Source organism: Calypte anna, chromosome 2 (assembly GCF_003957555.1).
Source record: "Calypte anna isolate BGI_N300 chromosome 2, bCalAnn1_v1.p, whole genome shotgun sequence".
Taxonomy (NCBI): domain Eukaryota; kingdom Metazoa; phylum Chordata; class Aves; order Apodiformes; family Trochilidae; genus Calypte; species Calypte anna.
The window spans coordinates 56,156,185-56,226,269 of NC_044245.1; the positions used below are offsets into that span (position 1 = coordinate 56,156,185).

Below are 70,085 nucleotides of genomic sequence, written 5' to 3' on the forward strand. Positions count from 1 at the left end.
ATGGAACCCTACCCACAGCACCACCAACATTTGGGCCACAACTTTGCTTTAGTACCAAAAACATCAAATATGCCATTCCTCAGTGGCCACTCTCTCACTGTTTCTCAGAATGGCTCCAAAACTTCATACAAAAGGGCCTGGCATAAAATTAAAAAGGGGGACCACTGAGAACTTTGGCTGGCCCTAACCCTCACATAGAACCCTACCTACAGCACCACCAACAATCATTCTATGGGTTTGCTTTAGTACTAAAAACCTTGAATATACCACCAGTCGGCTGTGTTTTTATGACTGAAATGCCTCTTGCCCCTGAGAGCTGAAGTACCATTCAGTGCTATGAGGAAAGAGAACAGTACCTCAAAGGGTATTAGATATTTCAATATCCAACCATGCATGTCACTTTGTCTTGCACAAGAACATGTTCTTTCTATTTCCACAAAACATGGACTACAGACAGTCATTGTAACACACTCTTAAATGTTTTAAGCAAAATTTCTGGTTTCTTCCTTTACTACTTCAGCCAATGAAATATTTTTCTAAAGCCCCCAGTTCAGGGACAGAGAGACTAAAACTTAAAATATCCGAGGCACTGGCCTCACCAATAGGAATTTTTTTTCTGGACTTCTTTGAATGTCAGGATTTCAAGTGTAATTTCTAAGAATTAATCCAGATCTAGTCTGCCGAGCTTGCTTTTTATATTCAGAGAGGTAAGTGCTGCTTTATGCAAACACCTGCCAACGGGGTAAAAATGCATGGCCTTCTCACCCACTCATTTTATGTGATGCTGTCCTGGTTTGGGCCAGGATAAAGGTGATTTTCTGTCTTATACTTTTGCTTTTAGCTAAGTCTCTTGTAAGTAGTTGCACTTACCGAAATTAACAGCAAGTTTCTCATACAGTGTATGCTTCCAGGACTGATAACACTTGATGTTTATAGTTACTGCTAGAGACTGGTATGCAAATCCAAGGACACTGCTCAGCTCTGATGAGAACATTTTACCATCCAGGAGGATAAAGAGGTCCCACCTGCAGCCCTCCTCTGGGGAGGAACGGACAAGATAGATGCCAGAATTGACCAAACAGAGTATTACATCCCATATACGTCATACTCAGTATAAATTTGAGGGATCACGAGGGCCAAGCCATGATTTCGCTTCCAGCTTCCAGCTGCCTGCCCCTCCTGCCTTTCCTGCTTCCCTTCCTTCACCCAGCATCTTGGAAGGATTCCGTCCGTTTGTCTGCCTGTGGTCCTGATCCGTGCCAGCCTATATCTGTGTGTTCCTGCCTCCAGCTCTCAACTGCTGCCAACTCCAGGAGTCCAGCCTGGACTTTCCCAGGGCTGCCCTGCAGGCTCAGTGGTGACATGAGAGTTACTGGGGGGAAGAGGGGAGAGGACCGTGGTATTCATTTTCCTGTATATTTGTATATATTTAATAATTTTTCTTATTTATCATTACTGTTTCATTAAAGTTGTGTAGTTTAGTTTCCAACCCATAAGTCTCTCTCCCTTATTCTCTCTTCTTTCTTTATCAGGGAGGAGAGATTAATAGAGAGCGTCTGTTACCCGGTTTAATTGCCGGGCCAGTGTTAAAACCGTGACAGATGCAAAAATCCCAGTTATGTACAATGTATGCATGCGGAACAGAATAGCTAAAAAGGGAGGAAAATATCTGCCTACCTTGTATCCAACTTCTGTGCTGCCTTCATTGCTTGGCCTGCTCCAAGAGCACGAGCAGGAATGTACTCAGAGGGCGTGACTGCTTACAGAACAGTAAAATAAAGTACTTTGTGCTTGTAGTCTATTGAGGAAATTGCTGAGCTGTTGCTTCTGAAAATCAGACCCCCAGTTAAGCTTAAATGAAGTTTTACTCTTCATTCAGTCCTCTCTCCTAAGTGTGCCTCATCTTCTGGTTTACTTTCAATACAGCTATATGTGCTGAAAAATAGCAGCTAGGATTTGCCTTCAGTTCAAGGTATTGATGGTGGTGGTGTCTTTTGGTATTCCAGTGTTTAAAATACAACATTTGTCAATCCACTACAACCTACTTTTTACATTTCTGTTTAATAGTCCCCTAATTCTCTTACAAACCATCAAGACTGATTTTGCATTACAAGCTTCACCTCCTCATTTTTTTTCAGCACAAGGAACCTAGATTAGAAACTAATAGCATGTTGGTAATCACAAAAATGTATTTAAATCACTGAAGAGCACCTCCAAATTACAGTATTCAGAGTAGAGACCAACAATAATGGGGAGCCAGTAACCAAGCTCCCACCATCACACTTTTACAAAGTGAATTTCTGTTCTGGCCCTTCAGAGTTACATACTCATGTACCAAGTAGATTCACACTACCAGCAGGAGTCTCCTCTAAATAGTAGCAACTGCTTGCAGTCCTTCTATAAAACAAATTTTCTCCTCATCAGAAGAAGAGAAGGAGCAGAAGACTCAGCACAGTGGATTGAGAAAGGTAGTACAAAAGTCAACAGTCTTTTTTCAAAGCAATATTTTACAGCTATTTAAATTTATTCTGTTTAGTTTTGCAGGACTGCCTTTTTGTCCAGATAAGTTGCCTCAGTAACACAGTGCAGCAAATATTTTAGATAACTTTTCCTTTTTCCCTACCAGCGTTAAGACGAATTCAACCAGCAATTTTCCCTGCAAAAGAAGCATTTTGAAAAGACCACTTCAGTTTCAGTTCATATGATTTATCATGCTAAATCCATACAAAGAGTTCTCATTGAAGTGCAGGGTTCCTGCTCCTAGAAGAGGTTCACACTAGGAGAAAACAGGAGCGTAAGAGTTTGCTCACTAGCTCTCTTTCATTGCATTGTAGAAGCTGAAACTACAACACAAAATGGCAATAGAGCTAAGCAACTTCAATTTAAAGTGAAATACTAAAAAAGAAACCCCCTTGATAACAGCTGTCCTCTCTTGAATGTACAGCTGGGGAAGGGCTTTAGGCCTGGGCACAGGTTGTACAGGCACATCTCAGGGCACAGAGCAGCAGATACAAATCCATAACCATAATCATTTCATTGGCATTGACTTTTCAAGAGCAGGTGCTAAAGTTAACCTGCTTGAAAAATTTGCCTTCTGCAGGCCTGTCAAAGCCTGGGGTTGATACACATTACACTGGCTCTGCCAGCACTCATAGCAATTTGTGTCACTTTCTAGAAGGTAAAGGCAGGCTGGCTCCAGCCCATAGGATCCCAAGACCAGCAGTGCACGAGCCCCTTTCCTTCTGGGGATTCACCCTGGTTCCCACCCACGTGTGACAGGCCTGCCCTTTCCTCAAGGGAAATGTTAGACACTAAAACACAACTGAGGTTGATGCCACAAGAGGAAAATATACCCAATGACAAATATAGACTGGACGAGTTAAGGTCAAAGGTGCCACTAAAACTAACATCTCCATTTCAGCAGGATGTATAGCCCAGCTGATCTGTAAAATCCAGGAGACCTGAACATCTCTCCTCACATGCATGAGGGATCTTACACCTGCTCACCTGTTTTCAGATTAGACATTTGTCACTAATGATGCCAGGCTGTAAATACATTTATTCAGGTCAACCTTTTAATACCATTTTGCCTTCAAAATAAACGGACAAATAAACTCTTTCATAAACTATGCTTTAAGTCATCAGATGGCCACAGGACAAAAACTTCCCACCAGAGAAAGGAAAAAAAAATATATATTTTAGAACTTCTTTTGGCTTAAACATTTGGTTTCGTCCCAAAATATTTGGATTCTGCAAAATTTTATTCTGACATCAGATTCAGAATGGAGAAAACAGCAGACTCTTTCCTCAATCATAGATCAGTTAAATGATAAAAAATGTATTCCAATCCTTCTGACAAAAGCCCGACAAAAACATTTCTGAAAAAAAGTATTATAAAACAAAAAGGTTTATTTGTTTTTGATGTGTCATACCAGACTGTTTTTTTTATTGGAGTAAGTGAATTTTAAAGAAATTAAATAAAAATAATTTGACAGTGTTTTGCGCTGGGTTATCTCAATGCACAACAAGCTCTTTGAAATTAAGCCTCAAAACACACCTGTAAGCCAAGGACTTCACAAGCAGGGAAATTCGCATCAACAGGCTAAGTCATATATCAAGATCATAAAAGGATTGGTCTTGACTCTTGTGATCATCATACCACATCACAGTGTTTTGCACAGAATGGTCTATTATGACTATGATAATTGCCGTTCAAGATTCATATTAGTGTTACCCTGCTGGAAAATAACCACAAGACGGGATGTTTTTGAGTAGAACATTCTGATCCACTACAAATCTTTTTCAGATTTAACCCATAACTGCAAGCTCTAAAACGCTAAATCCTCATGGCTCCCCAGTTATTTTGATACCCAAATGGAAGCACTGCATCGCTCTAAACCTGAAAAGTGAGGCTGAGATAGCAATGCATCATTAGAGAAACACAGCTCTAGAGATCACAGGGTATACTGTCCTTTCTTTTACTCTAAAAGATTTTTTTGCCTTGCTTTGCTTTTACTTGGCTTTAGATCTTGGCCTAGCCAGTGGCCAATGTTCCCAGACACCTATTCCCAAGGGACTTGTCTTGCCCTCATTACCAGCAGATGGCATGTTGAAGGATGCATAGTACCATTGCTGCCAAGCTCAGGCTGCAGTCCCTGCTCTGGGGATTGCCAGGGAAAGTCCCACTACCTCCTCTCCATGACAGGGCAGGAGTCAGTGCCAGCAGCGTGAGTAAGTCCCTCTCCACAGTTTTCTACTTGCACCTTCTTTCTTCCATAGCCAAGAGATGAAAAGTTTCCCCTGCCAGCTACCCACTGCACCAGGCTATCAAGCAACTGGTCTAATTCTTTACAATCTGCTTCCTGTTCCTCTAATGACAAGATTATTGATTAATAATTTTATACTTCTGTAAAAGAGCAAAAATGCCTCTCTCTGTGAAAAAGTTTAAATATATAAAAAAATTTCATAAAAATATTTATTAAAAAAATCAAAATGCCCCTTGCACCTGTAAACATAGCCTGTAAAATCTTTCCTAACTGAAGCAGAAATACAGTCATTCAGGCTCTTTCATGCCCTGTCCAGTAACATCTTCAGATAGCCATCAGACATGCCACTTGTCTTGTACTTCGACTCTCATCCCACTCCTTTTTCTTCTTCGTTGTTTCCAACATGGTAATTCAATTTCTCAAAGTTTGCCATTTTTTTATGGAGGTATCATTTGTCTTTGCTTTCAACAGAGTTCTGCATGGCCTGATTCTGATGCTTTCTTATGGAGTGGGCTTGAGGTCTGACTGGTAGCACAAGCAACACCAGGATGCTTAGAATGTGCATGTGAAAATACATAGACCTGGGAACAAAAGTAGAAAGATATAAATTTTGTTTATAATAACGTGAATTATGCAACCTCAATAATTCTAGCAGATTTAGTGCTAAAGGATAAACACAGGAAGTATGAATCCTTAAGTTTCATATAGCCTGTACATGTGACATCCACTGGCATTGATGGAAATGTTGCCATGGTTGTTAATGAGGCAAGGAATCAATCAGCAAACTCCAGAATCCAAAAACTGACAGCTCAAATAAACCTATCAAATTCAAGATGGACTTAGTTAGTCCATCTCTATTGATGTTAGAGTAAACCTGGGTTATATTCTGAAGAAAAATCCTTCATGCTTAGAACATAAAACTTGTAGAAGTTTTAAAGAACTTTTTTTTTAAGTGAAAGAAAACAAACCAAACATTCCAAGTGCTGGGATCTGAAAGAAATCAAAACATTCAACTTTTAACTGGGGAAGGACAGGTAACGATATTTACAGAAGGGTTGTGTTTTTGAAGGCAACTACTCAGAGATATCTTTATTTGACATCTTATTAAATATATTTTTATTTCAATCAATTCAGTATATACAAGATTGAACAGAAATAAAACACACTCCAACCAGTTACATGGAACTCTGATAGCTTGGGAAGGATGACATTTGGGAGCAGTATATGGACTGCATCTCAGAGAGATGCAACTTTCTGCCTTCATGTTTATGCTTCTTACCACAGTTCATAATACCCTTGTAAGGTCCTTAGGATGACTGTCCAATGCTCCAAAAATTCATGCCCTTGTCCAAAGGCCTACAACTTCTTTGCTTAACAGTCTCTAAGTGTAAGTGCTAACTGTGTTCAAAGTCACTAGGGCAAAAAACAAGTAAGGTGATGACCTGGCAAGGGTGGAAAATAATTTTCTCTGTTCAGAACTTTGGTGAAAGTTCCGCTTCCATGGATGCTGGCATAGTGCTAACAAGTTCTTCATACATACTTATTTCTAAAGTTTTGATGTCAGCAACGTAATCTCAAGGAATGAAATTAATATTTACCACATAGAATAGCCCTCTGTAGCACAAAAGGAAAGAACTCCATTCATGGGGTAAATGTATAAACAGGTTTTAGTATTTAGTACTTTAGTAGTAGCATTTTAGTATTTTCTCTCCTTTGTTGTTATGACTGCTATTTGCTAATTTTGTCTTGAAAGACAGAAAACTTGGTTATAACAAGGTACTTGGGAAAGGATAACAAAACTAAGAAAGATTTGAACCATTTTTATATGGTAATTTTTCTGGGTTTCAAGAAACAAATCTTAAAATGGTAAGATGTTAAATGTTAGAATATTTTAAGAAACAGGAATAGAAAATGTCACAGTTTAGTCTTTTTCAAACATGACACTGACGGTAGCTATCTTGACAACCAGTTTTATGTCTTTTATATTAGAGGAGGAAATTGCCTTTTTTCTCAACCAAAACCTGTTATTCTATGTTGAGAATCCTCTGTAGAATGAGAGGCAAAGCTATGCAGTCCAGCCTCCCTTTTAAAATTATTTTCTCAATTTCTTTATTACAATTTTTTTTCTTAGCGTATATCCAATATACTCTGCAACACAGGTGTTTTCTTAATTTTTAAGGAACCTCGGGAAACATTCGCTTACTATGGAAGTACTCAAAAAGGAAAACATAATCAATTCAAGAAGTAATGCTCTCCCAGGCACCTTCCTTATCTCCTGCTGACCAATCACATCTCCTGTTCTATGTAATTGGCAGCTGGAAATTTGGTCTTTCCTCACCGAGTCCTTCCTATTGCCAACTCATGTTATTGTCAACATCTCCAGCCTTGGCCACTGTTCATAATTGAGCCTTCATTGTTTTGAAAAAGGAATATGAATATGTGTAAAGTCACACAAGGACACAGAAAGACTGAGAAGAAGAGAAGTGCTCTGTCTTCATATTATTATCTCTTTAAGTTAATGGGAGTGCAAAAATCATCCCTTACACATTATTAAACATCCTGGTAAAATTTCTTTCAAATTTGATTAAATGCCAACTGCTTTTCAATGTATTTTGGGTTACTTAACAAAAGTCTGTGCCAGTCTGGAGAATAACTGTCATGAGGAAGAGAACTTACTTGTAAAACTTAATGGTGGGCTCAACAGCCAGCATAACAAACGGTGCAACAGTATAGCACACAGCCAGTTGAGTGACAACCCAAGTAACAGTGTCGTAGGCTATCTTGAGAGGCACTGATGAGAGGAAGTAATGTCTGCAATTGTTCCTTATCTGCAGGTCAAAGAAAAGTAAACATAAAATTATATACATTTATTTCTTAGGCAAAGTCACACAGATGCATTGCAGTGTGTGGCTCTCCACTTACTGTGAGCATTACAGAAAAGTTTATTCACCAGTTAGGAAGCTCTGAGCATAGAAAGACAGTGTATTGAAAGACTTCATAGAAAGACAGAAGTGTATTAACTGGCATACGCAAGAACCCACAGCCAACCAGTAGCAAAGAGAGAAGTGCCTCTAAATTTCCTCTGTCATAATCAGACTCCCATGCCAGGCAGCTGGCACAATATCTTTGGGGAAGAGGGTTGTTAAGATTTCATGTTCCTCCCTCATGCTATTGATTTATTACTGTTTCTCAGTGATGAAACAAAGTTACTTGGTCAACAGCTGGCTGACTCTGAGCCAGCAGAGTGGGGTGGCCAAGGTGGCCAACAGCATCCTGGCTTGTATCAGACAGAAATAGTGTGGTCAGCAGGACTAGGGAAGTGACTGTCTCCCTATACTCAGCATTGGTAAGGCTGCACCCTCGAATATTGTGTTCAGTTTTGGGCCACTCACTACAAAAAGGACATTGAGGTGTTGGAGGGTGTCCAAAGAAGGACAACAAAGCTGGTGAATTGTCTGGAGCAAAAGTCTTTGGAGAAGCGACTGAGGGAATTGGGGTTGTTCAGCCTGGAGATAAAGGAGGCTGAGGGGAGACCATATTACTCTGTACAACTGCCTGAAATAAGGTTATAGTATAGTGGGGGTTGGTCTTTTATTTCTAGTAACTAGTGACATGGTAAGAAGAAATGGCCTCAAGTTGTGTCAGAGCAAGTTTAGATTGGATATCATACCCGGAGATATTTAAATGATGTGTGGATGTGGCACTTAGGGATGTGTTTTAGTGCTGGCCTGGGTAGTACTAGGCTAACAGTTGGCCTTGGTGAACTGAAGGGTCTTTCCAACCTAAATGATTCAATGATTCGACTTTAAATGACTGAATATGTGTTTATACCTGTGAGCATGTGCTGTTTCCTAGAGATTTTGGTTTAGCTTCACACAAATGAAATCATAAATAAGATGTACAGCACATTAGGACCACATGTTTGGCTCTAGGCATAGTGGTTAATACTAGTCACTTTAATTCACCTTTTAAATTGACCTGGTTATTTACCCATAGTCAAACTCTGAAGGACTATGGTGGTACTCCCCAGCCCTGCACAAGTTGCTGGTTCTGCCTGAAAGATTAACAGTGATAAATTTAACCACAGAGAGACATGAAATCTGTTCTGTCTTCAGTGACTCTACCCAAGATCATAGAATCATAGAATGGTTTGGGTTGGAAGGGACCTTAAAGAGCATCTAGTTCCAATCCCCCTGCATTAGCAAGGACACCTCCCACTTGACCCAGTTGCTCAAGGCCCCATACAGCTTGATCTTCATCACTTCCAGGGAGGGGGCAGCCATAACTTCCCTGGGTAACCTGTTTCAGTGTCTCACCATCCCCACAGGAAATAATTTTTTCCTGATGTCCAACCTAAATCTCCCCTCTTCAAGCTTTAAACCACTGCCTTTTGTCCACTCGCTACACACCCGTGTAAAAATCCCTACCCCAGCTTTCTTGTGGGCTCCCTTCAGATATTGGAAAGTTGCTGTAAGGTCACTTTGGAGCCTCCTCTACCCTAGGCTGAACAACCCCAACTTCCTCAGCCTGTCTTCATAGGGGGAATGCTCCAGCACTCTGATCATTTCAGTGACACTCCACTGGACATGTTCAAGGAGCTCTGTGTCCTTCTTTTGCTGGGGACAAGAGGAGGCCCATAAATAGAAACTAGTTTACTGATCAATTACATCCACACAAAAAAATTCAACTTTGGGCTAATGGTCAACCTGTAACAGCTTCTTGTGAAAGACTGGGCCCAGAGTCAATTACACGCCAGTGTATAGGCAACAGCACCTAGCAGAGGTCTGGAGTCAAGCTTAACCTTGACACTCAAGGTAATTTGACTGCATGGACATAGCTGGCACTACCATCTGAACATTCAGAAGCCAGGATTATCTGCATTGCAGCAGTTGCAGAATTGGTGCTGCTTAGAACTGCTGGGGGTACTTTGTAACTAGCATCAATACAGAACAAAGTTTAAGTGAGTATCAACAGTATCTTCCATAAAGGCATGAGAGGGCTCACAACAGGGACAAGCTGCTTGGCCATATCAGGGTGGTTCCAGCAGTTGACAGCTGGCTAGCATCTAGCAGACGCTTAGAAGAAAATCATGAAAGGTACATACTGCTCTGGCTGCAAGTGTGATAAGGATTCCAGTGAGAAATGTAAAATAATATCCAGGATAGATACCATGCCACAAGGCTGACAGGACAAATGTTAAAGCTGTTGGGTACCAGGGAGCTCTGTCATAGCAAACACTGCAAAGATGAAAACAAAACAAGGAGAGGTTGAACACCACTGAACAATGGGCACTGCAGTTCAAATCTTTCCATTTTAAAGGTCTTATTCTGCTTTCTTAATGGTCTCACCTTGCCTCTGAAGCACTCTCATTATTTACATGCAGAGTTAGATGGAAAGAGTAAGCATGCTTTTATGGACTGAGTACCCAAAGAGAGAGAGTGTGTATAAATATTCCCAGTGCTCACAGAATTTAAATAAATGACAGGGCAAAGGGCAGGCTTTATCTCTCTATTTGGAATCAAATCTATCAGCTTTATCTCTCTATTTGGAATCACACGCTACCCTTCAAAACTGATGGCAGAGCAAGTCGAAGGACAGAGATGTGAACCTACCCTTCTGTGGTGAACAGAAGTATTTTTAGGCACTGTTATCTGGCAGATGATGGGAACAACAGGGAGTGCCATAAGGTATTGCAAAGCAGGGAGTTCCTTTAGATGGCCAAAATCTTACTCAAAAGGTGCAAGGGAATTATACCAGTTTAAGAATACACCAGCCAGTCTATTTAGCTATCTGACATTTATTTGAAATATTGTGTTCCAAAGAGATAAGACAAGACAATGTACTTCTTTATCAGCAACATCATTTGAATAATGGAAATCAGTAGACATTATTTTTTAAGATATATATATTTAACAACAAAATTATTTATGATAACCACAATAAATCTATGCCTGCATTTCAGGCTTCACATTGACTTTATGTTGAGCTTTAATCACGTCAAAAAGTGTAAGAAGAAACAAGAGACAGTTTCATCTACAAAATTTGGATTTATGCTAGTATTTATAAGTGTCTTAACAGTCATGGGTTAAAATCAGAGCTTCTTAGTGATATAAAAAGTCTTTTCTCCACGTTCTAAACAGGGACTCCCTAGCAAACATCTTCTGGTAACTTCAAACCAGACTATATCATGTCTCTAGCTAAAATAGATCCTAGGAACACAGGGGCTTGCACACACGGGAAACGTAACATAGCAAAGTGAAACAGTGCAGCAAGAGCAATGGAGGCAAACAGCAGTCTAAAAGATGCCATCAAAATGCTTTTACTTTTTATTATGAAAGATCTGAACAGTTCATTTATGGCTTTGTTGCTTCTATATAAAATGTGAGCTTTTTACATATGCATAAATAAAACTTGACAGCACCTAATCCCCTTGTTACAGACAGCTGTTACAGACACAGAAAACAAAGACAGACAAGAGGCTGAGATTTAGCAGTCAGTGTTTTTCCAGGCTAGCTAGAATTTTTGGGTCTCACAAGTACATTACTGTTTTGTTTCTCTTACCATTTTAGCCAGGCAGCTGTCTGAATATTCCAGTTTTCAATGTACATTTTAAAACTTGTTGCAGTCTAAAAAAAAGTTCACATGAAATGTTAGCACTGAAACCTGTTAGGTAATACTTGCATTTTAAGTTAGAGAAGACATACATGGAAAATATTAATTCTAGTAGCTAACTGTTGTGAAAACTGTGCCACAGTTCATCATTACACTACTATGTTTTGGGGGGAACATTATAGAGGCTGATTGGTCACTGTGGATACTTGGCACTTGCTGCAAAATCTCACTTTGTTTTGTAAAATTAAATACAGTGTTTGGTTATTTTTCAAATTATGGAAAATCTGAAAAGCTTTCTTGTATTAAATGCTTGTCCTTCAGTTCATAAACAGCTTCATTTTTGGAAGAGATATATTGCCACATATTACACAGTTGGAACTTCCCTAGAGTGCTATTAAGACAAAGTGCTTAAAAAAAAGCCTAAAATTAATGCATTATTACTTGGAGAAGGAAGAGAGAAGACTGAGAAACACTGACAAAAAAAGTTTAGGACTAAATTTGGAAACCAATTCTCAGCCCACTGACCAGCTTGAGAAACCAGAGTGGACACCAGGTCCTAGGAAAACCACCTATATCTCCTTATAGCTCCAGTTCCCCCAGTTTGAAAGGTCTGATGGACTCTATTCAGCATAAGTTCCCCTAAACATGGTCAACTTCACCTCTGGTGGTTCCCCATCCTTGTGCAACCCCTGACACTCACCTGCTGACAGAAAGATCAAAAGACCTTCTCACCAAACAAGGACATAATTTAGTGACACCATATCAGCTGAAGGAAAGGAGGTACAAGGAAAGGAGGGAATAGAGGCAAAGATGTCCAAGGGGACTACATGGATATTTTTGCACTTCCACACAGAATCCTGAATGCTAGAACTTCATTCTCTGTGCTTAAAGAATTAAAATAATTAGAAATTCCCTATGCAGTACTGCCACATTTTAATTGCATCACTGCACCAAGAGAAGACAAGAAAAATATAATCTCTCTTCCAACTAATATTGTTGCTCTCTTTTGTGCTTCTTTAAATTCCCTTAGTTACATTAGTTAGAGAGAAAATAGCCACTGGCTCTCAAAATATGAGTGTTGCCAAGGCCTTAAATCCACCACATGTGTTTAAGCCCCAGTCACATTTTAGCACCCTCACAACTCCTGCCATGTAGTTATCTTTACTACAGATCAGGTCACATTTTAGCCACACTTAGCACTCAGGTTCTCAATGCTTAAGCAATTTTATACATGCAGGTGTCTACACCTGCTGAAACCACACTGTACAAATCACACTTGGACTTCATCTCCTGAAATTTTTATTGGTGCATGAAGTGACAGCTCAAGGCTTACCCAAAGTAATGGCCTCTGTAGTGTCTCTTTTCCTTATTGTATAGTGTAATCAAAAGAAACATGTGTGACAGATGTTTTGAGCAACAGTGTGGAATGCTGTACGGAGTTCAGATCAGCAGCCAACTAAGCTCCATATGGCTCTCCAGTTTCTATTCAGGCTGCTCAGTTTGTACCCATTATCTCTACAACCTTTGCTTTTCTCCATTTACAAGAGGCATTCCAGGCATGTGCAGGGACCCAGCCCTTGCAAGTGTCTGTGCAATGACTACACTTAGCAGCCTCTTTCACTGCCACCACCCATCTCAACTGGGTTCCAAAAGTGGAAGACTGTTAGAAGTAAACAAGCAGAATACACCACAGATGGTGGAGAATCATAGCTGTGAGCAATTTATTGACCCTCTGAACTCACCCAAAATCTACAGGAATTGACTGCTCATTTATTAATCATCTTAATGATCAATTTATTAGCCCTCTTGAACTATTTAGAAATGCAACCAGAATGCAGAGCTGGCTGACAATGGCTGCTTGACAGATGCTTTTTATCTGCCCAACAGATAAAATACAAAAGCCCTCCATGTTAAAGAAAGGAAGCATAGTAGCAGGGACTTATTTTACTTCCAGCAAAGCTTCTCCATATCATGCTCATTTCTCTACAACTACAGTGATGCAGCCATTCCTTTAACTCACCTCAATATTCCAGATATTTAAATTTGACAACAGGTCCCAGCGGAAAGTACCCCTCTCATCAACTCCACTGAATCCATAACCAGCGGCATTGTTGACTGCATCTGCTGCAATGTCAAAGCAAAACAGGCCAAATCAGACTGCTGGAGAAGCTGTGTTTTCTTACAAATCAATATGGCACCAAATACAATTCAAGCATGTTTTGTAGCAACTGGCATGCTCTATTTCAAAGAGCAGCTTCCTCTTGGCAAAGAGGCATTGCTATAAGGCAACAAGAATCATTTCAGCAAGAGTACACCTTGGGCAGAAGCAATAAAAGGAAAATAAAACAAAAATGGCTAGAAATCACTTTTCCAATTATTTTGCCTTTAATATCCAAGATAGATATACAAGAGGTGCCATAAAACACTAGCCTTTTCCTCAAAAGGGTACCTTCATGTCACAACATTTTCCAGAATTCAAAAAAAACTGCAGTGTCTCAAAGACACATTTACCATTCCTACTAAGAGTTCCAACAGTTGTTTTAATTCAGACTTTTGCTCATACTTCAGCAGAGAAAACCTTCTGTCAAACCTGTTGCTCAGTGCAACTCAACATTTCTACCAATCAAATATTGTATAACTTTAATTACAGACTTAACTACTTCAAGTTCAAATAAAAGTTTGGGTAACTGTAGGTATTTCACATGCTGCAGTCTTGCTCTCTCCCAGGCTGCTGGTCAGCTCCTACCCCTCTAAGCCTTGCCTGGGAGCAACTTCATCACTGCATCTCAAGATTCTGCTTTCAATGTGCCCCTGCCAAAATCCTCTCATGGAGTACTAAGAGAACAGAAGGGATTCTGGGTCACTGGGTACTGCCAGCACTGAGGATCATTTGGAGAAAAGGGAAAGCAAAAATACAGGTAATGCATTTTGATAATTTACAAAATACAAGACTGGTTAAGTTATACTTTTAAAAGATCAGCATTTCCTTCCCAAGAATGAAAATTGATTTTTCTTTGTAGATGCTCTGAGTACAAGGACAAATTCAGGGAGAAGCCCTGAAGCACAACACCAGGGGGAGAACGCAGTTAAAAGCAACAAGACTAACTATACATGAATAAAAGAGCAACCTTCTTTAACCTGTAACTTTCAATTTTGTTTATTCTTTACAAAACAAGCTTGATTTTACTGACGGAAAGGGAGGTCAAACAGCAACCCTGCCTGGAATTGTCCCATAAGACCCTGTCCAACCTCAGAGACCGGAGCTGCATGTAACTGTCAACCAGGACTCCTGGATTTGTTCCTCATTGCTCTTAAAGGTGGCAGGGACCACTTAGTGTTTCTGGCCAGAAAATCAGTGACGCAATAATACAGCAGTCCTGTAAGCCTCTGGCTTCCCAAGCTGCTGCCTGCAGGGCAAGGCATGAAGTGCAGATGAATAACAACTGCCCACCTTCAGGATTCCCACAAAATCCCAGCCTCCACGGAGACAGCAGAGGCTTCCCTGACAGCTTGCACAGCTCTGGTGTATTACTTTCACAGCTCTTTGGGTGCAGGCACTCAGTCCTGAACTGGTTTCTCATTGACAGCTCTGAGTTAAGGGTTGCAGCCGTGTTCCCATGACTATTGCTAATGAAGCGAGAAGCTGAATTTTCAGTCTTTCCACGGATGTGGAGGAATTCAGCACTATGGCTCTCACACAATAGCATAACTGTCCTTTTCTGAGGACAGGAAACACTTACCAGCTTCTTCAGCAGGCACTGCTACAATGCCCTGGGAGCTAAATTGCAAAAGGATAAAGAGTCTGCTGTTCTGCTGCTTGCAGTTGTAATGGGAGTAATAGAGACCTCACCCTCCACAGTATGCAATGCATGCCTTTCCTGAAACCCCTTACTTGTATGAGATTTCTCCTAATTCTAGGGCTTAGTCACACCACAAATCCAAGTTCAGTTTCTCTGTTCAATCATGGACTTTTGGTTAACTGTAATGGAGGAAAAATTGATGGCAACAATTTAACATTCGGTCCTACACAAATAAGTTTCTGAGCAATTTAGTCTTTATCCCAAAGTCCTTCCCACCCCACACACGACAGTCCTGGCTGTCCTCCCTCAATCTGTCAGATTTATTCCCAGCAGTTTAATCACAGTCTTGCAATGAGTTCCCTGGCTCTTTCCATCCTATCTCAATGATTTCTTCTGTTTCAGGTTTATTGCTGGCTTCATTTTCAGGATCCCCCTTACACACAAACTCTAGTAACACTGGCAAAAAAAATTAAGTCTCTTAATTTTCACCCTGGCCTAGAAGGATTTAACTCCACACACACGGATAGCAAAGGTGACTTCTAAAAGGAAGAAGGTAAAAGGTATAAAAAGATTATTTGACCACAAATCTATCTGGCTTCCAAAAAAAAGAAATTTGTTTCTCTCTATAATAAGCCTTCTTTTTTCTCATCTCTTTTTTTTTTTTTTTGAGAAATTATTGGGTCCTTCCTATCACCTTCTTCATTTCCCACCTTCCCTATGGCTCTCCAGTCATTTCTCTTGACCACTCAAAGCTACCATGTACAGTATCACACAGTGCCTTTAGAAACAAAGCCCAACTTCAGCACACCATCAAGTACTGCATCTTTCTAATACAGATGCATGTGCTAAAGATGCCCCTTAGGAAGAGAGAGGTCAGTTGGCCTACTTATACTTAAAAAGCCTAAGCCAGCAACACCAATTTTAAGCCAGCAACACCAATTTTAACCTCCCAATCCTACAGTCAGAAGTGGAAAATTGTGAACAAAGACTAAAAAGCAAGGTTTAGGGGAGGAAAACTTTTTTTCCTAAATATTCCAGTAAAAATTGTTTTATTACAATTACAAAGCTTGAAGTAAGAGGAAATTGTTACATTGACTTTATGGGTGAGAAGCTGAAAAGCCTATTTGGTTCCAGAGGCAGGGAGTGTCAGACAAGCTAGAGGGTATTTTATGTCCCTTCTTCTAAAATTTTGACATCTTCCCACTTCTGTGGGTTCCAGTGCCTACAGGAACACATGGGCATCTCCCACGGGAACTGCAGGTCTAGGGACTAATTTGTTTTTGTTTCCCCACAATGTTTCAGATGTCCTCCCCCACTTTGAAACTACTTGTTACCTACAAAAATAAGTCATGTAGCAATACTTACCTAATGTCCATGCAAAGTAATACTTCGGTTTTGCTGCCTGTGTTACAACATATAGGTAACCGAGTCTTGACAAGAAAGGTGTTTTATCAAGAAATTCATTATCAATAATATATGCCATAGGAAAGTTCTTGGTAAGTGTCAAGAATAAAATGAGAGATACTAGCGTGATACACAGCTTGTACATCACTGCTCCCTAAAAGCACAAAGAACAATGAAACATTCATTAGAAACATTTGCTCAAGAGGAGAAGAAAATAGCAAATACAACATAAAACCAATGTGCTTCAAGAACCAATAAAGTCAGCAGTTATAAGGTTGACAATTAATTTAGAAGTAATTAAGAAAAGCCCACAGTCAAAGCTCTGGTTTTAATGTGTTTTACTGAGCTACCTACAGATAGGTACAAAACACAATTAGAAGCCAAAATTGGTGATGGACTTCACAAAAGACTCCTACATCAGTTAGCAAAAGTCCTAAAATGAGAAAGGAAACTAACAAAAAAACAAACCCTACAGGCTAAAGAAGAAATCTTCCCTATACAGACTGTCATTCCCTGGAACCGAAGACTGTATTCCTCCTGGAAGCCAAAAGCACTGGTATTCAGTACAACAGTAGGTCTTATTTCCAAGCAACTAGCCAAGGTCTTGCTAAAAAATCACTTGCCCCCAAAGTGTACAATTTATACAGTAAGCATACCCTCCCATGATACAGCATATCTCCTACATCATACATGTTTTCTTTTATCATTCCCTAGCTTTCTGTATACTAATATTACTGACAATTATGTCAATAGCTAGAAGCTCAATTTCAAATACACATCAGGAGTAAGCTCTGCTTGATATAGTTATAATTAAAAAGGTAAATCTGGCACATGGATGCCATGTAAAACTTGACTCATGTTCTCAAAAGACTAATAAAAGGGTAATATTGTTGAAGCAACAATGCGTTTTTTTATCCCAAGTACTCTTTTTATATCTTTTTCCTCTTCAGGAATAAATTAATGTGTAAATATCTTTAAATAGTTACAATGCAAATTTTAATATTCTTTGCTGACTTGCATCAGAGGCAGTATGGCCCTTATACTGACTTCATTCAGACTAATGGAAATCAGTAGAAAAACAGCCATGTGCAACAATTATCAGGCATGTATGTGCTGACACTGAGTTTCAGAGGAGACATTCTGCACACACAAAACCACACATTCGGTTTTGCCCTAGGATAAGAGAGATACTCATGCTATGTTATCCTATATTACAAGTAGGCTTTTTATAAGGTCTTAAGTAATATTAAAAAACAAATAATTTTTGTAAATTGTATCTGAAAAATGACCTCCAAGTCATCTTCAAGTGTGCAGTTCTCTTGCAAAGCTGCTTGACAAGTGACAGTTTCTGAGTTGTGGTGATTCATGTACTCTAACATCTCCTGCATTAGAGGGGACGTTTGACTCCTTTCTTTTTGGTATTTTCTCTTCTGCTGGGAGCTGAGCTGCAACTTGTCATCATCAGAACCTGCAGACGGCTCCCATGGCTGCACAAAGGACACTCATTAGCCAATGACTCGTTCTGCAAGCCAAACCTATTTGAGGAATTCAAGTGGAAGACACTACCCCCTCCACCCCTGGCCCTGTGATAAACAGCAACCACTTCAAATAATAAAACCACTGTAATAATAAAAAAATTTATTTTATTCTTCATTTTCAATCATGAGAATCATGTACAAAACTGTACTCTTGTGCCTTTTCCAATAAATCTTTGTCATTTTAGAACTTACAGTTGGGGAAGGATCAGGAAGTCTGTCATAACCCTTCTGCTTCCAGTTCACTTCTAACAGTTTCATATGCACATGTCTCCCTTCAATGAAGGCTATATAATCCTTGTAATTGCTGCAAGGCCCAGCTATTATGCTCATAAAATTGAGGAGATAGCTTAAATACTCCAGTAAAGAAGGTCTTGTCCTGTCAAAATCAAGCACAAACCAAAATAATTTAAAAATAGCAAAACAAGGTAAAACAGAGCACAGGCTTTTTTGCTGTACTCTCTTTCTCAATCCCTAGCTCTCTGCCACCCTCCCCCCCAGGTTGGAAGCTCAACCCATATGTTTTGGAGAAGATGAAGCACAGCCTCTCTTATATACCAGTGATGCCTGGCAGACGGCAGTCAGAACAAGGGTAATGTGGAAGTTGAACTAATGCTATGATTTGAAAAGTTGCCATTATGTTGTCAGAAACATTTTAGTTAAAAAGTTATAAATACCCACTCTCAGAGAAACTGACTAGCACATTTTGAACAGGCCAGCAGCACTTACAGTGAGAATTTTGTAACTGGTTTTGGACACCTGTCCAGTATGTCAGGCACCAGTAACGGCTGATAGATCACAGGCTGGGTAATACTGGTCTCACCACGCAGTGCAGTGCAGCTCCTTGCCTTGTTATGAAAACTACAGAGCAGAGAGCATTTGAGACCAAGACTCTCAGGTCAGAAAGGAGCTCTTACCCACCCTTCGTTTCAGCCTTTAGAAAAATGGGAAGTGTAATGTGAGTCACAGAGGAAGAAAATGAAGGGGCCCTCTGTCCTGTTGTGCAAATAAAGGAAGTAATTGCTTGTATTGCATCATGAAGCAAGAAAAGGAACTAAGGGGAAAAAAACATATAAATCAAAAGACAGCTGAAGATGAAAGTCAAAGAAAGTCCATCATGTTTGTTATTTCCTTTTTGCAAATACATATCCCACATATTCCTTAAGAATTTTACACTAGATGTGAAGAAGATCCAGTTTCCCTACTACACATCAGTAGTATGGAAAAGAAAGACACTCAGGTCTCTCACTGCTAGCATTATTTGTTACTTGCAGAAAACATCTACATCTAAATTCGGCACTGAGATACACAGTGCTCTCTACAAATGTGCTAACAGTCACCATCAAAGTAAATGAGGAGTCCCTAGATGGGATGACAAACCAGGGCACCATGTTTGAAGACTTTTCTGTCCAAAATGCAGATGAACGTGCATAAACCAAAATCCACTTAGAATTCTTTCAGACCAAAATATAAATTTCTAACAGAAAAAACTAAGCAACAGTTAAATCATTGCTGTTGCCTGAAGCAGAATTCATTTGAATAAACAGTTAGCTTAGCCAGGATTTTCTGCATTCACCCTGCTGGTTATTGTAGATACTGGTGCCTGAATAGTACATTCTCTGGTGAAATCTTTTCACTGAAAGATGAAGCAGTCTGGGGCAAGGCTCATCTTTCTGTTCTGCAAAATCAGCTCCATGATTTGGGCTTCTGAGCTCTACAGTAATATTGAAAATAAAGTCATTCGTTTCAACTTAGATCCTGAAAATTAGTGGGTGGAGAGACATGAGCAATGCACAAAGGAATGTACAGAGGATGGGTGAGAAACAAAAACAGTCCAAGAACAGGAGGAAAGACAAAAGGCTGTATTACCAAAGCGGATTTAAAACTCTTCAGTTATGACTCATCTGCCACCAACACTTGAGCTATTGGCATGTACTTTTCTATTATGAGCTCATCTACTGTACAAGGAAAAAAAAAAAAAAAAAAAGCAGCAGACTGTTTGGTGGGAATTTGACTAGGATTAATCATATGGTCACAAAGGCCCAGTGCAGTTAAACATTATGGTTTTCACTTAAAATAGGCACAAAGTTAGCAAAAGTTCCCTACAGTTTTTTTTATTTTCAAGAAATTACTTCCTTCTTACTTTTAGAAACTCACAGGCAGATTTTCTTACGGCTGAATCTTCTGCTTTGGAAATGAAGGAAATAATTTCCTTGTCCTTAAGCAAGTATTTGATTGTGAAAAGTTTTTATGTTTCTAAGACTAATTCTCTAACACTGATTCTCCTTTAAATGAAAAAATAAAAAAAATTCACCTGCATCCAGCACTTGACAAAATAAAAAAAAGGTGCTCAAACACATGAACAACATGCTGTCTATCTCTGAAAAATGAGGTTAGTCACCTAATCAGAGCAACTGGGAGTACTAATACTAGAGAAGGAGATAGGAAAGACAGAATTTCAGTGTCAATATTACAGCAAAGAAAATTAGTACTTGACGTGTCAGAGTCAAACAAAAATGAATTTTTGCTCTAGAGTGGTTTGCTGAGAGAGGAGGGAGAAGGAGAACTCTACTTAAAAAAAGAACATATAACAGATAGGATGAAGACAGTGGCCAAAAAGTCCATATAGCACTATCTTAGCCTGAATGTAAGAGTTGATTCTGCGAAGACTAGTTTTGTTGCATGTGGGGTATATGTGTAATTCAATGAGATGTAGCCAAGTATTTCAGTGCTTTACTGACCAGATTGAAGAAATAAGGAATATATTAGAGAAGCTATCTGTGTGTAAGGAGGGCTCAAGCAGCATTACAAAATCAAAACTGCTCAAGCAACTAGAAAAAGCAGGCAGGACTTTTGGCTCATCATGAATGGGGAAGAAGCATGGAACACCCTCATGGCTGTGCCATTAAGTGGGTCCCGACATTAAAAAGGAAACAAAAATTCCAAACAACAAATCCAAACAAACAAACTTCAAACTTCTTTGTATTAAATTAACACAAATCACAAAGGAAATTAAATTCTTACTTTACAGCAAGGCGATTTTGCTCAGCAGAGAGTTCCTCAGCTTGCCGCCCTATTCCTAGGGAGAAAGAAAAATCACATTAGATCTTTTCAAAAGCCAAACTTTTTTCAAAAGCTGTTCTCAAAGCCTTATGTTTGCATCCCACAGATAACTTCATAAACCGCAAGCTTAAAGATTTCTTTGTCACAGGCAGTTGTAATACAGCTCAACTCTTAACTTGTTGGCCATGTATACTCATGTTCTACCATACTTCTTTACCCAGCTCTTTACCTCATTCCCCCTTTCTCACCCAATGCTACACTTTCAGGAAGGGCAGTCACAGCATTCCCATACACACAATGAACCGCCAATGCCACCAACAGTCTGCAGCCCCCAGCAGCCTCCACTAACAGTCCTGGGATGGAAAAACCTCTGTTCCCAGAAGCTGCTCTCTCATTTCAGCACAAGTCTCCCGCTGGCTCCTTGGTGAGAAATGGAGCATTTCACAGCAGGAGTGGGCAATGGAAGTGAAACAGGCTCTCAGGAAACAGAAGCTCTGCTGGTGTGAACAAGCAGCTTGGCTGCCTGCTGCTGGAGTGAGCCTAAACACACACATCAGTGACAATTTGGAATTGTACAAGACACAGGCTGGAAGGGTGATCTCCTGTCGAGTACACTTGACTTTCTGGGCCAGAAGTAGAACATAGACTCACTGTCCCAGGAAAACTATGGAAAAATCTTGCACAGTGGCCAGTGCATTAACAGCTGTTCTCATAGTTAATATCCCAAAACCTTCACTCTGGAACTTTTGACTGCACATACTATGAGGAATCCCACTGGCTTCAGCAGAACAAGTCGCCATGGGATGACTCACAGCACTCAGTGCTGAGCACGTACATACACTTCTTCACAAGATCAAGGGCATGGCATCAATTAACACTACTGTTTTAAGCCCCACTGGCCATAATTACTGATATATATATAAGACCCGTTTTTTAAAAAGACTGATGATAACCTGCTCATTTCCATTCTCTCTCCTCTACTGCAGTTTGTAAATACTGGGACAGTGTGAGTTTCAGGAAAACAATTAAGCACTTGATTAGTTAAAGGGCTGGGTATTTGTTTATCTGTTTCCATTTACAGGCAGTTGTGGTAAATTTTTACAGAGATTTGTCACTAATGACTGAACTGCAAGCTGCCTCCATTTGATCAACAGCTCCATATGTAGACGTTCACAATGTAATGAGCCTCTTCCACCATCATTAACCTGTAGGATTTCTGGTCCTATTAAAATGCTCCTGCCTCTGCTGTTATCTTTTCCTTTCTGTCTGTTCATTTACCTTCAATGTTATTGGTGTGTATCTAGGCTGCATACCACTGTGGCATGCAATGATATCTGAGCTGGGTAGCTTAAATAACAGAAGCAGAAAAGGCTCAGCAACATCAATGTCAATGACAAGGTCAGTTAGTAGAGTTTCAAGCTGCACCCATTATAGACAGCTAAAAGCATTAGACCCACTTGTGTAAACTTGGCTTGTGAACAAAGACAGACTGTGTAGTCTGTTCTGTGGCCAACACCTAAATTCTACATCATAACAACTGTACAGCAGGCTCCTTTTTCACTCACCCACAGATTATAACGCAGTGAGCCTTGGACCATCAGAAATTCACACTGCAACATAAGTAGGCACAAGCAATAACAGTACTGATGACAACTGACATTTCTAGCCTTTGCACTGCACAAGACACAGGCATTTTACTGGGAAATAATAGAGCTCTTTGTCACAGCATAGCACAAGCCTGAAGACAATGTTATTTTGCTCACAACTGTGCTTCTCCCTGCACTGGGAAACAGCTAGTGAATTCCATCTCTCATAATTCATGGAGTGTTTTATCACTGAATATATCAGTCATTGCATATTTTTGATACATAACTACATTAATGACTGAACCAGTGACTGAACCTATGTATCAAACACAAGTCTTGATTTTTGAGACTCAGGAACAGTTTCAGAGAGCTTAACGGAGATGCATCTGAACAGTACTAACGAAAATCAAATTGGGCCCAAACTAAGGAGATCACCCAAAGGGTAAATAGTTGTCTTTGTTACTGCAAAGACAGTTTGAACCAAGAGAACTGATCAAAACGTGAAGTTTTCCTCCACAAAGCATTTTTTTTCATTTGGAGTTACTTGCTGAATTACGTTTATCCACTCTGTAACTCAATCACAGATTGTGCTGGAATAAAAAGGCTGGCTTCAGGACATGGGAGGAGATCCCTTTTCTTACCATCATGTAACTGGCAAGCAAGTGTTGTGATCTTCTGTGTAATTATCATCAGCGGACTATAATAAAGACAGAAACAACAGTTACATCTTGTAATTCAAATTATTCCCTAGTTTCTTGCTGGTATCTTTATCCCTTTAAAAGGCATAACTATGTTAGCAACAAGTGGAAAACATTCAATTAAAACAGATGGAGGAACTCATGCCTAAGACAATTGCTTGGGTTCAAAGCAACACCACAGTAACTTGCACCAGAAAACTTGCACAAAGTAACTTGCACAAAGCCTTATTTTATGTCTCTCCATCCTGCAGCAGAGCAAATTATAATCCAGGAGCAATAGCACACTAGGAAATACCAAGTTCTGCAGTCCATCGGGCCTCCTTACAGGCAAAGGCCAAATTCGTCCCCTGTGGCACAACATTAGAACACAACAGTGCTGCTGTAACATAACTCTGTTTCTTCTTACTGTTTCTCTCCTATTGTCCATCTCCTTAGTGCCCTAAAAAAATGTCAGCTCTGCATACACATGCTTATTTCCCCACATGAATAGCCCTAATAATTAGGAGTCCATGCAAATAACACAGCAGCTGCGAGCACAGCAGTTTCCTCCTTGCTTCTTGGGCATGCAACTGCCTCGTGGACAGCTTGTCCAAGATGTACAACCCAGCTGGGACTGTTGGGGCATGTGGGATCTGTGACCTCTCCAAACCATGAGCTAGCTGTACCTGAGACACAACCACCCAGCAGCTTTGGGACCAACCAAAGAGGCAGTGTGGGAATAGCAACTATGCTCTCAGTAGGGCTGCTTAAACTTCCTTACTGAGCTAGAAAGAACCTGTAGGCAAATCTGAGCTGCTGCAAGTCAAAAAAAAATTAAAAATAAAAATCAAAACTCAGATTGATGGCTTCAGGAGGTCATCACCATGAGGGTGAAGGATACAGCCAAGAGCATTTAGAGGTATGTAAGAAGAAAGATGGGGGATTAACCATGGGTACAACTAAAAAGTCCCTCATGGGCAGAAGCACCATTCTGGTCCATGTACAGCTTCTATGGGATGTGAAGCCCAGAGCAAAAAACCTTGCACTGGACATCTGTAACGTGGAAAGAACCATGGCAGGCAAAGCAAAAGATAAACACCTGCTAACACTGCCTCTCCTCATCTCTCTGTCACTCAGGACACCAGCACAGGGTGCCCAGATTTCACATTATCTACTAAATGTTCACAACCGCAATAGCCAGGAGGTTGGTATAGGGTAATAAGGATACATCGTTATTTTCAAAGCATTTATTGTGATAATAACATATAAAAATAGTTCCACAGATTATATTTGTCTTCACTGAGGATTAATACAACAGATTGTGTCACAGTTTGGTTATTAATTATTACCATAAACTGTACAGAGATTTCTGCTTGAACACAAATGAGGACTTCAACAAGGAAATTAAAACCTGAGCTTTTATACATGCTATTTAAAGGGTTTGACTTGTATATAGAACTTTTTAAAGAGATGTAGATGATGAATCAGAATATGGTTATTAATTTTAAACACTGCAATATAATGTCTGTAATCCAATGAAAAAAAAATAAGTTGAAGACTCTTTTGTTTGTTTGAGCACTACTTTTCCCTGCTGATTTCTCAAGGTAAGGAAAAAAACCTGAATAAAAAGCTATGTTCAATTATGTCTTTCTAAAATAACAGTCAAATATTCATGTTCTGCAGAGATTTTCAAGAGATTCTGAATCATTCTCAACTAAAATTGACCTACTGGTTACAATCAAATGTAAATCCAATGGCTAATATAAACTTTTTGCAAGATGAATATCCCACTATAATTAATCAAATTGATATTCAAGATAATCAATATGCATGGTAAACACAAGAATACTTGAAAAAGACCTTCTTTCAAAGTAACTGGTCTTTTTTTTTTTAATACTAATAAGGCTGTTCTTTTTCAAGAGTCTACCTGTAATTCTGTGTGGGTAGAGTGATTTGCATTTTCTACCCAAAACCAAAGAATATACAATATCAGCCAGTTTCTTAATCAGAAACTATTTTTATCATTTCAGAAGTCTCTACTTGAAATATCTGTAAAAATTTGGCCCATAAAATCCAGAAAAAGCTTAAATATACACATATCTGGAATACAGCCATAACACAACGTTTTGTACAGCAGCTCTCTCCTTGAGTCTCTCCTTGAAATGGCAGCTAAGGAATGGATGAATTCAACAGTGGTTTTTCACCTTCCAGATAACACCAATATTGTGAAAAAGTCATTCTAAATTTTATTCAATTTATCTTGTCATAAAAGTTACTGATAGGCTGTTTTCACCATTATCTTCAACATTCCATTTCTCAAAGAAAACTTCCCATTCATACAAAATTTAGCTTTCATTTCAAATATACAAAAATCCCAATTCTTTAAGCATATAAAAAAGCAGATTTTTTTAATCCTTGAGAGACAGAGGTTGTCACTAAACTACTGAAGTTTAGTTCTACTACAGTTCTACTACTGCAGTTCTACTGCAATAAACAGAGATTTTTATTTTGTCAGTGGTTCACCTTTCAGCTTTGTGGATGAACACTTACACTTGTTTCAAATTGGTTCAGTTTGCTGCATACATTTCTGGGCAAGCACTTTATGCCAGTATTGAAGTGGGTAACTTTAAACCTCAGGCTCACATTGTTTGCCTTGACATACCTAAATTTAGACACTTGTCCTAGAAAATTGCCCCCCACACACTATAATCCACCCAGTGAGAACCAACAGGCAAACAATCCTGATGTGCTGGCTAATCAAGGGAAACAACAATGCAGTCTTCACTGAAGTCACACAATGTATAAATACAAGAAAGACATTCTCTTCATCTATATTAGGAATTCATTGCCTCACTGATGGCACACTAACCCTTCAGAACAAGTTAGCCTCTCCTGCACTGTAATCAGAAAAGATGGACAGTATGTTCCCTTCAAATCCCAACTCCAGAGGAGACAAGCAAGCACAAAATTGATACTGCTGACACCTGAGGTGGGAGGGAGACCCACAAAGTGTATCGTCTCAGTTACCTTCACTTATCTTTCCTGCCATCATCATATTACATATCCACATCTCTCTTCTATAACCTGCTCGGGAAGGTGGCACTGCTGTACAGTGCCAGTAGGGTGGCACCCTCTAAATCTTTCACAAGATCAGTTTCAGGGATCATTAAACATTTTGCACAAAGGGCAAGCAAGGTTTCAGGTGAGCAAGGAGAGTCTTCCTCCTCCCTCACTCATCTACCATTCCTTCAATCACTTGATCACACTGGGGGACCAAGCTGTGGCTGCAAGAAAGGGCAGAGCAAGATGGAGCAACAGTAGTGATGTAAGCTCTGTCATCTCCTGGTCATTGCTTCTGTCATCTCCTTTGGGATGTGGAGGCCCCTGACCTTCTGCATACCCACACCTGTCCCGTTCTTCCCTGGGGCCTCGATCTCTCCTCACTGCACACACACAAAGAGCAAGTTTTTGTTTTTTCAGAATGAAAAATACTCCTGTTCCTGTATTTGCAGAACAATGCATGAGGACACGAGTTCAGAATCAGTATTAAAAATTAGATAAGAAAAAAAAAAACAAATCCAAAACATTTAATTTAGGGGAAAAAATAGTTTCTTGAATACTCATTGAGTATTCAAGATTACTAAAATTTGACAACATCAGAGTACTGAATTGTCATTTCCAGCCTTTCAGGCAACCTCTAATTTAAACCAGTAATAAAACATTGAGCAAGATAATATGTAAAATCATGTCACACATAGTCAACTGCTTTTCGACATGATAATAATTGAAAGCTTAGACTATGGAAAAAGCCTGAAGTGCTACAGACCAAAAGAGGAGTTAACAAAGCTACAGAACTTCAAATAATTTTTTTCTTGAAATAAAACATATTTAAGAAGAAGAAATGACTTGAACTTGATCATATTTGAACACCTTCCAATTGCTTTGCAACTATATGTTAAGGGCTGTGATTCTACCTCATCTACATCCACTATCATAGAATTAGGTTTACCCCTGGTGGGACTGTTTCCCCCCATCTTTGTTTTATATACATGCTAAACTTTTCATCTCAGTTGTATTTGCATTGTATTGCTTACACACAAACCACAGTGGCCAACTGTTAGAAAAATTAATAATAATAAAAATCACTAAATAGTCCTAGGGAGTTGGTATAAAACAGGAAATTTCAACAACTAAAAAACCCCAAACTTTTATTAGATGCCTTGAAACACAAGACAAAGATGCAGTGATTTACAAAGAATGCTCAACAGAGGGGTTTGCTCCCTAATTAAACCTTTTAAATTAAATATACAGTGAATGTCATTTTTCAACATGTTTTGCCCAAGTGAAATAAATTTACTCAGAGGCACAGGCCAGTGGAACTACATGTGAGCATGGTTTGTAGCAAGCTTTGGGGATTCTCCCCATTCCACAGTCTTGCTTCATCTCTCAGTAAGCTTTGATGCATAAGAGAGAAAAGACATTTATCAAACTGAGTCTGCCTGACCTTAGGTAATCCCATGGTGGAGTCTGGCATACACTGGCTAGAAATAGTTTCCACTGACCTGATTTCACTGAGAGGAGGTGGAGCCAAAAGGCTCATTGCAGACAAGACACTGAAACAGCAAACATTTGTTTCAGTTTTCTCTATTTAGGCATGAGAAGTTCACTAGTCACACTCTGCTATAAGCCTAAACATGCTGCCGAGGGGAACACCGAGCCAGAGATGCCACAACAGCCTCACTGAAAACAGAAGTAAAGGTCTGCTGCCAAAAGCAAAATGAAGAAGTGCTGAACCACACAGAGGAAAAATACTTCAACTGAACAAACTCATGCCTCCAAAGCAGTTTCCAATTTGCTCCACGCAGTCCTTTTTGGTGGACTCTCCCAAAGAGCGTTTCTTACGCCTTCATGACAGAAGCATTTCACTTAAAAGTCTTTACTTCTAGAGAAGTGTCATGGGATGCACTAGGCTTGTGGAGCTCTCTAGTAGTGGCTGCTTGGACTTTGTCTAATTCCCACATTGTGGCTCTTGCAGGGCTTCTCTTTAATAGCAAGTGATCTCAGCACAGTCTCAAGTGGACAAATGCTCAGCAGCAGCAAAGCACCAGAGGGCACAGAACCCAGATGGTCCTGCCTTTACTCACCCTGCACATGTGCTGCTGTGCTGCCTCTGGAGATTTGCTGAGGGACAAAGATTCCCAGAAGTGCTGGAACATACACTGCAGGCAACGTAACGTACTTCATACGCTTAAGTGACAAGAAAATAAAAATAACTGAGCTCACAGGACCAGTTAATATTTCTGCATTGTGTTTTAACATGGTAACAGAGGCCATCAATGTTTGTTCCCATCAACAAATGTATTTCCTTGTTAAGAACTGGCCTTGTTCCTTAGTTCCTTTCTTTTGTGGTTGATATTAAGTCACCGAGAGGGCAAAAACCATCAACTAACCACCCAACAAAAATTCACTGCCTGAAGTGACACTTATTACTAAATTATCTGCTCCTATGGCTTTTCAAGAAAGCTCTTTCAATGAACATCTTTTTACAAGCAGTTTGCTGAGAATGCTGTTGCTGCTGTGCATTTGGGGTTCAGCAAACACATAAAGATGTCTGTATCTTCTGGAGAGGGATGTCCACAAAAACACTCGTGTAAGAGGTACTGATTTAACATTTGCAGGGAGGAGAAGTCTCTGAAGCATCCCTGATACAGCTCTGGTCTCTCCAAGACCAACAGAAGATTAGAAAGCAATGTCACTGTGTATGGCAATTTTCACAGGCTGAGTTTCTTTTCTCTAAGAAATAGTGCCAAGAAACTCATACACGCATGATCATTCCCTGGAGTTCACCAAATGAGCTGCAGTATTAGAAATTTTTGCTCAGACACTGCAATAACTCAAAGATGAAATCAGAGAGATCTATGATGTTAATCAAGCAAAGGATTACAGCAGACACAACTTCATACAGATGCTGAGCTCCTCTGAATTCTGTCCAAATGATCATATGGTATTTGTTCACATAGCATGCTAGAATGAAACCATATCTGTTACTAGTTTCCAAAAATCTCAATCAAGATCCCTTTATGTATTTTAAATGTATTTCTCCCTAGAGCCATGTCATTACTATACTGGGTCTAAGGCTGTGATACAAAGAAAAAACCACAAATTGTATGTTATTATTAGAATTTTTATAAAGTTATAGAGAAACCAGGAAACTTACCAGCATAATCCTCTTAGCAAAAAGAAGAAATAAGAGAGAGAAAAAGAGAAAGAAGGGTTAGGATTAAGTTTTCCTAGGTACAATGTACAAATGCCATGGCAAACTAAACAAAATAAAATATGCATGTTTCTCTCAAAGACTGATTTGAATTTAGGGGGAAGCACATTTGGTTGCTTTACAATTAGTGTTCAAAAATTAGTAGTTTTCTTTGGCAAAATAGTCAGGAGAAAACTCCTACACTATGTCACCACATTTTTGTGAAATAATATAAATGAAAGTACTTAGATAAAATATATATTTGTTTTCTTCAAAATAATTAAAATTAAAGTGTAGCAAACTGGAGCTGGTTTTCATTAAAAACTGGCATGTAGTTTTAAAAACTTAGTTTTCCCCTAATTACTATGCAATACACTAAAATCTCTTAAATCAAGAAACTGCTGCAAGCAGCTGAAGTACAGTTTTGACTGTGGGAGTTGGTGACCAACCTTTTGCATGATTTAGAAGAATTAAGTAGTCAACAAGGTTCCTTAACCTTGAAGTGATAAGTCACAGTTTGATCTTCCATTTTCAGTTTACTTAAGACATGACTCAAAAGTTACCTTGTTCTCTCCATATCTACCTGCATTTTACAAGCTGTGCTCTCAAAATGGGGGAACTCCAAACAAATAGTGCAAACAGATATTATTAAAGATAAAAAAAAATGTATTTGCAAGCACACTTTAAAAGGGTTATGCATGCAAGCTGTTAAGAGTACAGAGCAGCTCAAGAGAGCAAACAAGGTCTGCCAGCTTTCAGCACTGATACTGGGAAACACTCATTTAACATTTGGCTCATCACTTTAGGGAACTGACAGTGAAAGCTGATGGCTCTAGAACTGGTTATGTGCCTATTCAATGTGAATTAAAACTTTTCCTTGCAATCCAATATCAACAGAGACATAGAGGATATTGAGAACTCAAATACAAGTCAGTTGAGGACAGGCTTTTCGTTCTCTCCTGAAGACTGCCTTAAATCCAGCATTTTGCCTTCTCCATGTATATCCCCAGCTACATTTACCCAAAAAGGTGGGAGACTTCTGGGAGGTGGGCATTGCTCCATGGGTGTGTCAGTTGTTTCTCAAGTCCTGAAGAACTTTAAGGCCATCCTCTGAACAGGAATCTGTTTGAATTCTTCCCTATTACCACATGCAATGGATGTGGAACCAGCAAACATGGGAGAACAAGCAAGAGGAGGCTCAGTTGGTGTTCATACATGGTAAAACTGGTTCAGGAGTACATTTTGTATCTCTGGGTCATCACACCTGTTTAGAGCATATGTGGGCACATATTATTTACAGATGGGGAAAAGAAATTCTAAGTCAGATTTATGAAGCTGACCAGGGTTTCAGCACTTTGCATTGCAAATCTCTATAAAAATCGTTACAGTATTTTTATTTATTCTTTGTTTCTAAAATATACCATGAAGATGCAGTTGATTTCCATACTACATTTCCCATTTGTTTAGCACTTGGGAGTTTTATGTTTGACTGAAGTTTAGTAATTGGTTTATATGGAAGCACCAAGACAAAATCAAATAACGGAGTAAGTTCAGGTATTATTCTTTCAGTATCATTATTATTGTCAAGAGGTTAAGAGCGGCTCCTTTTTCTTCAAGAGAGCAGAAAAGGCTACCTACTCTATGATACGAACAGCCACCGCTCCTCTTCTTCCACGACCAGTCCCCCTGGTTGGGGCAACAAGGTAAATCAAAAGAGGGAAAGGATGGCTCATAGCTGATAGCTCTGCCTAGTAATGTGGTAGGAGAGCAGCCCACCCCATCAGGTACCAGGGAGTCAGCTATGCTGCTTGCCAGGGCTGTGAGTGTTCCACCAGCACAGGAAGCAGATGCAAAGATTCAAAGACTTTTCTTTCCAGGCTGCTCTAGGTAGTAATGCAACTAATGATGATCTACTCTCCTAACTAGACAGTGCCTAGCAAGAAAAGTGCAGAAACAATGAGTCAATTAAAAAAAAAAAAAAAAAAGTCACACAGCTTTTATTCTTTCCTTGAAAACAACAACAAAAAAAAGTGTCTTATAAAGAGCTTAAGGGAAACAAAATTGCAGCACTCCCCAGATAATACAAGAATTATTCTTAAAATATACTAATATTAACTGACACATGACCCAGACTGCAGACTCACTCACCCGGAAAAATCTGTAGTGAGAATACCATAATGAAATATGTATATTCGGCTTATGTGGCACAACATGAGGTATCCCATAGCTACGAAAAAGGAGTACCTAAAAACACAATATACAGAACACATAGTTACCAACACAAGTACCAACAAGAAGTAGAGTCACTCAGACTGGGTTTGGGCTTGTTTAGAAGTGGAGTTTGATTTTTGCAAATTAGGTTGTTAACAAGTGGGAATCTATGTTACCTAAGAGATAACAGAAATGTTGAGAGGACTGGTGGTTTTCCAGCTGAAGCGTTATGGAGGTGTCTCCTCACAGTAAAGGATATAAGATCACTTTAAGTGGGGCATTTTTATTTCAGAGCTCCCACCCCCACATAGAAGTTTCTGTCTTCCTCAAGTACATCAGACTAGATGATACTGTATATGTTTCAAAGTCATCCACTGCCTTTTTTATCTGTATATATTCTTTATTTATGTGTACAACTCTTTCTCAGATCTACCAGAAACTAAAATATTTCAGGTTTAAGATTGGTTCCTCTCCCTTCCCCAGGTTCCTCTCTCATCTAATTCTGTATAAAGGCAGATAATGACACACAGCCTGACCTTTTCAGCCCTAAATACCAATAGATGCCCTTTTCCAGAAGAAGCAATCATTAAGTGGAGTTTAATAAATTCACTCTCTGTTTTAAAAGATAATAGTAAAATTACACTAGGCAGGACAGTAGCATGACTATCTTAAGAGATGAACAGTCTGAGGACTGGAGGCAATGCAGTACCTAAGTGGGGCAGATGCACCCTTTCCTACAACCAACTTCCCTCCATATTTACCTGAGCAAGAAAGATGATACTGAAGAGGAAAGAAGCAGATGGGTATTTGGAAACGCAACTAACAAATTAAGCAGTCTAGAAAGTGTAACAGAGAGCTGGGGTATCAGAATAAAAGACTTGCATCCCATGGACAGACCAGGACCAGATCTACTGCTGTCCCCTGCACCAGGAGAAGATGGTCGTGTGGATGAGAAGATGCGAAGAGTTAGAGAGAAACAAGAGCGCACATCCCACACACCTGGCAGAGCTGAGTCATGGGAGGTCAAGCAGGCTGGCAGCACACACTGCCAAGTGGGATTCCTTTAGACCCATGGGAGAATTGATCATGGTGGAGATCCAAAAGTGAAACCAAACAAGAGGAACAGTACCCAGAGGACTGCAAATGAGCCAGGCCGTTATCAGTCATGGCTGTCTTTAACATAAATTAGGTTTTCCTCCCTGAGGACTAATAAACTGCAGTGTGAATGGCAGTGACAGATTGCAAGGCAACTTGAAGGTCATGTGGCTCACACCAAACAGCTAGATGAAAGGCAGACTCGATGGATATGACAGCTTCTTCAGGAGATTCAGAGGAAATATTATTTTATCCCTGTCAGGCATCCAGCTGAGTCCCAGCAAGGTCCTTGGGTTCCCTCTCATCAACAGAGAATGACAAGAATCCCTGCCAAGGTAAATCACTCAGTTCAGACACGTAACTTTGAAAAATAGGATGAAAAATCTAAAATAAGCCTTGGTGCTTAAGTGTAAAACACCTAAGATTGAAAGGGGGGTGAGCAAAGAGAGATATACTGAATTGATGCTGCAGCTCAGAACATTTCTGATGCTGGATTAGTTTGTCCATTTATAGGCTTTGAAGGCTGGCAGCCTCACCATAGATCAAACTAGCAGAAAATAACCAGGGAAAGAAGCATGTAGGTTAAACCTTGTGTTTTCTTTATTTCTTTTGTGCTATTCCACTTGCATTTGGAGGGGGGATGAAACCAAGGATCCAGTTATCATTAACAGGCCCAGCCCTTAAACAGGCATTTTTCAAGCTTATTCTCAAGCATATTGAATATGCTATTATTGTGCCAAAATAAATAATGTTGATATATGTTGAGTCATGTTGCTCATGGAATACAGTAGTCCTAATCCAGTCCTCCCAGACCTGCTATGGCTTTTCAGTATGTTGGATTGCTATTTCACATTTACTTAAATCAGTTTAAAACAACCACAGTGGGTGGCGTTATATGAACCAGCTAAATTTATGTTGCAATGAGCAATTATTTTTCCCATTGTGACTAACTGGCTAAACATTAAGGGTGAGGGGGCTTCCTGTTGAAACTGTGACCATTTCCCTGCCATCTACACCTGCCTTGGAAGATGTAAGCAAGTGTTGGATTCCCTCAGTAGACTTGGTTCCCCTGATCCACAATCCACTCCTGCATTTCCCCCCAAGTGACAGACAGGGACAATGACAAGCAGATAAGTAATACACATTCTTAGTAACTTTTCCTTATGGTCTCTGGATGGCATTTCTTTCAGAAACATTGTCCAACTACTATTTTTAATATTGCCTCTGGACTTCTGGGCTTTGCATTTTGTGAGGCAGTGGAAAAAAGGCTCCTTGAATAATACCAGCCTTGCTGGTGCAAAATGTTGGTGACTGCTATAGACCAGCCTGTTGCTGGGTCACATTGCCAAATGATTCATAGCAAATTGTAAGTGATGATTCCCACTTGAGAGGGGTTGCCTCAGGAAGGGATAAAGAAGAAGGGGAGATGATTGAGCATTAGACCTTCAGACAGCCCTAGGCCTGAAGATGAGTAAATAAGGTTTTTCCATTCACCAGCCCAGACTGGTGAAATCCTTCAGCAGCTGCTCCAAAACAGCCACATAGAGCGAAAAGAGAGAGATCACCTATAACATGCCCAAACCAAACCACAGCATTAGCCACATGCTGTTATGGAGGCCAACACAATAGTAAAATCAGAAGAACAAACATCACATGGTGTGATTCCTGGGGTGGCCTACACAGGGCCAGGAGTTGGACCTGATGATCCTGATGGATCATTTCCAACCTGACATATTCTATGATTCTATGAGCTCATCCTTCTGGCCTGCTATAAAGTAGCAGTTTTACAAATAAAATTCCTGATTATACTCATTGATAGGAAGCAAAGAAGTCCACCTACACAATTTTAAAAACTCCAATGTGCTGGCCCCTACCAGAGTACGGTACCCAATTGAGAAGGCTCAGTGACTGAGCAGAGCTCTTTCATGTGAAATTTCTCTTATTCAATGAAAAAAGCAGATTTTACTGCCATCTAGTTTTCTTTTTTCACACAGAAGTGTGAAGGTGTCTTCCTTCCTCTGAGATTTGTGTAGGGAACAGAAAGATTCCATGGTAAAAAACTTCTCATGATGACGCTGTAAGCTTCTGCTTCAAAGTAGTGACATTTCTGGTACTTTGAACTTGATCAAGCTCTTAGCCCAGTATGAAATGCAAGACAATTTTGTAGATCACTAAGTTAAGCTGCCACAATGACCTCATTTGAACTACCTAACTCAAAACTAAGTGGAAAATATCTAAAGACTATACAGCAAGGGGAAGAACACATTACAACGGATTATCAAAAGTGCTCCTCAAGGACACAAAACCAAGGAGAATATGACTTCATTATGTTTAGCAAGCCAGAGGTTTGGGCATAAGTTGTTAAACCCACAAAAGCTGAGTTTTGAGACCAGCAGTTTCAGCAGGAAATGTAAAAACCACAAATAGAAATTACAGATGGTTCTCTAAATTGAAATTAGAGATTCTTCTCTCTTCTGACAGCTTCTGCAAGTAACTGGGAAAGAAAGGCAGGAAAGAAGAGGAGATGGTCCTAAAAAACCCTCATGCTTCTCTATGAAAGATGTTCTCAGAGAGGCAGCTCCAGTCTTGCAGCCACATAAGCTCACCTGTGGATGTTGGGAATACTCGCCATATTCATAATGCCATAGTTCATCACCACCAATACAAAAAGATGAACGGAATACCTTGAAGACAACAAAGCGAGTATTTAGATAATGTGACCTGGAGGAGATGGAAGTTCAGAACAAGGTAATATTTTTCCATACAAATGAAATAAACGTCGTGTTACGTCAGGACATCAGTAAACATGGATTATCACAATGACATTCTAATAGCCTTATTATCCAACATAGATTAATACTTCTGGACAAGATATTATCAATGTGTTTCATTCAGAGAAAGAGCAGCCTAGCTCCAAGTGCACAGTCAAACTAAACACATTTTTTCCAAAAGAGGCATCCTCACAGCATACCCTATACAGATAACCAACAGAACAGACAGCACAAACTTCATTTACAAATATTTTCATGGCTTGTTTTACTTTGAGGGCTTGGGATGGCTATTTTTATTAGGAATCATTTTGGTTGTTTTTTTTTTCTCTTGATAATAAAGAATGTGCCTTAAGACTACAAAGATGTAATCCAGAAAAGTTGATATGAATTTTTAAAATACTTTTACCCAAGACCTGTCTACATGGTGACTTGGTGACTAAATACTCACCACCCAAAGCAGAAGACAGCAAAGTATATTCCAAAGAGGGTGGCAAATGCATGGCGAACAGCAGAGCTGGCATGACTGGGACCCAAGTAAATACGAAACCAAAATGCAGCCAAAAGAGCAAACAGTTGACAGGCTACAAAATTGATCTGTAAAAGACAAACAAAGCAAAAAATGGTTGTGACTCTTGAAGGAGGGCAGGAAGGAGTCTCTATTTTCAGAACAATAAAGAGTGAAGTGAGGAAAAAAGGGAGAAAAACTGAAAGCAATAACTTTTTTGTTTCTTAGAATTCTCACTTGTGAGCCCCAGCAGTAACTTTCTTTGCCTGATGACAGAAGGAATTAAACGAGCATGTTACCAGCGAAAAACTCAAGCAAGAGGAAGACCAAGATCTAGGTACCCAAGATACTGGATGGCTCTGGGAGTTCTCACTCTTCCTAGGTCAGGGCTGCACTCTGCTGCTTGGCATGCCAGCCCAACCCAGACACAGGGGACATCACCCTCCCTCTGTCCTCTTGGTGGGCGGCAGAGATCAGGAAGCTGACTTGGGATTGAGGCACCCCAGTGCCTGACTTTCACCACAGCCCCCAAAACAAGGACAAAATCACCAATTCTGATGTGACTGTTTGACAAGGAATAACCAGACAGCCTTTTATTTAGCTGAAATCCTCCACTCCACAGTATACTCCAAGTAGACCTTTCAACTTCTCATTTTTTTGTTGTTCAAGTGTGCAAAAAAAAATAAAATTCAAACCCAACTTTTTCCTACCACCCTGCAGACAGCTAAAGGAAAATGCTTCTTAACTGTTCTTTGACCACTGCATGCCTCTTTAGAGCATGGTAGTAGCCTGGCTCTATTGGAAGGAGGTGGCGATAGCAGTGGGAGCACAAGACAGGTACATGCAGAGGGCAAGCAGTCCATGTCTAGAAGCTGTTCCTGTCAGACACAAGGACAAGCAAAAGCTCCATGACATCCATAAATCCAGCCTGGACCCTAGACAGCTGAAGTTAAATTCATTTATTCAGCTGCAGTGGAGTTCTTTGTTGTTTTTTGTTTGGTTTAGTTTTTTAAATCAAAAATTCATCCTCAGCTCTCCAGCAGCAAGTCATCCTAGACTGAGTAAAATTAAACAGGCTGCAACATTTAAGCAATCACTTGGATTGGAGGATTATATAAAGCTATTAGGACAGGATGACATATCTCACTTGGAAATTCTCTGACATGCTGGCTCTCCACAGGTGGTTATATTTAACTTGTCAAAAGCATTTACACTGTTTAACAAGATAGTGCAGCCCCAAACTGCCTTTATTCTGGTGGACTATGTCCAACATGGTGTTGCTCAAGTAAATGTTTTTACTAGAAGTTTGTTTGCTATGTTACTGCAGTTCCTTTATTTTAGTGATGCAGGCAGCCATGCAAGACAATAATGCAGTAATTTAGATATTATTAATTTAAGATAATAGTAAGATATTACTATTTAAGAGCCAAATTTTAGCTCGTTAGAGCAGATAAAATATCTATGTAAGAAAACATAATTTGTTACATAATTTAGAACTATACCCAGAAGCAAGAAATGAGGAATGTATTGACAACAATTTAAAATTCTTATTTTCTGTGCAAGACTTAAAAAGGAAGAGAAGCAAATTACACTACACACTGGTATCAAAAACCCAGATGGATGCAGTACAAATCCCAAACTCTCATCTGGTCTATTACAGTACAGTTATACACAAAACACTAAGTGTGCTCTCCCCTCCTTCCAGCTCCAGAGGTATACCTGAAAATGGCTGAAAAGACAACACTCCTGACAGAGCTGTTGTGATTGAATTTTTTCTAAGCAAGGTCCCAAGAATGATGGATGCTAAATCATCAGCAACAACTGAGAGAATCTCAATCCCACCTCAGCCTCCTCCTATTTGAGGTCATACTTGTACATCCAGTGGAGCTCAACTTTGTAACATGCAGAGCCCCTCTGATTCAGTGTAAAGAAACTAAGAGCAGAGATGCCAATAAATCTGATGTGCCTGATCACATGAGAGACAATACCCTCTTCTGTGCAGTGTCACTCATGGAAGCTTTACAGCAGTAGAAATCAACAAGAGAAGCAAGTGTTTGCTTTTTACTTCCATACAGTTCTTGTACATTTAGTTCAAGATGTTAAATATGCTAGGACTTAGGAGATCCACACACACAGAAAAACAAACATACAAGATCCTATGGCAGACACTCCTGTAATATCATTTACATAAATAAGGCAGGTAACCACAGCAGCAGCAGAAAGCAAGCAGCAGAGGCTTCAGCACAAGCTAATGTACTGTACACAACAGCAGAGCAGCCTTGCATACATATGCTGCCACTTGTCCACACTATCAATTCTTCTGAGTGTGTGCTATCTGTGCTACTTGAATTACAGATAGCATGGGTAGAGAAACAGTGCTACTCTCACATCTTTATTTTCCTCCTCAAACTAGCCAACAAAATTTATTTTCTGTGGAATTTTTGTTGGAGTTGGAGCAAATAAATCCTTGTACAGTAAAAAAAGCAAAAGTACATGCTTGCCTTACATTTCAATTAGCTTTCAATTTATAAGGATTGTTTCCACAAAGCAGCCAAACATCACAGATCCAATGTACTCAGTAAAAAAATCTCAGAATGCTAGTTTTCATTTACCCTTTTTATACTGAATTAAGCTAGAAAATAATTTATGGAGAAATGGCTAAAATACACCATTAAAAGTTACAGATACAATTCACAAATCTAGATATTAATCTTCCCTTTCAGGACTTATTCTACACGTACTTACAAGAGACTTAGCTGAAAGCAAAAGTATAAGAAAGAAAATTACCTTTATCCTGGCCCAAACCAGGACATTTATAAATGACAGTGATGGCGCTGAAGAGGCACAAACACACATAAAGATTGCTGAGCGTCACCTGAAAATTAAGTGACCTAACACAACAGCACAAAGGAAGCAAGAAGGTTGCACCCTTAGGAGTGCAATTCTTCAGAGATGGACTCCCAGATACAAAAACAAAAAAAAAATAAAGCAGTCTCAAATGCAGAAAGATAAGACTTTTGCTTACTGGCTGATGACACTCCTGCCTTTGCCTTCCCTTTTGAATTGCAACCACCTTAGCTATTCATCATTTTCCAGGTTCCTTCCCCCATGGCCATGTTTTTTCTGACAGACAGCTCTGCCTCTAAAACACAACAGGCTGCATTTGTTTTTCTTTGTCTCAGGGTTGTTTGTGGGTTTCGTTTTTTGTGTATATTTACAGTGACACATACGTATTAAAAACATTATCAGTTTGAAAGGATTCATCAGCAGAGGATTGGGAGAGGGATACCAATGAACAAGAGAGCCAGGCAAACATTACATTTGCTGATAAAACCTGTCATCCATCCATGAGGTATCTTGGAAAAAAACACTGAGGAATTGTATTGGAGGAATAGTCCTTGTATCTATCCTATAAGACTGCACTTAGACTTTGAATACACCAAGACAACCTCTGATTTCTGTGGGCTTCAGTCAGAAAATCAAACTTAGCTGCACAGAGCTCACTGCATGATCCAGCACATAGTTTACTGCAATACTGACTTTTAGAGGCACTAAACAATTGCAGAATACTTCAGATCAATCCCTTCTGAGTTCACCTGAACCAAAACAAAAAGTATGGACAAAACAGCCCAAATCTTTTCTTAACTATAGCCTGGCACAAAGAGAGGAGGAAGGCTGGCTGTTTCTTGGGTTTGAGGCATGTAAGACAAAAGTCAAGAAACCAGTAAAACTGTGTCAACTTGCTTCCAAGTACTGAGAAAATTTGTTCTGCCTGGCAGGCTGAATTCCATATTTAAAACTGAGCATTATCTTTGTCACCAGACCAGATGTGATCTGTTCTCCACAGAGACATAGTAACTTCATAGAACTACCACCTCTATTTAGTTATTTGTATCAGCCATTTTAAACACATGCAGCATGCACAAGCACACACACACGAAGACTGTGAGATCGTCTGACAGAGTCTTCACTGCATTCCATTTAGCAGGAATTTTATTCTTCCTTCTACATATCTTAAGTTGCCTAACGAAACTAGATCTCTAAGATTTTTAAAAATGTTGCACTGCATCATGAGTTCAGTAACAGTTACACTTGTCTCCCTTTTCCTTTCCCAGAGAGGAAAGGCTTCATATTCCTTTTTGGTTATTTCCATTGTTGCTAAAAACATTTTGTAAAATTTAAATTGAGGGCTTTGGGGCACTGAAGAATGGTGACCATGCAAAAATAACATGGAAATAGAAAACAAATTATATGAGAATTAACCCTTTTCATTCTGACCCACCATTATACACCATTTAACCCATGTTTTTAGCTAGACATGTCTATTCAGTGTTGCCATCAATTTTTTTTCCCATACATTTTCAACTTTGCTAGCAGAAAAGAAACACCTTTGCTTTTTATAGTGAATGTTTCCATGATCTAGAGAGTAATACAATTAGGAATCACAGCACATTGTATGTTGCCAAAACAAGATACTATCTTCCTTTCATTTTCCATGATTAAACACTGGAAGACTAAAAGGTAGTCTCATTGAAGTATACTGCACCAACATCTGGAAGACTTATATCTGAGTCACAGCCAGCAAGGGACACAGTCTTGCAATGCAGAAACAAGGTATCTGCTCTTTTAGAGAAAGAAAATCTGTTAACACCTCCAGCTCAACTGAGTTGATAGTTACTGTTGTCTGTTTAAGAAATTATTTAATACCTAACAGTCTCAACTTTAAAAGGTCAAATGGATCCTGAGAATATAAACACCAGGTATGAACAATGAGGAAAAAAAAGAAAGACAACCACATCATTTCTTCCTTTATCCATTCAAATTCTATAGTAGCAATAATTCAATGTGATATTTAGACTGCAAATCTCGTTTTATACAAAGACACAAACCAACTGACCTATGATGTTGACACAAGGATAATCAAACATAATGGTTCCAAGATTCTCTTATCCTATTATCCTAAACCAAAACCCTCTAAGTACCTAAAGGTTAGTCCCATCTGCCTCAAGACTTTACATCTCCCATTTTTGACAGGGTGAATCCGACTTGGCAAATGTTGGACTGGTCCTGTAGGAAGGGGACACACTAAATCCTAGGCATCTGCAGTCATCTTTTCAGTCATCAGCATCAAGAGGCAGAGTGTATTACATGGGAAAGTCATCTCTTCAACATCCTTACCATACTCAGAGAAAAAACATTGCAATTTTTGCTGTTTTTTAATGAATCCCATTAACCATCTGCAAGAGGGCACTTTCAAGGGCAAGAGCCAGTTGGCAAGTCACAAAATAGAAGTTCCAAATAACTGGCATTAAATATTTATGTCTCAAAATCTCAGCATTTGGAGAATGAGAGCCCACTGCCAATAGCACTGAGTGGGAACAATTATCACCTTTTGTTCTAGGGCAAACCAGCACCCTGGTGGAGGTTAAAGAACAAAGAGGTAGCAATTTGTCAAATTATTCTAACAGGAAAGTCAAAGAGCCATAGCTCATTTCCAACAGGAGACAGATTAATGTGTTGTTTGATGCACTGGAAAAATATTCCAGTCTTATGAGGAGAAAGTGATTTTTCTAGCTAGAAGTTCTTACAATGGGAAACAGAAAACAGAAGAGCAGGCAAAACCTGCCTTTATACCTTTTCACCAAGTCATCACAAATAGCTTTGGTCAGTGCTCACTGTAGTTCATGGAAGGCTACTAACCACCCACTTCACCAAGTTTCAATTCCCCTTATCCCACAAACCTCAGATCTGCAACTCTCCCTGTTTAAAGAAGTGATAACGGACATTTGAGGATTACTAGATCACACTCTAGGAGAAGCTCGTAAGACTTAGCACAGAGTCTGTTATTTTAGTGTTACTAGCTTTTTCCTTGTAGTTAACTATCAGGAAGAAATGTCCTGTACTCTGTTCTGACCACAAAAATACTTTGGTTTTCCTCTACTACTTTTTTTCCTGCCTTGTCCTAGCAGAAAAACTGATCTCACTTTCAAAAAATCTAGGCCGATGTAACAAATTGACCACACAGTTCTCTCCCAAGTCCAAAAGGCAATTAATAAGTCCATTATCCAAGCTTCACAGCCCTCTGTAAGCAAAACTCCTATTAATGCTGTGATTCACTCACTTTGGAAATCATCATGAGAACTCACTCTGCTAACTTCTTATTTATTGGATGACAAGGTGCTGGCGTGTTCCCCATTACACACAACTTATAGACAAAAAGCAGGCATGTTACACACACTTCCACGTTCACAGACAGAAGTACAAGATTGTTATAGTGTTTCCAGAATATTTCTAGTTCCCATCCAGGTTCATGCCTGCATCAACAGGCAGCAGATACGCAAGCTGCCCTCAGACTATGGATATTGCAGAAGATGCATCTACTTTTATGCCAGGCCTTGCACTCAGCAGTTGTGCGAGTGAATAAGGCTTTAAATCTACATTTCATCTGCTGAACAAAAGAATGTGCAGGAACAGAGGCTTCCCACACTGTCTCAGTATAAAAATAAAGTTGTAGTCCACAGTCAGGTTGCTCTCTATTTGCTGCTATCCACTAATTAGCTTCTGAGCACTAGTTTAGGAGGCTACGATGAGGTTTTTATCTGGTAAATTATAATTTCTCCTCTATTTGCTAACTTACCACAGATGACAAAACATCTGTCTTCCGCATCTGGAAAAGCATAAGGAACCATATTAATACAAACTACAGACAGCAACAGCAGCTCCTGCTGAAGGCAAACCATTGCCTCTGGAGTTCAACAGAGTTTGGACAATATTTTGGAAAGGGAATGCCATAGCAAAAGATTCCACTGTGCCTGGACAAGCTTCAAGGAGGGTGTTTTTCTTGCAAAGAATAAAGCAAGAACTACAGAAGTATAGCAACTTATTTCTCTGTTTAAAAGATTATTTTGCACATGTAAACAAAGATATGCACATGTTTAAGTGGATAACTTAAGTTATAACTTAAGTTTAACTTTGCTGGAGACATTTCTACTTCAATGTTGAAAAATAGACCTGCTGTTATGATAGCATTTCATAATGTCCAAATGTGATATTTAAAATGGGTGTGTTAAGAATGAGAGATGGAATATTCTTTAATCAGACCATCCCAAAGATATCTGATACTTAACTGAATTTTTTCAAAATATTTTGATCTTTCAGACTATTTTTATGAACTCTGAGGAAAAATATTATCTACAGAGATCACTTAAATCTACACAGGGAGGTGACAAACACCCCCAAAAAGAGGCCAGTGTCACAGAAATCATGTCAAGTTTCCCACCGCTAGTATTTGTCTGAGGCTTCCACAAAGGAGAAGCATTCCGGAAATATAATCTGTACAGCTCCCTGTACTGCCCACAGTGGTATTGCTTTGCGCAGAGCTTGGAGCACTGAGAGCCAGCACAAACATTCATTTGTGAAGAAATCAGACTCGACTGCCACTTGCAAGATGCTTAATTTTGTTTCCACATCCAGTCATTGGGAACAACACAAACAGCATAGATGAGAGAAGACAAATTCACTTACATCAGGGAAATCCCAATACCACTACTGAAAAGTCACATCTCCAGTGTTATACTGAAACAACTCGTTCCTCTGAGCTTGTGTTGTACAAGTCGTGCAAGGTTTTGAGGGGGCAGAAGGAAAAGTTTGAAAATAGAATTTCTCTCACAGGAAAGAGAGAGAGAGAGAAAGAAGCATATAGGAATGACTACTTTAAGATTACTGTCCTTATCAGAAGCAGCACTATGTTCTCATAGCCCTAGATTCTTGTTGCTGTTGCATGTGGAATATAGAGTTGGTAAAGCAGAAAATGACAAACTGATAATATTTTGTCCTGTTGTGGTATTTTCTTGGGTAAATTTTGCTGTTTCCTTACTTACAGGGTCTCATACCTTTCCATGGTTTAGATTATAAACTTGAAACAGATGTTCTTTCTGGATTACCTCTACAAAGCCACTAGCAGAACACACAAATACAGCCATAGAACACATAGAATCCCAAGTCATCAGAAATTTGAAAAGAAAAACATTTAAATCAAAATTAAGCTTGGGAATTCAAATCTGCATCATAATGCTAAGTCACACACCCATACACTTACCTTTGATGGCTGCTAAATTTACTGTGTGGACCTGATCCAAATACAGCTGTAGTTTGCTGTGAACAAGCTCTTACATGGACCCATACTGCCTCTGTGTTGAACAGATCCTTAAGCAGCGATCATTTATGTACAGCAATGCTTTGCTGCTACCTGTAACTCAGTAATTACTGTTCTCCCAGTGTCAAAATATAGCATGATGAAATTCCCTTGTACCTGAGATAGCCAATACTAATTCCTACCTGTAATAGAAGCAGCAGTAAAAATCAAACAAGCTGGAGACTTCAGTCATTCAAGTGGTGTTTTTTTGAGGCAGAATGCCTTTAGGTTGTTAGGGGAGCGGCCTCATTTCTTCAGACTGCTCAGCATTGAGGTAGAATACCAATTACAGTACCTCTAACTCAAAAAGAGTACTTTAAAAAGAATAATTTGATGTACCTCTCTGCAGGTAGAGTATCACATGGTATAACATGGCAGAAAGGTCTAAAAGCAGAACTACAGCCAGCAGGTCAGTGTAGAGGATATTTTAATGAGAAAATGGAAAAGAGAGTATTTTTTCCATCAGTTATTGTAGTGAAATGAGGCAACCAGGTGCCACTAATTGCCAGGTAGTGGGTGTGAGCTTGTGTCAAGCCCACCTGTGCCTGATTAGGGTGGGCCCCCACTGCACATGAGCAGGACCAGGGGGCCAATAAAAGGTGAGTCCTGAAGCACAGGCTCAGCTCAGTCCTGAGCATGCCTGCAGAGAGGTCAGTTGCTTCTCTCAGCACTGCACTACCTTCATTGCGCCACTAGCGCTCATCGCCCTTAGGGTGAGGCTCTGAGGAGTCTCAAACCCGCGGCCTTCAGCATTGCTCGGGTTGTGTCGTTACGTGCTTAGCCGGCTGCACCACTCAAGCCTCACCCTCAGGGTGATGAGCGCTAGCGGTGCAATGAAGGTAGTGCAGTGCTGAGAGAAGCAACTGACCTCTCTGCAGGCATGCTCAGGACTGAGCTGAGCCTGTGCTTCAGGACTCACCTTTTATTGGCCCCCTGGTCCTGCTCATGTGCAGTGGGGGCCCACCCTAATCAGGCACAGGTGGGCTTGACACAAGCTCACACCCACTACCTGGCAATTAGTGGCACCTGGTTGCCTCATTTCACTACAAGTTATCTTACTGGGAATTTTAATAAAAACAAAACAATTGCAACCCTGCTTTTCCAAAGGCTTCCACAGGAAGTACGAAGTCATTGGGATATTGTACTTGTTGCAGAAAAGATTGCACCTTGTACCATCTACCTTCTTTGTTTATAGATGCAGAGGGAGCAGATTGATCTGTCACCACTATTTCATCACTCCAGCTCTTCTTACAGGGTCCACTCAGACAACCTGATTAAAGCACATGTAAGCTAGGGGATAGATGCTGAAGTGAAAATGAACAGAATCAACAACTCTAGAGAGTAAAATATAACAAAGCAGAGACTCAAGTACCTGCACATCTTCCTCTGGAAGACCCTAGAGCTCTACAAACCTCCCTCTGCAGGGTACCACATCCCTGCTTCCCTCCTTTCTATGCCACATCTGAAGCTTAGATAGCTAACTTAGATCCTTAGTTTTCAAAATCATTAGTGAAACAATTTTAATCAGACATTATCCTTGGATAATACACATTGGTCCCAACTGGTCTTTTCAGACCTGCTGAGTGTTCCCAATTACTGTCATACAGCCTCTCATAAGCATTGACTGACCCCTTGTCTCCAACACCATCACCTCATCCACCACAGACAGTGGGTCAACAGCAAAAAGGAAGCAGGACAAAGATAGGTTTCATAAGGCCTGACCCAGCTCAGGTTCACCAGCCTCAAGCCCTAACTACTCTGAAGATTTCAGTTTGGTTTTAATTTTGTATTCTTCAGTAAATAACTTCAAAGCAGCTCTACTAGAGTAGCATCAACACAGGTCTGCAATCTACCCCATCCCCAGATTTAAAGGTTTAGTTTTAAAAAACTTAGAATACAGCAAAGCAAGTCAAGTTCCTTTCTACTTTGTCTATGTGAAAGAAGTACAAAGTTGAATTATTCAAAAAACAAAGGAAGACAATACCCTTAGATGTGAATATACCCGGTCACTCTGCTGGTACATCCTTCTGTGGCTTCAACGTAGTTGATATTTCCCAAATATCAATGCAAGTGTGAATGCAGGAAGTGGCAGAATCCTTATAGCAATGTTTCTGAAGTCCCAAATCAGAGAAATGCTTAACATTCAGGCCAGATTAAAGCCTTCTGCCTGCATACATTCACCAATTTAAAAATAAAGTAGTAGGCTTAAAGGCAATCCTTCAGTAGAATGGAAACTATCACATGTAAAATAACCATTATTGCTGTTGCAATGCCAGTGCAATTCTATTTTCAGTACCTTTTATGTAAAAAGTATGTCAGTGGTCTTTAAAAACATAAACCAAGATGAATGAATGGAGAACTTTTGGCCATGTTATCCCAGTGATATTCCAGTAAATGCACACAACAGGAAGAAACAAACATCAGTAGGGGAGAAAAAAGTGCCAACCTCACAAGTCATTATAAAGCAAAAGAAATTTGGGCTTTTTTTTCCCTACTGTAGAAACTGTCAGCACTGTGTTAAATTTTGACATAATATCCTTGGAATTAAGTAGCTTGATCAAAGACTAAATCTTTCAGACATCGCAATGGTATTATGTAAGAATTTATGAGGCATTTAATATCGAAAATCTGGAACATCCTATATTTCAATGCTCAATCACAGGAACTTAAAACAATGGCACTGTAAAAATTAGCATATTAGGACACACATTAACAATTTATACAAGGAATCTGCTACTGAAAAACGTGCAATTTACCTGTCCTAACACTGATGTCAATACCTGAGTTAGTTCATCTATATTTCTTTTACAGTCAATGGGGATAAAAGGCAAGTCTAAGTTGCAGTTCATCTCATCCTAAACGAGAAGTCTAAAACAGGTAGGTCTACTAGAAAAGCAACCTTGATCAGTAAGTTTAGATGCAGAAATGTACACTGCAGACTTACAAAGACAAACAGTAGCTTTACTACATGAATTAATTTCAACAGAAGCAAAAAGAAATCATAGAATCACAGAAAGTTAGGGGTTGGAAGGGACCTCAAAAGATCATCGAGTCCAACCCTCCTTCCAGAGCAGGGTCACCTGCAGGAGGTCACACAGGAATGCATCCAGGTGGGCCTTGAATGTCTCCAGGGAAGGAGACTCCACAACCTCCCTGGGCAGCCTGTGCCAGTGCCCTGTCACCCTCACGGTGAAAAAATTCTTCCTAATATTCATACAGAACTTCCTATGCTCCAGTTTATAACCATTGCCCCTTGTCCTATTGTCAGTCACCTCTGAGAAAAGCTTTACTCCATCCTCCTGGCACTCACCCCTTACATATTTATAAACATTGATGAGGACACCCCTCATTCTCCTCTTCTCCAAGCTGAACAGCCCCAGCTCCCTCAGTCTTTCCTCATAAGGGAGATGTTCCACTCTCTTCATCATCTTGACTGCTCTGCACTGGACTCTTTCAAGCAGTTCCATGTCCTTCTGGAACTGAGGGGCACAGAACTGGACACAATATTCCTCACCAGGCCTCACCAGGGAAGAGTAGAGAGGGAGGAGAACCTCTGTCAACCTACTAGCCACCCCCCCTTCTAATGCACCCCAGGATGCCATTGCCCTTCTTGGCCACAAGGACACATTGCTGGCTCATGGTCATCCTGCCATCCACCAGCACCTCCAGGTCTCTTTCCCCTTCACTGCTCTCCAACAGCTCAGTCCCCAACCTATACTGGTACCTGGGATTGTTCTTTTTCAGATGCAAGAAAAATTACCCTTTCCCTTTTTTTAATTAATTAAATTTCTCTCTGCCCAACTCTCCCGCCTATCTAGGTGTCACTGAATGGCAGCACAGCCTTCTGGGGTATCAACCATTCCTCCCAGCTTTGAGTCATCAGCAAACTTGATGGCAGTACACCCTTTTCCCTCATCCAGGTTATCAATAAACATATTGAATAGTACTGGTCCCAGTACTGACCCCTGGGGGACTCTACTAGAAACAGAATTCCAGCTAGACTCCATCCTATTTGACTACAACTCTCCAGGCTGTTGCACTGGACTTCCATTTAAGTACAAGAATGAATTTTTTTTAAAGGACCCACACTTTCTGGTACTCTACTATTTGGTTTACCACTTAATGCCACCATAAAATGCTATCTTATTCCAGAAGCTCCAGTATTGTGCAATAAAATAAGCCCACTTCATGCACTTGAACAGAGTTGGGAATTAAAAAACAAAACAAAACAAAATCAAACAAACAAACAAAAACACCCCAAAAAACCAAAAAAAAACCAAAAACAAAGAAACAAAAAAAAAACCAAACAACAACAAAAAGCCCCAACAAACCCCAAAAACCTGAATAAAAACCTAATGAAAACAAAAAACCAACCCCACAAAACCCCACACATTAAAAAGTACCAATCAGGAGGCACCTCTGAGAAAAAGTTACTGGTACATTTACTACCAAACACATGTGGAAGAGTTTTAGGGTAAGGACACTCTTATATGATGAGTGTAATCAAGCTCATATAGTTTCCTGCTTCTGCAAGCAGGTGCTGCAAACATCAGTCTTCCTGTTCTCCTCCCTGTCTAAGCAGTTTTGCATCTCCAAAGCACACAGTAACAGCACTTGCAGAGGAAGGGAAGAAAAACACTTGTGACTGACAAAGAAAAAAGGTTTCAGTTAGCTTACAAACATCACTTCAGGCCACCTCAACATGGAGAGGTGAAGGTCACTTGTTCTTCCGCCCAGGCTCCAAAATATGGGGCACAGATTTCAGGGTGCGACCATACCTTTTCCAACAGCAAGGGACACAAAAGTTGCTGAGAGAGATACAGAGAATATCCCCAGCTGCCTTTCAGCATGGAAATCCCTTGCAGGCAAAAGAAGATACACAGTGATTTGGGGGAACTGTCAGTAAAAGCCAGAGAAAATCTGCAGTGAATCTGCTCAGATCTGGATTGCCAAGAAGGAATAAATTTTACACCTTTCATCAGTGTCCCTGCCTAGGGCTTCACCTCACACCCATCTCCCCTAAGCCAGGTCATATAGAACTAAACTGACTGCAAAAAAAACCCTTAATCTAAACTTAGTTTTCAGTTAGCTCAACCCATGCAGGTGCACAACTAAGGTTATTTCACAAGAGAAGAAAAAGGAACGTGGTGCAAAGGGAGGGTATATATGAAGAACCACCTCTTTTAGTAGTATACTTTAGCTCGCGGCATTTATTTGACTGGGAAAATCCCATTTTCAGTTTATATTTTGTCAATTGTCTTTGCAACATAAGTTAATAATTCACCTTTTTTGTTTCCATAAACAACGGAAACTTTATGTTCTGCAGTCCCCATTTCCACCATGGCCCTTGATTCTGCTGGCAAGCAAGTTTTCTAGAAAGTTTTTTCCATCACTGTTTAGCCTATTTCCAAAGAGCTATGTATGGGGTTTTGTTCATTTTTTTTCGATTTTTCACTGCCATAGCAGTGAACATGTAGAATTGGCATGTCTCCATAACTGCCAGCTTCAGATACTTCCACAATCGTGAGACTTAACAGTTGTAAAATACTGCTCTTCACTCTTATTCTACAGTTGAAAAGTAAAATTATTGCTCTATGCTGTTTAATACAGAAGATATCTATCTAACCTCGATTAGTGTGAGCTGCAGACCTATATTTAGTTCATTCAGAACTGTGTGAGAAAGAGAACCCACCAATAAAACATGCACAGAGACATTATCTTGTCATGGCTGTTTTTTCCTTCCTTATTTCTGCTTAGAATTTGCAGCATATTTGCTTCATGCTCATTTATTTTGGATCTTGAACAATGCAAGAAGACAAGAACATAACCACAGCTGTTTAGTTATGCCTGTGTTTCAAGCACCTTACATCTGCAGCAAATATCTCTGGAAGCTGAACTTTGGAGCATGTCTAATTTTAGGCACTCAGCTTCAGACACTACTGAAAACAAGTAGCTTGGAGATGAAAAGCCCTCAGGACTCAGCACAAGTCAAACATCTGAACCATCACTGAACTATCCGGAAAAACATTAATACATAGAACTTTACAAAAAGTTACGCCCTGAATGAATTCCAGAGGTTATCCCTCAAAGAAAAAAAAAAAAAAAATCCTACTTAGCAACCAAATCAAAACAAAAACTAATAGAAAAATATAAATCAAGAGTGACTGTAACTTGGTGAATAAGCATAAAGTAAAGTAAAGTAAAACACACAAAAAAAGAAGAGATACTTGGATTTTGCTATAAATTAATTTCATGTGCATTATACTATATTTGAGGACAGAAAGATTTGATCTGCAATTTGTTTGCCTCATTTAAAGCATGCTGCCTTCTTTATATGTGCCCTGCTAGAGTTCTAGACTACTATTTGCATACAGTACAGCAGAACTTTGGGTTATAGTACTGATATTGTCCGAAGATAACCGCCATATCAGGAGGAAATACTGATCCCATGTTTGTATTACTTAGCCACAGTATTATATTTTTCTCCAGGCATGCTTATGAGCCAGAAATAGCAGAAGCTTAACTTCTTTACAAAGAACAGCAATCATTACCAGAGTAAGTCTCTTTTTTTTCCTCTTTAACAGTTTGCAAAGAAGGAAAAGCATTCTCTTACACCTTAGAATTAAGGACTGATGCTCCTACTACACAGAACAGGCAACTTATTGTCCAAGAAATAAAGCACAGCAACAAAATTGCAGAAACTTAAAGTGAGCTCTTTTCAAAATACCTATGAACTTGAACACGGGCAGGGAAAAGAAGTTCAACAGTCTTTAAGTTGCATAAATAATTACAACTTCCCTTTCAAACAAACCTTTTATATCTAAAGCCTAAAAAACATGCTTTAAAAGAACTAGAATATTGCATGATCTGAGCATCTGGCTTTAACATTTATTTCCATCTCTCTTTCTATTGCAAGGTTTTATACCACTAACATCTGGCTATCTCCAAAACATGTTAAGAAAGCATTTCAGGTTTGATTTTTAGCAAACTTAAGATATCTCAAAATGCAAATAGACTTTTTCACACTCTTTCTGTAGCTTTCTGATGCTGGAAGGCACCTCAGCAATGAGCAGCACATACTTTACACAGGACCAGGAAGAGGAGACTTGGAAGGGGACCAGGGACCTGGGTGCCCAGTGACTGCTCCAGGTCTCTCCAGAGCACAGGTCAGTTGTTCCACCTGCCAGCAAATAAATTACACCACCATCTCATAGGCAGAATAGTCCAAGCAATAGTGAAGACCCAGTCCTAGACAACGTATTTAGCCTGACATTTAGGGTCTTCTAAACTAACTTGGTACTTTGTCCTTATTAGTGACTAAGTTCAAAATACGAAGCATTAGAGAAAAAGGATAAAGAGGTGGCAGATACAGAATCAATATCCTCCCAGAAAACTCTGACCCAGCTCTATCCAGGCCAAAAAACCCAGGAAGCCTGATTGAGATACTTAGGCAATTGAGGTGCACCTAAAAATGTATGATTGAGAAAGTTAAATAGCAGACTACTGGTCAGGATGTCAGAACCCTATCAAAAGATGATGACAGACTATACCATACACTTGCTGGCGTAATTTCTTCAAAGAGAATATGCAGATGACAAAACCACCATATACAGCATTAAAGATAGGAATTGTGAGGTGAGCAAAGTGCAAATGTTAAGTATATGGACAAAAAAACCCAACTCAACAGTTAAAAATCAGAACAGGCAAGTAAGAGGATAACCAAGATGGAAAATACATTGCAAGACATAGAAGGTGCCAGTTACTTTTTATCCAAAATGATACAAAGCTGTAGCTTTGGCTCCTTGAAAGTGGGATTCTAGAAAAGTGACCTCTCTCAGGCATTGGCTCATCTTCCCTACAGAGATTTGCTCCTTCCTGCTGTATCACCATGTAAAGAAACTCAAGAAATAAACCCAGTATCAAGTCAAGCCCTGGAAGGGGATGAAGACTCCAGCAGATCCATTCACCCCTAACGGAAGCATCCATGCTTGGGACTGCCAGCAGCAACTTTGGATCCCAAAAGTAACACCAGAGGCAGAGCTGCCAAAACAGTAATGCCTCCAGAGGCCCTGAAATGAGCAAGCAAAAGACTACATACCTCCCAAAGCTTTTTCTTTTAAAGTATTAAAAATCTTACTTTGGATACTCTTGTTTTTCATATAAATATCCAAGCCTGCCAGCGCTAGCCAAGTTTTTGGCCTCACCAGCCTCCAATGGTTTTTACCTCCATGGGTTTTACAGTCCAGTTCTGGATTTCATGACAAAATACTTTCATTTTAATCACTGTTGAATCTGCAGTCTTCCAATGTTATCACATTTTGGTTTTCACATGAAGAAACACTGGGATACAGAAAGGAAAAAGTTCTAGATGTATTTAATTTATGCTGTTCATGTCTACATTTCATGATCCATCTTAACAGTCACATTTCTAAAGCAAACAAAAACCCAATTTCTTCACTTTGCTTTTGAATGTTTCAGAAAACTACCCTGGAATTTTCTTCTCTTATTTTCTTCACATTTTCACTCTGGTTTCATGACAAAGAAGTCATATGGGATGAGGTTCAACAAGGCCAGGTGCTGGGTCCTGCACTTTGGCCACAACAACCCTATGCAGCGCTACAGGCTGGGGACAGAGTGGCTGGAAAGCAGCCAGACAGAGAGGGACCTGGGAGTTTGGATTGACAGGAAGCTGAACATGAGCCAACAGTGTGCCCAGGTAGCCAAGAAGACCAATGGCATCCTGGCCTGTATCTGGAACAGCGTGGCCAGCAGGTCCAAGGAAGTGATTCTACCCCTGTACTCAGCACTGGTGAGGCCACACCTCGAGTACTGTGTCCAGTTCTGAGCCCCTCAGTTTAGGAAAGATATTGAGGTCCTGGAGCAGGTCCAAAGGAGGGCAACCAGGCTGGTGAAGGGACTCGAGCACAGATCCTATGAGGAGAGGCTGAGGGAGCTGGGGCTGTTCAGCCTAAAGAAGAGAAGGCTAAGGGGGGGCCTCATCACTCTCTACAACTACCGGAAAGGAGGTTGTGGCCAGGTGGGGGTTGGGCTCTTTTCCCAGGCAACTCTCAGCAAGACAAGAGGGCACGGTCTTAAGTTGTGCCGGGGGAGGTTTAGGTTGGATATTAAAAAGAATTTCTTTACCGAGAGGGTGATCAAGCATTGGAATGGGCTGCCCTGGGAAGTAGTGGATTCTCCAACCCTGAAGATATTTAAAAAGAGACTGGATGTGGCACTCAGTGCCATGATCTAGTAACTGCAGCAGCAGTGGATTAAGGGTTGGACTTGATGATCTCAGAAGTCCCTTCCAACCCAGCCAATTCTATGATTCTGATTCTATATTTTGATTAACATAAGCAACTACAATGGGACAGAAACATAATTAAGTCACCCATCTCCCTCTGCCCTGGACCATTCTTTGTTCTAATCCTTATTTTACTTGCCAGTTACCATCAGCAAAACATGTCTAAAATTTTACTTTTCCAAATTGCTGAGTCTATTTCTACTCTTCAATGTTACCATTGCACCAGGCAACCAAGTACCCTAGCAGAGAAGTAGCAACAAAGGTAACACTATACCAAAGTTACACAAAATAAAACCCAAACTTTTCCTCTCTTGAGATTCTATTACTTGTCAGAATGTACCACAACAATATGCCTGCACTTTCAAACAGACTTGTATATAAAAGGAAAAAAAAAAAAAGAAACAAACCACCCACACAGTGAGTGCAGTGTTATTGTTGCTGTGGCAACTACAGACCACACTTTTTTGCCTCAAGAGAATTAGCATAAACACAAACATACAAAAAAAGGCATAAACAGCTGTGGGTGCTAACAGTGGCTACAACTCACTATAGACATGCAACAATGCCATAAAAACTGGATTTAAGAAGAATAAGTCCTTTAACTCCCTAGTCACTGTCCCCAAACCATTTGTCAGTTCTTGTTTTGCACCTTAAATACAGCAGAGTTGGCAACACAACCTGAAATACCCTGCAGTGTAATAAGTGTAACAAAAAAGTGTAACTTGTAAATGCAAAAAGTAATTCTAAAACTCCTTCTCAAATAGATAAATCATTCATCTATCAGATGGAATTTGGTGGCATAAATACTGCAAACTGTAGGAGCCAGTGATCTGAACTTACTCAGTCTGTGTGCTCCCATGAGATAAACAAAGTCAACACTGTACTACTTTTTAACACTCCCTTGCACTGATAACAGAAAAAAAAGCAAACATACTTTCACCAATTTATAATGTCAATTAAGCTAGTGGTAAGAGTTAATAATTAAATCTTGTCTACTCAGCAATTCTTAAAATAATAATAATAATAATAATAATTAAACAAAAAAAAGTTTAAAAAACCCCCAATACATGAGCATGCAAACAAGCACAGAAGTTATTTGAGAAATGTTGGGAGCAGGGGCTCCTCAAATGTCTTGGGATTTGCCTTGACTTTTTACTTTCCCCATTCCTGCACTATCTGCATACCAGTGCCAAACTGCACTTGAACAAGAAATTACAAGTGAAGAAATTGCTCAAGTCCAATTAGAGCATTTGTCATAAGACCAGGATCTGTAGAAGAAGTAAATACTCATCCAGTGCATGACAGCCATCTGAAGTTTCTTTCTTGGCCTGAAATAGTTTTTTAGCATTCAGCATGCAATCCAAAAGACTGATCCAAAGGCATCTTTTACTCCCTGACATCCCCAGCCCAACTCACCCACTGAATTGCAGAAGACCAAAGAATATAATTTGATGCTGAACAATAAAGTTGCTATTCAATACTAATTTTTGCCTGGGGCTTACCAGATGGATACTCAGGTGTGTCTGCCCTTTCCATAAGTCATGTAAGTAGGCAGCTCACTTGTTTGCAGACAGCACCCCACCCACTATATTGCAGAATTTATTCACATGAGGAGATGTGAATAAATTGCATTACCCAGCCACCCAGGAGCACCAGGTAAATGTTTATGAGTCCTCAAACTCCATCTGGACAAGGCAACCAGAAAGAAGAAAATCAAGAATAGATAGCTGTTCTAATTCTGACATTTAGTATTTGATTTGTCTACGGCCAGACAGCACGGCAATATTCATGCTACAGACTGACTGACTGACTGATTTCCTAACTAGTTTCCAGAGTAATGACTCTGGAAATGTAATGACTACCATTTCCTGCTAAAAGCTGGTAAAGCTGTCCAGTTAATATTTGCATTTAAAAATTATTTTTCATTTGGGTATTTTACTAAAGCTTAGAGGAAAGACTGACAACAGAGTCTTAGGGAATCTGTAAATATTTCAATTTATTTTATTCAAAAATACATTTAGAAAGTTTTGGGGTTTTTACATTATTGATATTTCTTCTGGTTTTTATGCTAAAAATTTTCTTATCAAGAGGGATGCCCAAAACACAGTAAAAAACTATTCCTGCCCAACTCTGTTAGGTGTGCAACATGCTGTAAGTATAGCCCCTTCCCCCCAAAAATAGTTCTTAAAAAAAAAAAAAAATAGCATCGGAAACTATTGCTTGTGCCTACATTTTTGCTTTGGTGCTCACCTACAATTCTGCAAAAGCTGTTTAAAATGTCATAAGCCGGGATAAAAAGGAAAAATGAAAACATTTCCAGTAAAGATCATAGGAAGGAGAATGATCAAATCCCACACCTTGCTCTGGGGATGACCAAACCAAAGGGTTTTCCTTTGGCAGTTCTCCATGTGAAATTCTGTCCCCTGGCAGTGGCAGGCCAGGCTGGGCCAGCTAAGCTCAGTGAAGAACAGACCAGATTCCACACTGTCAAAGGTGACCAAACAAGCCTGACCAGAGCTATGCTCTGAAGAAACCACCACATGAAGGTCAGAGATTTCCACTATGCTTATCATAACAATTCCTGTGGTGTAGCAGAAGCAGGTGTGAAGAGCAAAACAGCTGAGAAATAAGGGCCCCACATGCAAGTGCCTCATTGTCCAGAGCATCTCACTTCAGAGAAGCTGAAATCTGGTGCTGTGAGCTGCTTGCCCCTGAGCAGCTGAGGCACTGCAGGCTCCTGAGGATCATCCTTTGGCTCCGTATTCTCAGTAAGCAACCTTGTGCCGATGCTTTGTCTCATGTACAAAGTTTTCTAAGTTGGAACAGTCAGGAAATCCAGTCCTAAACTGCACTCCTGATCCAAACTGCTTGTTGACATAAATACTTCAACTATTAGTAAAGGACAGTAGAAATTTATGCATCAGGCTGCACTTTTAGGAGCAAGGCTGCATTTCTGGAAGTCCTCCTCAAGTACCCTCACTAGACTATACAAGCATCCAAGAGATGAGATTTGATACACTGAAGGTTACCTGTAACTACATAGAGGGATATTTTCACTCTGAACAGAAACACAGCCTACTGACATCAGATTTTTTACTTGGCTTTGGACAAGTATGGAAGGCCAGAATTACTTCTGCAGTGATGCCAAGCCCAAAGCTGCAGCCTACCCTGCCCAGGGATTACCAGCACAGCTTGCAGCTTGGCAAGTCTAAGCAGAGTTGTAACAGGAGCCAAGGAGCAGCCAGGGTATTAAATACCATGCCAGGCTGGCAAATGCACAGGAAATCCTGAGCACTGGGGGCTCCCCCTGAAAGCACAGAGCCAGTTCCGTGCTTGGTGCCTAAAACCATAGGCTGGAGCCCAATAGTCTTGGTCACTACTTTATATTGTCTTGAAACAGCTGCAGAGCACAACTAAATCAGTCCTGGTGTGATTTATGTGCAGAGAAGGTTTCAGGAAACTTTATGTAGCAATTCAACATTTATTTTTCCAGATCTCATTTAACACAAGTGAGAAGAAAAGTGCTTAAAAGCTGTAGAGATGGCCTTAATATTTAGAAAGTACCATAGCACTGTTTCAGGGCTGTCTCAGGACCATACAGAAGCTTGGTACCTGCACAAGCAGGTGCAATAAGTCAGAAAGTGGATTTGCTCTAAATGCACAGAAAAGCCATGGAGCCCATGAGCACTATGAACTGCTCTGCTTACAGATAGCTGTTCAACTAGGGGCCCAAAACAGAGTCAGCAAGACTATGCCTCTGTTATTTAAATCAAGTGTTATGTCCTTCATGGTATTGAAGTAAAAAGCTAATGATTTATCTTATGGACACTAGTTATACAAAATCTGGGTCCTCAAAAGTCAGAAAAATATCAAAATGAAAGTGGGTTTTGGCAACCTAATCTCTCTGTTTTAAGACGGGGATTTCAAATTTCATTTTTGCTTATTGTTTCTCAAATAACTAAAAGTTACACAGCTTTTTTTTTTTTTTCACTTCAGAGTTCAGACAGGGAGGCATTAAATCTGACAAGTACTGCTTCAATTCAGAATTTAAAAAATAGAACTTTCATTTGCAAAATGGCATTAGAAATCAAAATGTATCATAGTTCAAACCAAACAGTTGTTGCCTTTGAGTATCTTTTTCAGGTGAAAATAAGAAACTAACCAAACTTACAATTAACTTCCATCTTCAGTTATTTCACTTCAATCTGGAAAAAATATCCTTTTTAACCTTAGCATTACATCTTTTAACGCCTCTATTGACAACCATTGAGGGAACTTCAAAGTTCCTGGACTGAGTCTGGTGGTTTTCTAGAAAGGTAATTTTTTAATTTGGCTTTTCACTGCCAACAGAGACTTGGGACGAGCACGCCTGCTGACCAGATAAGCCAGAAAATGTATAAGTAAAATTAAAGTCAGACAGCAAAAGAGCTGAAAAATGTTAAGTTTAACAAGACTACCTCAGATTTTGGAATCAGAATTCATGTTGATTTTTGCAAAAGGAAAAAATATACTTTTTTCTTCTTTCCACTTTTTAAACCAATTAATCAGCATGCTTTGGACAGAGAGCTTTTCAAACTCAAAAAGCAGTGGGAAGATATCTTTAATATTTCAGTTATCCCAAGGCTCAGAGGTACATCCCACAGTCCCTCTGCAGAGTTAGTGTTTGATTTAAAGTGCTGCCAAAACATAAATACACAGACCAGCTCCAATGAAAGGATTAAAATTAAAAACTAGGTGTACAAGCAACAGCCAAAGGACATATTTCCCTGAAAGTCAACAAACTTGTTACTGTCTATCTGACATTGGTCTGGGTTAAAATATAAGGTCTGCACCAGCTGAGGCTTTGCACTGGGACTGCTGCTTCCAAGTCAATGCAACCAGGAATATCAAAGGTGCTGCAAAATAACCTTGAGAACTGAAAATTTTCAAATGTCCTAACCCTTTGAATCTGTTACTTGTAGAGATGCCTAGAGTTTAGGAAGGTATAGTAAAAACTCATTATGGATAAATTATGTCACTAAATTTATTTTAATATAACTCTAAATAGGATACCTACTCCTTCACTGTATTTATACACACATGCACAGAAATTACAAAAATTATATTATTAAAAGTTTAATCTTAACTTCCCACATCTCATTGATTTATGCTAGAACATTATGTATCAAAATTGGTTACTTAGGGCATACATGACAAAAGATACGTACTTTGCCAGACATTACTGTATAAGCATACTGGATGGATGATATTGCAAAATCAGTGATCTAGGCCATATGTGACAAGAACAAAACAAACAACCCTGAAATTCTTTTCCTAATGCTGTGTGAGGTGTGTGATTGACATAGCCCGATATTTTGAGTATCTTTGAGCCCACTATCAGCACTCATGAGACCAGGGCTCATGTTGTGAACAAACACAGCTCATAACCAGATGCAGCAAAGCATCCTCAGGCCCTGAAGGACCCAGGGAGCATTTCTTACATGTACAACATGGTCTTTGTATCTCCTTGATTGAATAGAAGAACAAGTTTTGGAAAGCTTAGAAAGAATAACTGCAGTCTGTCAAGTCCTTATTGCTCAGTGACACAGTCAACCTAACACTGTGCATATACTATGCAGTCACAAACAAGCTGGAGGATAAACATCTGCTATTCCTGGTTCCTTTGGTGTTCCTATATTCAATAATCATGGCACAGAATAACTCAAAAACGAAGCTATCGATATTTATATGCCATCTCCTAATTTATTAGCTTATAATTACTACACCTCGACTGTTTGACTATTTTACTATTGAGCAGTGGACCTCTTTTTTGTATCAAAATATTTTCCATTAAAAAATATAAATCTTGCATGGTTAGTTGTTTAATCTCTGGGTTTAATCTCTGAAATGATATGTTTCTTACTCAACTTTAAAAACAATCAGTAGTAAAAAATGGCACATAGCTACAGCCACTCTGCAAACAGAAGAAAGCAAACAAATCACAATCTTCTGTGGACTTTTACCAGCACGTCTCTGCCGCCCTCGCTTCTTGGAGAGCAGCTCAGCCTCTCTGTAGCTTGGAGGAGACTATTTCGGGTCAGCAGAAACTTTCAGACCTAACTTCCTCCTTGCAGAAAGAATGCAGGAAGTCAGAAGGTGCTCGCAGGCTTGAGAGACAATGAAAGGTGTGAGTCGGGAAGCAGCGTTTTCTGCCTGTTAGCAGGCACTTTAACTAGGAGCCTATGAATGAACAGACAACACCGCTGCCAGAAATATATTAGGCTGTTAAGCATTTCATACAAACTTGCTCGCCCGTAAGACCGCTTGCCTGCTTGCCTGCGCGTTCCACATGCATGCGCTGTGCAAATCCACCGGGCTGAGAAAGACTTCTTTGCCTCCTCCCTACAGACCGCAGCCACAAAAACAGCACCTTAACGCAATGATTTCCCGCAAGATCCCTTGCACCCCCCGCACAATGCCCGTTCTCGCACGGCTAACCAGCGACAGGCAAGCCCCTCCACTCTTTAAGCTGCTCAAACTTCGCCGCAGTTCCCTCGGCGCCGTGACTTTATAGCATCCAGCGGCAGCAGCACTGACTTCTTGCCAGAGCACGACAAACTCCGAGCATTACTGGAGAAAATCAAGAGCTTTCGCTGGCAGTGCAGCCGGCTCTGACCCCGGACTCCCTCGCAGCTCCGCCGGGCGCCTTCCCCTCGCCGCAACCCGCCTCTACCCTAATGTTACCCGCGGGGAACCGTGCCTCCGCGCTGCCCTCCAGGGCCCTTTGGCAGACGCAAGGCGTGACAGCCACGGGCTGCCCGTCTTCGCCGGTCCCCGCACCGGGAGACCCCCGCCTTCAGGACATACGCAAAACCTCCCGATCCTCCCCGGAGCCTCACCTGGTCCAGCGGGATGCCCAGCAGCCCGCTCAGCGGGTGCAGCAAGGTGGAGCCGGTGGTGCGATGCGGAGCTCTGGGCGCGTCGGCCATGCTGCATCCCCACTCCCTCTCCGCCGCAGCCTCCCCCCGCCCCGCCGCAGCCCCAGATCGCGCCGGCCGACCCGCCGCGATTGGATTGGATGGGATTGGACTGAATTGAATTGAATTGAATTGAATTGAACCGAACCGAACCGAACCGAACCCCTCCCCACCGCGAGCGCCGCTCGTCACCCCGCCGCCCCGGCCGCCGGACGGTAGGGGGCGCTCGGGGGGGGGCGTGGCCACCGGCAACGTCTGGGGGCGGAGCGGGGGTCTGGGAACGTTGGCGGTCCCCGTCCGCGTCTCTGTTCCCGGGTCCCTTTCGGGCCACGTCGGGCCCGTGCGTGGGGTGGTTCGTTACTATGTCCGTCTGCCCCCAGCGGGATTCGAGGTTTGTCCTGGTTTGGGCAAATCTGTCACGGTTTAACACTGGCCCGGCAATTAAACCGAGTAAGGGTTGATAGGCAAATGCTCCTTCCGCCGCCCCGCGGCGCCGCGATTGATGCGGGAAGTGATAAACATCCCACGCGTGTCCGTTCCCGTCCCCTACTCCCGCCGGGTCCCCTCGCTCCGGCAGCACCAGACCGGGAAAAGGGCAGGGCGGTTGGGTCCCGGCTGGGGGAAGAGATCACACCTCGCCCTGGGCTTGCCTGTGGTAACACGGAGGGGGGCTGGTATAGGGGTACAGGGCACCCCTTGGAGTGGCGCCGGGCTTACCGGGAGCTCGGATCAACCCGGTGCGCACCAAGAGTCCCAGCTAAAACCGAGTTTTCCTGACCCGGCTGCTCGACAGAAGCATTGACTTCTCTTGACACCTGCAGGGCCGTGTTGGCGGGTCACAAGGGCCCCAAGCGGAAGAGAGGTGGAGTTTCACGACCCGAAGAGTTGTAAGAAGATTCTATTATTTTTTTTTAAACACAGATATGTTGTTTGCAGTCGTTGCTCTTTGAAGTACTAATGTTTTCTCTGGAGAACTGCCAAGCATTCAGCTGATGGTTCACAGTGCTGGAAAGTAAGATGCGTGTGATTTGGGGAAATAGTGACTTTTCCTTGATAGGAGGAAAAAAATGGGAGGAGTTTTAATGATACGCTTATCTTGTAAGAGAAATACAGCCGTTACAATGGTACTTCTGCCAAAGTCATCTATCTGCAGAAGGTATGTTCTTACACTTGTCCCAAACAATGTAGTATTGTGTTGTGAGGAGAACTTGGGCAACATTGCAAAGCTTTTTCTTTCAGCTCACGCTGGTGACATGCTTAGAACCTGAAATACCCCAAAGGTTCTTAGCAGGCTCAGTTTCAGTCTCTTAAATAGGCTCGTCATTTTCTCTTTTCATTGCCTGCTGTGGTAGCTGAAACTGTAATACTGGCTTAAAGCTAGTGTAACATGTATCCTGCTTATTCTGTGCCAGTGATTATTCTGTGCTGGAAAACCTGTGGAAAAATTGTTCAGTAGTAGGGACAAGTTTTGCAGCAATTAATAGTATTGCTTAAGTGATGCCAATTTCAAAATATGTATATATATATATGTACAAACATGCATACTCTAGGGAGACTAAGCAGTTTGGAAGGACTGAGTAGTCATACATAAGGCTTCCTAACATTTTCCATTAGCAGTTCCTCTTTCCAGTTGTTTAAAAATTGCCAGCCTGAAACTACCTGGATGGAACTTTCCATGGGCTCTGTCTGCCACAAGTGGGCTGCGTGTTGAGCTTTGGCCAATACCATTGACCTACTTACGGAAACCAGATAAAAGTGATATATTACACACACACATACACTACAGATGTTCTCAACACTTTTTCACTGTGGAAATCTTGTACCTTGGGGAGAGCGACTTCAAGTTGAGATGTGATAGTCCTGGAATCAAGGAAATGCCTTTCCACCTGTTTCTGCCACTACAGAAGCGGAGTGGGATATCACAGGACTCCAGGCAAAGGTACTGAAAAGAGCATGCCTGTCTCTTTAAAGTCAGTACTCAACCATCTGGCCTTTTCATAGTGGTGGAAACAGCTGCTCTGTAAAAACAGCTGGAAGGAGAAAAAGACAGATGGAGAAAGCTAGGAGCAAGAGCAGAAGAAGGAGGAAGGTGGTGTTTCTGGGGTGGGTAAGCACAAGTAGCCCAGTGAAGAGAACTAGAGCAAAGTTGGCTACAGGTGCAAAGGAACCAAAGTGAGGGGAGGAATGATTAGGAGGACAGAATTGGTATTGAAGTGTTACCAACAAGAAGGGGATAGAACACAAGTTTGAGGAGACAGGCAAGATGGTATTAGGATGAAAGCACTAGAAAGAAGCTTAAAGTGTCAAGAGGGAATGAAAAAAATTAATGAAGAACTCATTGAGAACTACTGTTCCTGAATTTCTCTGTTCTTTTTTTTATTGAGCTAGTACCTTTGAAACACACAAGCAACATAAGAAACAGTCAGCTCTACAGCTCACAGTCAGAGAAGACATACAAACCAAGGAGAAGGTAGAGAACCCTCCCAACCTGAGCTGTCACCAGGAGAACTTGGTTTGATGTCTCCTCAATCCATTCTTTGGTGTACCTCCTTCAAGGGGAGGTCTCCTTACTTGGTTATGGGGTTGCAGGACCACCTGCAAAGTGTAAAAGTAGCCATAAGCAGTCAGACCAAAAAGTTATTTAGGTCTGTTGTCTCTGACAGAGGCAATTGTGGATGCTCAGACAAGGTATACAAGAAACATAGCAAACAAAGATCTAGGAGCTGCTATCCCAGCTCCTAACCACCAGAACATCCCAAGATGGACATTTCATCTGGAATATCATGTAATAGCCACTGATGGGCCTTTATTACACATCTAATACTTTTGAATTCACTTATATTTTTTACCTCCATGGTATCCCATGAATTCTGCTGTTTAATTACAGCAATTGCTGTAATTAAAGCAGCTACCTTGTAATTTCATTGTGTGCTGTCTTGTTCTTGTGCTATGAGAAAATAAGTGAATAATCATTGCTTAATCACCTCCCCCCATGCTGTTCATAACTTTATGTAGTGGGACAGGACCAGGTGCCCTGAGTTATTGATGGGTGGGTGTGGGTTCGCCTGTGTCTGGCCTCCCTCCTGAGCATGTGCAGGAGCACGGGGCCAATAAGAGAGCAGCTGACACCCACAGAGAGAGCTCCCACTCTTCAGTGAGGATTGAGAAGCCCACAGCTCGAGGAGCCCCAGGAGCAGGCAAGAAGGGGTAGATCCCAGAGCCCCAGGAACAGCCCTAGGACATCGTCCAGGAATGGGCTAAACCCCGAGGCCTCAGGATCAGCCCTAGGAGCAAGAAGGGCTCCTCCCGCTTCGTTTGGTGGAGAATGCGGGCAACCTGCAGAAAACCTAGCTGGCACAGAAACTGCAAGAACGTTCTCCCTGTAAGGTATGATCAACAAGCTCTCTGGACAGGAAACCCCAGAGCAGAGGGGAAAATCCCATGAGGAAGGGTTAAATCCCGAGGCCCATGAGGAAAGAAACCCTGGAACAGAGGGAAACCAAGCCAGAAGAGCAGATACAGGAGGGAGAATAATAACTAGAAGAACAACTTGCAGAGACTCTGTGAAAAGTGCCTGGTGCAACTTGCAGAGACTTTGTGAAATATGCCTAGGCTAAGCCCTAGGACATCGTCCAGGAATGGGCTAAGCCCTGAGGCCTCAGGATCAGCCCTAGGAGCAAGAAGGGCTCCTCCCGCTTCACTTTATATATCCTGAGTTGTCTCTTGTCCTCACTGAGGAGTCTAGTTAATAGAATCACGGAATCATATGGGTTGGAAAGGACCCCTGAGATCAAGTCCAACCCTTGATCCATTACCACTGTGGTTACCAGACCATGGCACTGAGTGCCACATCAGTCTCTCCTTAAAAACCTCCAGGGATGGAGAATCCACCACCTCCCTGGGCAGCCCATTTCAATGTCTGATCACCCTCTCTGTAAAGGATTTTTTCCTAATATCCAACCTAAACCTCCCCTGGCAGAGCTTAAGTCCATGCCCTCTTGTCTCACTGGTAGCGTCTTGGGAGAAGAGACCGACCCCTCCTGGCTACCCCATCGTTTCAGGTAGTTGTAGAGAGTGATGAGGTCTCCCTGAGCCTCCTCTTCTCCAGGCTGAACACCCCCAGCTCCCTCAGCCTCTCCTCATAGGACTTGTTCTGGGTCCCTTCACAGCCTCCTTGCCCTTCTCTGGACCTGCTCCAGCACCTCAATCTCCTTCCTGAACTGAGGGGCCCAGAACTGGACACAGGACTCAAGGTGTGGCCTCACCAGCGCTGAGTACAGAGGCAGAATCCCTTCCCTGGACCTGTTGGCCACACTGTTCCTGATACAGGCCAGGATGCCCTTGGCCTTCTTGGCCACCTGGGCACACTGCTGGCTCATGTTCAGCTTCTTGTCAGTCCAGACTCCCAGGTCACTTTCTGCCTGGCTTCTTTCCAGCCACTCTGTGCCCACCCTGTAATGCTGCATGGAGATTCTAATCTCTCCTTATATGAAAGTTATTGATGTTTTTGTTCTTCCTTTTCACTCTTTCTCTATTTTTTGAAAGGGAGAGGCTGGAGAGGCTGTATGTTTATGTGATAACATGTTTTGTCCTATATTCTTTTACCAAGAATTCCTAACATCATCCCCAGTGACTTCAAAGTCTATTTTCTCAAAGATAAAAGGTAATTTAGAGCCTAACATATGTATGTATAGTCAAGAGTTGTTTTTTCCTCTTTCCGTTTATCAATATTAAATGTTAAGTCTTTAAATTTCCCTGCAATAGAACATCATGAAATCTGTTGCAACTCTATAATCAAGCTTTGATTATCCTGAATTATTTAATATCCTTGCTAACTTTGTCTTCTCCTTTCTTTTTCCAAATCTTTGTGTATTTAACAGGAGAGATTCCTTTGTATTATTTTTCATTTCAACATTTATTCTCATCCACTATTTATTTAATTTAAACAGCTATTAATTGAAGAGGGAGTAGTCCCTATTATTCAGTGATTATTTAATTCCTGTGGGTGAGAAACCTCACCCCCAGCAATCTGCAAATGTAAATACACATTCTTGACAGGATCTCCCGTAGTGTTCAAAGAACACTAATGAATTTGTTATGTATAACTTATGTACACAGGCTAAAAATCCACTATTATATCTTAGTTACCTCTATGTTTAGTCATATCATAATTTGCTATACAGTTTCTACCAGTTGCGTATGGAACTGAGTGCCACTCTGTGATCCTCTGAACCTGCTTGATTATTACAGTTTCATATGACAAGTTTTACTCTTCAGTGGAAGGTATTTGGTTTAGGATTTAAACATGAAACTGCAGCTCATTGAACAACACAGAGAAGTCACAAAGATAGTCATGTAATAGTTGGGAAATGCAAGGATGAAGGTTGCCAAGTGTAGCACCCAGCCACACTATAGCGGTGTTGTAAGGAATTTGATTCTGCAGTTAAGGAAATAATGATGTGAAAGTGCTGTCAGGTATCATATGTGGGGAAACAAAACTCACCAGAAATGACCTAGAAGTTACTCCTGTGTTTTGCTTCCAAATGAAGGAGAATGGTTTATGTTTTCAAATCTGTATTGCTTTTGACATTGGAAACTTAGGCAGGGGAACCCATCATGGCCTGTGGATGAACTACAGCTACAGGATATTGCACGAAACATAGCTGAGCAACTAAGAGAGAAAGTGGTTGGATATTTTTTTCTAGGTAAAATCATAGCACAGGTGAACTTCACTGTTATCAAAAGAGAATGTTGCTTGATCTTTGAGAGGTGAATGGACATTTATATAAGCTTTACAGATTGTGATTCATGCTACCAATATGAGACCCTCTGTATCTAGACTTGAGATACTTTTGCAGCCTGGCTCTTTTTCCTGCTGCTGAGAGGGATCTCTTTGCCTTTAAAGGTAAATCAGTGCTCACAAGGCAGTCACATGTAAATATAGAAGAATTATTTTTTTCCATTTACTAGTAAATTGGAAAGCAAGTCTCAGATGTTTTTGTGAGCTTTATTATTTTTAATTCAGGAACATTTTGTATTGGTAGGAATATAAGACTGTCATCTGTAAATGCAGAGAGGCAACCAGGAAAGCTAAAGCCTCCTTGGAACTAAACCTTGCAAGAGAGTTTAAGGACAACAGGAAGGGCTTCTTCAAATACATAGCACATAAAACCGACACAAGAGGCCCAGTGCTGAATGAGGTGGGTGCCCTGGTGACAGAAGATAACAAGAAGGCAGAATTGCTGAACACCTTCCTTGCCTCTGTGCATACAGCTGGAGGATGTCCTCAGGAGTCCCAGGCCCTAAGGCTGGTGAAGAAGTCAGGGTAAAGGATGAGTTTGCCTTGGTTGATGAGGGCTGGGTTAAGGATCAGTTAATGGGGCTGGATATCCATAAATCCATGGGTCCTGATGGGATGGCATCTAGTTGGAAATCTGTTTCTAGTAGAGTCCCCCAGGGGTCAGTACTGGGACCAGTACTATTCAATATGTTTATTGATAACCTGGATGAGGGAAAAGGGTGTACTGTCAGCATGTTTGCTGATGACACAAAACTAGGAGAAATGGTTGACAGAAGGCTGTGCTGCCAGTCAGTGACACCTAGATAGGCGGGAGAGTTGGGCAGAGAGAAATTTAATTAATTAAAAAAAGGGAAAGAGGGAAAGGGTGAGGTCTTGTATCTGAAAAAGAACAACCCCAGGTACTAGTATAGGTTGGGGACTGAGCTGTTGGAGAGCAGTGAAGGGGAAAGAGACCTGGAGGTGCTGGTGGATGGCAGGATGACCATGAGCCAGCAATGTGTCCTTGTGGCCAAGAAGGGCAATGGCATCCTGGGGTGCATTAGAAGGGGGGGTGGCTAGTAGGTTGACAGAGGTTCTCCTCCCTCTCTACTCTTCCCTGGTGAGGCCTGGTGAGGAATATTGTGTCCAGTTCTGTGCCCCTCAGTTCCAGAAGGACATGGAACTGCTTGAAAGAGTCCAGTGCAGAGCAGTCAAGATGATGAAGAGAGTGGAACATCTCCCTTATGAGGATAGACTGAGGGAGCTGGGGCTCTTCAGCTTGGAGGACAATGAGGGGTGTCCTCATCAATGTTTATAAATATGTAAGGGGTGAGTGCCAGGAGGATGGAGTAAAGCTTTTCTCAGAGGTGACTGACAATAGGACAAGGGGCAATGGTTATAAACTGGAGCATAGGAAGTTCTGTATGAATATTAGGAAGAATTTTTTCACCGTGAGGGTGACAGGGCACTGGCACAGGCTGCCCAGGGAGGTTGTGGAGTCTCCTTCCCTGGAGACATTCAAGGCCCACCTGGATGCATTCCTGTGTGACCTCCTGCAGGTGACCCTGCTCTGGAAGGAGGGTTGGACTCGATGATCTTTTGAGGTCCCTTCCAACCCCTAACTTTCTGTGATTCTGTTATTTTGAGATACAGAAGACTTGAAACTAAAAATCAGAAAGGCCACTTTGTGCTTGACAAAATATATTTCAAATGTTGAGGTTTAGTAAGAATTATTTATAATAATATTAAAAATGTAAATGTTACTGGATTCAGCTGAGAATCCTCTTAGTGACTATTGGACACATGGATATTTCAGTTCAACTACATTTATGGAAACCAGAAGAAGCATTTTGTAAAGAAAACAGAAGATGTCCAAGAGTGTTGAAGTAATGTTTTATATTTTAAAATAATATTTAAATTATGATGTTATTATTCTTAAGAAAAAATTTTCAGAACAGACATACAAAGGCAAATTGTAGTGCATGGGAGTTTTGATAATAACTCTCCTTCAAAACTCCAGGTTTAAGTTTTCATGGAACCATCAGTGTATCCGGTATAAATTTTCTTTATCTATGTCAAATTAAAACGGAATTTAAAGGTAATTTAATATAGCATGACTTTCAGCTTCTTTGCATTGTACTTTGCAGGCAACATTGTTTTCCTTTAATATCATCAGAGTTGTCAGAGTTTGTTCTCTTCTACCATCTAAAGGGAAAATTAAACAACACAGAAAAGTCATTTTAGCTTTGCCACAAAGTTAGATGAACAGCTCAAATTCCTTATGTTATTTTTGTTTAGGAAAAAAAATAAAAGGGGGGGGTGGAAGATGGGGAAAATAAATTGTTCATAGTGTTTCCATTAAAGTTTGTCAGTTTATGTTGTCAACTGAGATACAAGGTTTTTTAAAAAATACTGTTTTCCAGAAATCATTTTTTGCACCAAATATAATGAGTGGAGGGGAAAAAATGTTGAATTCAGTTAAGACTTAGAATTAACAGAAAGATATTCTGGTGTTTTTAAAGCTGTAGGTGCAACATTACACTTACATAAAGAAAAATTAAACTTGTGTAAGCAAACAAGCCCATTCAGCTGTAGTTAAAAATATCATAGAAAATATTAAATTACATTGCAGGAATCACCCAGTACTGGTGCATGGATTTAGAGAGCCAAGATCTACAAAGTTTTTTGTCTACTAATGCTATCAAATAACACTGTTAGTTAAATGCACTGCTCTGCAACATATATAGCCTGAATAAGATGTCTAGTTAAACTAGTGTTAAATGAACACTTTGTCCTGCTTAAGAGGTCTAATTGTGTGTACTACTCTTCTAGTCGTGGATAGTCATGACTTTTTCAAATAATGTACAAAGGAAAAAAAAGTTAGGGGTAGGTGTGATTTGAAATTGATCAGTGATGTTTAAGAAAAGCAAAGTATTAGCTATGTAACTTCAAGAAGTTCTGGGTTATAAAGACTTTCTAAACGGCTTGATAGAAATTACTTTTTCCTATTTTAAATTGGTACTTCATGGTTCTATTTGAATGAATACCTGTAGAGATGTAGTCAAACATGCTCAGCTAAAATAATCCAGGCTTTCATTGTCTTGTTTTGATTACTGAAGCATTTTTATTCCTGCAACATTGCTAATTTTCCCTTGCCCTATCAGAATGCCACTGCAAAGTGTATTTCTTGAACTCACCTCTTTGAACACATCACTCCTATTTTTGTATATTCCGTTTTGCTCTGTCTAGTGTCATTTTTATTTTCTTTTCTAGGTTCCCCATTGTTTATCTGTCCACTCTTACAACCAGTGTTAGCCCTTATGGCAGATTTTCAAACAAGCACTCTTGGGTTTTCTTCTGAACTTGCCCTTTTCCAGTTACGAGTTGCCCCCAATAAATATTCAAGTTTAATATACTATCCTCTTTTTAATTACTTCTTGAAACTTTTTTTTCCCTTATTGTTTCTAGGGTGAAAAAACACTTTTGTACTGAGAGCTTATCAACAGAGAGTTTTAGGCTGAGATAATAGCATATTCACTGATCAGTGCTGTCTTATTGTTTCCTTGGCCTCCTA

At 40.5% G+C, this 70,085-nt stretch overlaps 1 protein-coding gene across 1 annotated transcript; it reads right to left on the minus strand.

The window, feature by feature from the left end:
• Positions 1-5,132: 5,132 nt before the first annotated feature.
• MBOAT1 (membrane bound O-acyltransferase domain containing 1) lies at positions 5,133-60,744 on the minus strand. The gene is made up of 14 exons (XM_030445441.1): positions 60,655-60,744; positions 36,222-36,367; positions 35,609-35,686; positions 31,845-31,940; positions 29,661-29,672; positions 23,408-23,463; positions 21,142-21,196; positions 18,313-18,496; positions 16,544-16,736; positions 13,399-13,502; positions 11,328-11,392; positions 9,871-10,003; positions 7,443-7,594; positions 5,133-5,347 (listed from the first exon to the last, which is right to left on the minus strand). The coding sequence occupies exons 1-14, from the start codon at positions 60,742-60,744 to the stop codon at positions 5,215-5,217; spliced, it is 1,497 nt and encodes a 498-aa protein (XP_030301301.1). The 3' UTR covers positions 5,133-5,214.
• Between the last annotated feature and the right edge of the window lie 9,341 nt (positions 60,745-70,085).

Coding starts and splice junctions, on each gene's coding strand:
- MBOAT1 (XM_030445441.1), bottom strand. CDS start 60,744: ATGGCCGACGCGCCCAGAGCTCCGCATCGCACCACCGGCTCCACCTTG. Junction 36,368..60,654: donor TGGGCATCCCGCTGGACCAG/GTGAGGCTCCGG, acceptor TGTCTTTTACAG/ATCAATTTTGTAGCCTGTCA. Junction 35,687..36,221: donor GCTGTCTTCTGCTTTGGGTG/GTGAGTATTTAG, acceptor GTTGTCTTCAAG/GTATTCCGTTCATCTTTTTG.